This window comes from Vanellus vanellus (genome assembly GCF_965231255.1).
Source record: "Vanellus vanellus genome assembly, chromosome: 8".
In the NCBI taxonomy this organism is placed as follows: Eukaryota; Metazoa; Chordata; class Aves; order Charadriiformes; family Charadriidae; genus Vanellus; species Vanellus vanellus.
In genome coordinates, this window is record NC_138913.1 from 18,005,091 (window position 1) to 18,061,000 (window position 55,910).

The 55,910-nt window shown below is 36.3% G+C and overlaps 2 protein-coding genes across 2 annotated transcripts; both read right to left on the reverse strand.

Annotated features, from left to right (window-relative positions):
- Positions 1-597: 597 nt before the first annotated feature.
- TRPC1 (transient receptor potential cation channel subfamily C member 1) lies at positions 598-24,271 on the reverse strand. Its single transcript, XM_082487450.1, has 13 exons — positions 23,922-24,271; positions 22,008-22,162; positions 20,655-20,756; positions 19,600-19,802; positions 18,098-18,229; positions 16,435-16,630; positions 14,438-14,774; positions 10,478-10,617; positions 8,234-8,377; positions 4,451-4,626; positions 4,091-4,292; positions 3,339-3,533; positions 598-2,529 (listed from the first exon to the last, which is right to left on the reverse strand). Exons 1-13 carry the CDS (start codon positions 24,055-24,057, stop codon positions 2,302-2,304), a joined length of 2,346 nt encoding a protein of 781 aa, XP_082343576.1. The 5' UTR covers positions 24,058-24,271; the 3' UTR covers positions 598-2,301.
- Positions 24,272-26,710: 2,439 nt separating this feature from the next.
- On the reverse strand, positions 26,711-50,221 carry PLS1 (plastin 1; the record flags this gene model as incomplete). The annotated part of the gene is made up of 15 exons (XM_082487254.1): positions 26,711-26,906; positions 27,358-27,482; positions 29,147-29,270; positions 30,231-30,364; positions 31,122-31,236; positions 32,397-32,475; positions 37,566-37,761; positions 39,315-39,410; positions 41,202-41,344; positions 41,440-41,605; positions 42,900-42,981; positions 43,902-44,034; positions 45,681-45,810; positions 46,948-47,111; positions 50,152-50,221. 15 exons carry the CDS (start codon positions 50,219-50,221, stop codon positions 26,771-26,773), a joined length of 1,893 nt encoding a protein of 630 aa, XP_082343380.1. The 3' UTR covers positions 26,711-26,770.
- Between the last annotated feature and the right edge of the window lie 5,689 nt (positions 50,222-55,910).

Genomic DNA, 55,910 nt, shown 5'->3' on the forward strand with positions numbered 1-55,910 from the left:
AGTGTCATACAACTAAGGTACTACGGAGAATAAGCTTCTCTCTCTCTAATATCTATCACTTTACAGGTAGGTATTTCAGGGGCAAATAAAAACTCTGCAACCCCCAGATCCAATCCAAACCCTGTGAAAGTCCCTTGAAATAAGACAGTTTTTCCTAAGGACATGCCTACAGTGTAGAAGAACACAGTGCCGCGTGACAATGACCAAACTAGCTTTGAGCGACTCTGTTTAACATATCGAAAGCAATTAGAAATAGCTACATTAGCATGCTGCTTCATCCAGATAAACACACCTAGCTTCCTAGAAGAACTAATAGGCAGGAACCGAGCGCCAAGCAGCTAACACTGCATCTAGATTCTGATCTAGCTTGTTTGGGACTAGCTCAGGTATCACTTCATGGTACTGCACAAAGCCATTTAGATGAACTTAAAGTTAACAGGGTGGTTCCACAAGGAAAGAAGGTAATAACGCATTAGTACCGGTTACCTTCCTTAAACTTCTCAACATGACAAAGAAATTCTTTTCAATATGGTACCTGATATAATGCATTTCGAATATGACTGATATTCATACAACCACACGTTTCAAGGAGCTTTTATTTGTCTGCTTCCTTTTTTGGATATACACAACAGACACAGCAAATAGTTCTTCTGTTGGTGTTTTATTCAAACATGAGATCTGAGTCCAAATACAAAATTCAGTGATGCTTTTTGCTTTGAACACAAGAGTTAGCTTCTTATTCACATGAAAAGCCAAGAGACTTACCAGAGTACCTCTATACTGTAAGACTTCTGGAAGCAGAGTATTAAACCCTAGTTCAGATATACATAATTCCATAGTACAGAAAATATATTACCTTTACAAGAAAGAGTTTTATAAGAATTCCTTCAAAAGAGTAAACATTCACGTAAGCCTCCACTCTATCAACCTCCCAAAATCAACTGTAGTCAAAGACCACTATGGCTACCTGCGCCTTCTGGACATAAGACCATTTTAGAAGAGCACCATCATAGCTGTAAAACTGTCAATCAATCCTTTAGCTGTCATAAATATACTTATTTTGTAATTAAAAATACAGGAATCTCACATTTCTCAATTACAATTTGTCAGCTTCAATTATATATAAGCATATAAAGCCATATAGGACCCCCTAGCACAGAAAATGCACAAAGCCCTTACTGTCCATTGTAAGCAAAGTAATCACATGTTGTTTTCACAAAACATAGTACTACTGACCCCCAAAAAGTGTTTAGCTTGGCAACAACTGGGGTGACAAAAAAGGAAAAAAGAAAGACAAGTTTAAAAGCAGGAGATGTAGAACCTGTCGAAAGCAGGCCCTTCTAAACAACATCCATCCAATGACGGGATACAACGTATGTTCTCACAGAAATAAGCCTACCATGTTTCACAGGAATTGTTCAGCATTGCAAACAATAGCACCCACGTGCTCCACCTAACTTCTGTTAAATCACAGGTTTTTAATAATTCAAATAATTTATTATCCAGGTTTTAAACCCCCAAGATATTAAACAGTAGAAGTTCACAGGTTAGCTTTAAAATTCTGTTCCCAATCTTAACATGTATAGTAAAACATACTTTTGAGGCACGGCTGAAAAATCCAAGCAGGAATTGATTGTCTTACATATAACCATAAACATTCAAGAAATGGTTGGTCTATTCTGAGTTAAAATTTCAATGTTCCCACAAAAGGGAAGGGTCCTGATGATTTGATTTTCTGTATTCTATAAATGTGAGTATACAGTCAATGTTAACATACAAAACTTGGCACTAGAACTGCCTCTTTCAGAGCCATGCAGTCTTTGCATGCACTGTAACCTACAGTCAAACAGAATTTCCAACAGTGCTGGAAATTTTCTATTATTCTATATCTGACTTCTATTAAAAATAAACATAGGCTGGATTTTTGTTTTAAAAAGCCTATCTTCTCCCACAACTTGAAAAACAAGTATCAAAAAGGAACAAACAGCAAAAATAGAAGAAATAAACACATTGTGCTAGTTATGAAGCTCTGACACCTGACAGCCACAGTCTGGAACATTAAAAAATCCCTATATACAAATTTTATACACACAACAAGATTAAGAGTTTAAGAAAATTACTGTATCTGTTTTTGCATTTATTTCCACCTCTTCTGCATCTAGTTGCAACTCATGCAATCACATTTTCAAATGTATTATTGTGCAATAACCTTCTTTTCTGTTTGGTCTGGCAACAGAATTAGGTCAACACTTTCACCTATAGGTATCTAAAAGTACACACTTTTCATTTAAAAGTTAGGCCTTAGTTTCTTGGATAAAACATAGCATATTTAGAAGTTCGAAAGCCAAGCAGGTCTCTCATTTCATTTCGGAATTTTGACAAGTCTTGCCGCAGTTCATTTAAGTTTTCCACAGTTGCCTGATCCGTGCTCTGCATCTTCTGTCTCATGGAAGTCAAGTAACGGTGGACTAAGCAACACATCACCTTTTGATAATTCTCGTCTCTCTTTTGCTTCAGGTTTCTCCATTCCTTTAAACAAACATTAAACACTTAGTATGGAAAAGTGATTTCTGAGCCCCAAGGCCTGTATACAATTATACAGAGAATAAATAGGAACAAAAAATCAAAGCTATTTTATAGATACATCCTGATGTGCACAAATGTACAATGCACGTAAACAGCCAGCAAAATTTAAATGAAATTATAATTTCCTGTACCAGCAAAATTGAAAATTTTTAATCTACCTGGCTTGGTTATTGTCTTACGAGCAATTAAGAGTTCCATAATCCTGAATGTTCCTCAGTGGACGTTCCACCAAGTCTTTGCATTTAGTTTATTTAATACTATTTTTGTCAGCAAGAAGATGCAAAATTAGAATGCAAAATTACAGGATACAATAGAAATATTTACTTAAAAAAATCCCTCCCTCCAACGAGAGGCTTCAGTGATCCTTTTTGGTTATTTGACACTTCCGTAGTATGTTTAAAAGCAATTACCTGCCCCAAAGAACCTCACTATTTTTGAGATTAGCACATACTTCCTTGAGGTTTCTCTGAATTTTCAATCAATCAAAGCATTTTTTTCCAGACTATTTCTGGAGGAATTGGGGGTGGGAGGGAAGAGAGTTGAAATTCACAAAATTGAAAGTTAGTAGTATCTTACTTAAGTAGAAATAGGTAACACTTATATTTGGATGCAACACATTATTCTATAGTTCCTATTTATCTTAGTGGCACTCACCATGCGACAGGCAGCTTCATGAAGCAATTTGCTGATTCATTTTAGCAAGGAGCACCTTTCCAGCTTCAGAGCCTACAGCTTTCCCAATCATTTCTTACCTTTAGGCTGTTCTGACGTTTCACTTTGCCACTTGACGTATGAGAGCAGATCCATTTACTGAGACTGTTGAAAAGATAACAGATAGTCTTGGGAGAAGGAATAACATTGAAAGGTGGAGGTAGCGTGCATTTGTCATCAAAGTAGCTAAGCCAAAGCTTGGCACGAGCAAACTTCCATTCCTTATCTTCATGATTCTAAAGCAGCAGAAACATTAACAGAGATCAGAAGCAAAAATATTAGCAGGCTACTTCATACGTTTTATGAAACTTTTTTAAAAAACTGACCGTTATTTAACTTTGATTATACAGTATTTTAATACACAGATTATACAGTATTAATAATTTTTTTTGATACACTAAAATAATCAAAATACAAAACATATCTCTTCCATTCACTATATACTCTAGTGTAAATATAAAATTCAGCCCTGAAGGTATAAACCCTCTATCAAATTCCCAAGCACCACACCTTATCAAGAATAGCATCTTGACTTGAACAGCCATTGTATCAAGAAGGTCTTCGATTCCCAGAGGGCCAAAGCCTTGCACATGTTCCACAGGCAGAGTACCCATTTTACTTGGATCAAAGTAAATAAAAAGTTCATATTTGAAGGAAAGATGCCCCTTATAGGTTCAGAGACAGAGATCATCCGCAGAGGTCTGTAGACTAGTCTACACATCATAGAAAGAAATTTGTATAAAATCCAAAGATACAGCTAGCAATTATTGGTAATTAATCAGAAAGCACTTACTGCTATCAGCTGAAAACTTTTATGAAGCATTGCCACAAGGAGTTTAGTTAATACTATCACAACCACCACATTGTAGGTACCAACAATAACAGCACCCACAAAAGACTGTAGTTCTTCACCATAGCTAAAACGTGTGACAAAGATGGCTACGTGTGCCAGGGAGAATATATACCAGAACAGTGCAAAACATGTCCCAATAAACCTACAAAAAAAGTGAAAAAAAATCTGGTTAGGTAAAGCAAACAGTTAAAATTAGTTTACTTAATGTAAATTCAAGTTCAGTGAAAAATTCCAGTTTCGTTTAATTACTAGGAATTAAGGGCTAGCACAATTCAGCTATTTCATAGACATCAAACTCACGAATGGAATGTGTCATTGCTCTGCTGTTCACAGAAAATCCCCGCACAGTCCTTTTCTTCATTTATAGTAAATCCTTTATCATAAAGTTGTGTCAATCCAATTGTGAATGAGAACAAGACAAGAAGAAACATGCCCAGAAACTTTCCAAAATCTTGTAGCATCTGCCCCATTGAAATCTGTGAAATAGATGCATTTCCAATTTTAGTAAAACATGTAGTTATTTGTTTGAATTCTCTCCTTCAGCCTTCAATCAAGAAAAATATATCTATTTGCATTTTAAATGTTTAACTTAAATTTTAAGCTGCTAAACAGACCTCAAAATCAGGAGATACCCTTGTACTATTTTTCATTGAAAAATTCTAGATATTAAAAAGAAAAATTAAGTAGTTTTAACATCACCTGATGAGTTCCTATCTTTCAATTAACTATAAGCAATAGTACATACACCTTATTCTTTATTTGTAATACCAATGGTAATAAGTAACTCGCAAGTCAATAGATAAAAGCAGTAAATGAAATGCATTTGAGCATAAATACCATCACAGAAAGTTAAGAAAACACTTTATAAGGACACTGAATTAATCAAAACATTTGGAATCATAATTCATCACTCATCAAGCACTGGTATACCAATGCCTATCTGCAGAACACAGAATTAATTCACTGTATGTTTTATGTAAGATTTTAAATATACACAATGTGTAAGTGTGCAAGTACATAAAAATTGAAGGGTGTAAAGTATAGAAGATACGACACTGAATTCAGATCATTAGTTTCCATCTCAAAATATCCTATACAGAAGCTTGCAACAATACAAATACATCATCTTAAAAAAAATAAAAAATGCCTGTCCCTTTTTCCAACCCGGAGAAGAGCTTGACTTGCTTTTCTCTTAAGCACAAATTTTTAACACAGACACAGCATAAACTGTTTACAGCATTTAAATTACTCTTCCTACAAACTTCTTCGGAGTACAATATGCTATTATAAAGAATGCAAATATATAAAACACATTTGGGTAAATCTAATCCTCTCCATAAACCAGTGTGTGGAAAGCCTAATCCTATATGAATCACAATCCGTACCAAACCATAGCCCAGAATTGTATCACTGATCAGGTTTTGCAAGTACAAGTTTACTGGGAGATGAAGTGCCAGCTCCTGCTCCCTCCCATGCTGCTGGAAACTCACTGAGTACCCCTGTTGCACAGCAGATTCTCTGATTTTTTTCTCTCAGTTTGGGAGTAATTATACCGTTTGGTCAGAGGATTAGTGTCATCCTCACCATACTGTTTCACCACATCTATCCTTTTTAAAGAAAAAAAAAAAAGCAAAACCAAACAACAACAAAACATTTACCTGGTCACAGGCAAGAGAGACACAAAGCAGATGAAACAGGAATGCACAAAAAGTGCAAACCACTCAAAACTATTTTGTTTGGAATAGAGTGTAATAACACAGCCCAAATACCACTTACTTTTTCCATATAGTCATGCTATTCCTTTCTAAGTATTCAGAATTTCTAAGCATTTGAAATCTAATGATCTAATCTAGAGGAATATTATTCTATTTTCTGTTAATAGTAAAAAACCACCACACACAGCCAACTTAGAAATCTGTATTAAAATAGGTTTTATTACTCAATAAGTAACTGAATGCTTAAAAATAACTCTAATAGCCAAGACAACAGAGTAGCTGCCTTCCATCCCCCCACACTGTTGGGTTTCCAGGCCATATTTGATTAGCACCATTTGAACTTTGTGACCTACTTTCAGAAAATACTGTAAGAGTTGTTGCACAAGATGTACTGGCCAACAGTAATAACATAAGCTGCAGTGTGCCACTGAATGGGGTGACTGTTGACTGTTTTTATTTACTTGGAAAATTTCATAACATAGCTGCCTAATAAAAAACTTGTGAGAGATCTAGTACATAAATAAATATGCACATTAAACAGTGAATCTTTTTAAAATGTGGAGAGACTTCAGTGTTCAATCAATATGTGTAACAAGCCTAATGCTTACTGCAACATTAGGACTTTAGTATTTTTTTTTCAAATTATGCAAGTACATTTCCATTTAAAAATGTATAAAAGAAAAAATACGAAAATAATTAACAGCAACATAGTCATAGCTAGAGAGAAAACAGCAGAAAGTAAAACAAACAAAACCATGAGAGGAGAAACAGGCCTCTTCCAATAATATTGAAGTGGTTACAAGAACTATGAACGTTCTTTTTAAAGCACTTTTTACGATGATTTTTAAAAGACCAATTTAACCAGTGGATTACGTTTCTTTGCAAAGAAGGACTATTCTGTATGAAACAAAAATATTCTAAAAGATAATTACTTGCACAGCGAGATTAAGCTGGAGGTTTTCGGTGAGATCTTAAAGCCTCGATACAAGACCTCTGAGCCAAAATTATTTACTTCATATTTACTTCAGAATGTCCTTTGGTAAGCTCTAGTTACAGAGAGAGAATTAAAAGAAAAATGCTGCTTCCAAATTTTTATTCTGCCTTTATGCTTAGTAGTGATAATGTTTCTTGCAGGAACTTTTCAGATCATCCTCTTGCCATAAAGCTCTTAAAACTAGTCCTGTTCATAAGGAGAGGACAAAGCACAGATTTGACCTATTAGGACATAATTCCTTCAGTATAATTAATCACTAGATGACTACCCTATTTATTCCAAGTGTATTTTTATTCAACTGACAGTTGCAAACCCAGTGACGATGTTGTCAACCAGTACATTAACTAAATCCTATCACTATCAGGGGAAAAATAAATAATTAAAAATCAACAGTACAAGGCGGCAGTGATTTGTCATCATAAATATCCCAGGAAGTCAGGCCAGAGAAACTGTAACTATACCTATGCAAAGCTTTTTTCAGTAAGCCATGCCTTTAGTAACAGGTGCTTAAGTTTGTAAGGGCTTTTCACTTGCAAAGTAACAAAATCAGCCAGTGCTGAGGACTCAAGCTGAACAGAAAAACCACAGAAAGGAAAAAAAATGTTGCCAGTGGCATAAGAGGTGACCTCTACTCACAATTATTTTTTAGAAGGAAGCTTTCTTCCTCCTTTTAATTTAAAAAGGATTAAAGGAGGTAATTGCATCCTAAATGTGATGTCTTAATAGTCCAGGTTCCCTCCCCTGCTCCCAAAGCTACTTGACCTTCTGTATAGTGTCATATTGCACCCTCGGGTCCACGCAGTTTATCTGAAGTTTGTCACGATGAATAGCACCAAGACTAAGAGGAGGGGGTCTGTGCTTAAGAAAAGAAACCAACTAACAAAGCTTAGAAACTGTTGTGGTTGCAACTTCAGGACGTCACAGACATAAAAAGAAAGGCTTTTTGATTAAGCTTCCTTGCTACACACCTCATTCATCTGTCACTTAGAGATAAGATCATTTGCACAGAACTTTACAGGGAGAACCTGATCCTTACAGTTTTCAAACTGCAGACACTTATGCAGTATGTTAAGCTAACAACAGATGAAAACAAAAAGAGAGCATAGGTACAGTTACCATGGAAAAATATTATAAGAATATTATAAGAAAGTGAACTACACTAGGTCTTCCATTCTTTTTCTTACCTTTTTCTATCTAAATCAGCATGTTTTACATGAGAGATTAAAAAAACCAAACTTCAATGGTATTACTTTTTTCTACTTTTTACTTTCTCACTTTCTTACTTCCATTTTTTTCTTTTTCTCGTTTCAATAAGAATCTTCATGGCAAATTAAGATCAAGTTTAATATTTTCTCAAGCAGTAGTGATATTCACCTGGAGCGGTCCCAGAATAGAGCTGGTTGTGTACATGAAGAAGAGACGCAGGTAACTAAGAACATTAGCAAAAGCAAAAAGGCCTTCTGCCACTAGGGTAGGATGGAATGCGTCCCAGTCCTTCCTCTCAGCATAATCGTGAAACTGCAATATAAAAAGGACAAACTGAGATCACTGACATTAAAAATACAGAAATGCACCCATCCACTGCTCCCTGCTTCTGCCTCCAAACCAGGCAATAGCATAAAATAAATTAACACACACACAATTCATAGATGGCTTACCTCTTTCAGGTATCTCCTTCTTTTTAGACAAAGGCATTTTAAAAGCCATTCCAGAGGGAGTGAGACACCAGACGATCTAAATTCAACATCTAACTCTGCCACTCACTTGCTCAGCAAACCATTTATTCCACTGTTCTGCTTTCCCTTCTACTGTTTTGCATTGTTTGCTGAAACAAAGGCTTGTGTACTTTATAAACACGTGCACTGTCTAGTGTAATAGGCCTCAGTCAAATACAACATTAAAATGCTGCAAAGAAAACTAATGCACATGTGCAACTGCAATGTGGTGACTGCCGGTATTACCTGGTTTTAGAAAGATTTAGAAGGACTTAGGACCTGGGTTTCGTTCAATGGATTTTATGAATGATTACAGAGAATGGAAGTCACATGTAAACTGTTGGTGTAAACACATCCTTAAAGAGTATCCACTAGGTATTATTCAACTATTCACAGAATATCCACAGATCCCTAACTCTTGGCTTGGCTGAAAACATTCTGCATTTGTATCACCAGCTTCTGCTGTCTCAAAACGGAGATCCAAAAACTAAGAAACTCAGAGCTGCTTTAAAATAACTTGCCTGAAAGTGTGCTGCACAAAGATGGCAAGAAACAGGGAAAACGATGTTTTTATACATTGCAATTGCATGTGTACAAATCCTTCTGCTACAGAGACTCTTCCTCTATTTCTTACAGCTTCAGTGCCTACAATATGGACCTAAGATGTAAAACAAGCATTTTTATTTGGTTTTCTAAATAAACTATAAAAATAAATTTTGCTGTATAGAAGCCGCAAAAAAGCCATCATGTGCCTGTTACATAAGACAGGAGTCCTGCATCTTTGAAAAGGTTATAACTTGAATTAGTAGTGAAGGGCTCTTATCTCAGCAAAGGAACTACTACTACAAACAAGTGCTGTTTGCAGAGCAAATGGTTGGGAAGACAGCCCAACATGGCATCCTTTCTCTATTTTTTCCAAGAAATGGAGCTTTCCTTTCCAAATGATTACCAGCCTCTGAATCAATGCAAGGATAGGGAAATGAGCCAAACACCAAGTTGGGAAGAAATGAACCAGTTTATTTCCCTCCGAGCTGCCAGACAGCTGTCAACTCAGTTTGCAATACAAAATAATGGCGCTACCGCACAAGCTTGAATTTTGCTAAAATATTCATATTCAATTGGTCTGGCAGCTTGCCATATGCTGTGCGGCTAACTACACAGGCAACAGAATGGGAATGATCATTTTCAAAACTTCTATCTTCAATCAAATCCAGATGGCTTTTCACAGAGAAAAGATAAGGCTCCTCTATGGTCTTGGGGCTTTTTCCTTATTACAAAAAACACCAAAAAAAAAAAAAAAACCATCAAAAAAACACCAAACCAAACAAACCCCACCAAACCTAAAACAATTAAAAATACCCTGTGACCACCTATGACATTTTAGTACATGTAATCAAAAGCTAAATAAAACTTTAGGCAATCTGAACAGAGATTACTATTAGCTTTCTGTATAGTACTGATCTATGGACTAAGGTGAACTCAAATGCAAAATCAGATGAGCTGTATGGGGAGATTTCTCCAAATGAAAATCCAGTCACCTCAAAGACCAGCCAGTTCTTACAAGGAAGAAAGAAGCTCTGTTTGGGGTCCCCGAGTACTTGGACACATCTTGATGCGTTTTCTAACTCCCATTTGCATCATCAACTTCTTTTTCAAGCCCAAGGCGCAACAAGACCAGAGATCTTGACAACTACACGGCATACGCCACATAGAACACTCAACTCAGAAGCCTAAACTGTATCCACATAGTAGACTATAACTAATGTTATACAGTTAACTACAACATACTACTACTAACATACCACACGTAACATATCTTCGTGTATTTTGCAGCAATGTACTAAAATCATATTTGCCCAGTCAGTCTCAGAGCAGCTTTGGATCTATGAAAATGGGTGCTCACCTTGTTATGGGCAACTACTTTGAGAGCAAAAGTCGCCAAGTACAGGGAATTCATGACAAAACTAAGCTGATTACGGGATTCTTCTAGAAAGTCTTCTAAACCATCATACCAGAGTCTTTTAACATCTGACCACACCATTCCTGCAGGAAAAAAAAGGGAAGCGAGGGAAGTCAAGGCATCACACTGAACAGATACTGTTCTACAACCAAAACACTTTTGACTGGCTTTTTAAAACAATATATTAGCAAAGAGAAAGCAGCAGAGTAATCAAGTAAATTTACTAAAAGCATTGCATTGGATTACAAGCATTAATCATAAGGCAACAAGATGTTTAACCTTTTCAACCCTACTTCCCAACTAAGAAACACACTCTCCAATAAAAAAGGGCGTAAGAGGAAATGAACAGGAGAAAAATTGGACAGGGAAAGGTCAAATTTAAATAAAGGTAGAAGGTTAGAATACAAATGCTTTTTCTGAATGAAAACTATTCACCTTTTCCCAAAAGCATTACAGAAAGCATTACTTTGCTATATAAAGTATCAAGTATGTTTTGGAAGTGTGTAGGTATTAAAAAGGTTTTTTTAAAGAATAATCAGCCCAGTAACTGTTACTGAAAAGATCCAAAAAGTAGAAACTTTTCCTACCCTAACTGGTATTAAATAACATTAGCAGAGAAAAGAGACCATGACTTCAGACTGCAAAAAGCAGAAGTTTAACTGAGCGCACCAAACATTTAAATATCCAAGATCTTTATAGCAAAATGAATTTTACCATTGTTAACCATGTCTGGTTATGCAGAAAAATACAGTTGCTAAGAATTTTACTAACTGAATGTCTCTTACAGACTTGCCATTTTTATAAAACTTGAAAAAACTGTTAGATGAAATATAATGGCACCTTTGATTTCTACAAATAATCAGATATTTAATGTTGAGTTGTTTTTTTTTGTTTTGGTTTGGTTTTTTTGAGTACTTCAGATGCATGCTACTATATTTAGAAAAGCAGCATGTGTATAAATGGTAGTTAAAAACTGTTATACTTAGTTTGGCTTTTAGAACTTTGCAACTTCCCTAGAACTTTGACCCAGTACGAGCAAGATCCAGTGAATGGAAAAAAAAAAAAAAAAAAATCAGGTACTTACTCACGACTTTATTAGTTCATTCAGCTTTACAGTAATGTTGGAAGGCATAATAAAAAAAAAGTGTGCTGTGCACTGTTTGTTAAAAGACTTATATAACTCTCTTCTTCCTGGTTAGAAATATTTTTTTTTTTTTTTTTTATAAACCAGAATCTCTGTGCCCCTCCCTATGATCACTATGTATTTTACTCTAAATTTGGTACAGAATCATATCTTCTTCTTGGAGAAGATGCTATAATTGCTGTAACTTACACAAAAATTTGAGTTCTGTTGCTTTATTTTGCTGGGGAAGACACTTGTATGATTTAAGCTCAATAACTTGCAAAATGAATTACATTATTTTTGAAAGTTAATCTAGTGGAACACAAAACTACCTGCTAACTTTACATGTTAGACATTCTGCAATGGCCATTTTGACACTGATTTTTAGAAAGTATCTTAATGGGACTATGGAAGATAATAATGTAGGTAAATCCTTGTTACTGGGTTGTCTTTATTTCAGCTGAATTTGCCACATTCTAAATACATTCTTTTCAACTTACTGAATATTTGTAACGAAACAGTACAATATGTAATTATGAAATAGGCATTTAAGCTATAAACGCAATCACTATTTAAAAAAATCTTAAGATTCAATAATTCAATAATAACCTGATTTTAATGATTTGTTACTTATGGGTCATTCTTCAATCCTATCTGAAATCCACATGTTAAAATACTACAAGAAGAAAATAAAATGTTTCTACAGCCTTTCATTAAAATTTCCAAGACCACCTTTCTGCTTACAGTAGATTTGATGGAAAGACAAGAATTTCTAAAATCAGATATTGAATCTCAAAATAAAGAAAGAATCTGTAACACTGACTTGTACTGTATATCTGCAGCTTTCAAGTTTCTTTTAAGACCTGCATGCATTTGTATGCAGGGTACTGGGTATTTCCAAAATCTGCATGAACTACTGAACAGTTTTAGTATAGCTAAACAATGAAAGGAATCACCATAACAACAACAAAAAAACCCACACTAAAATAACAAATAAATTACCCACAACTACTTTATCACTGCATTTTAAAAGTCCAATCAACCAAATAATACATATCTAATTACCTTACATTAACGTAAAAGTTTCCATTAATTCATCTACCAAATTTTTATGTACAAAAAAACCACATACCAACCAAAGACATGTTAAAAGGTTTCATGAATTTCCAAACAAAACAGAAGCTCATGAATACTCAAGAAAAATTATACCTGTGCTCCCTCTACTGCAGCAACCAGAACTAACATGTGTCCTTTTAGGTACAGCTATGATAATCAGCAACAATGACATACAAAAAAGGAAAGTTATAATACGGGAAAATAATACCTATTTCTGTGTTTTAAAACAAGGATAAGGTAAATGCACACCTTCAATTTATTAGACTAAGATGGAGCATGCATACATACATACGCATAGATAAACATACACAACACATACTTTTTTCTTTAAACAATACACCAAACCTGCAACAAGCCCAAATTATATTATTAATTACTTTTCAAATCAAGCATTACAGAATTGGTCATGAAAGACTGAGTTTTTACTCATTGTTGATGGCAATTTTGTATATATTCAAAGTCCTTCCCCTGAGCTGAGCAGAATGCTATAAAAATTTCACATTTAGAACTATGAAAGAGATTTTTCAGAATACTAAGTTTTGGCAATTATTTGAAGCTGGATTAGTCCAACCAAAATGCACAAAATCCTCCTGTTCTACTGAGTCAGAGCATATTAAAATAGAAATGAAAACAGTGCAGGAATTGATTTTATGACTGTAACTGCATGCTTACTCCAACTATTTACAATCCAGAAAGAATATAATTAACTTGCATATAATGCACAAATAGTTTTAATCTACTTTATGATTATATAAAGATCTTGGCTAGATTTTCAAAGAAACAATAACTTTACTAGTAATATTCAGATTCTAGCATAATTCCATAGATGGGCACACAAGTAATTACAAAGCTCCGATCATTCCCACTACTTTTTTATAGAATTCATAGAATCATGGAATATCCTGAGTTGGAAGAGACCCACACGGATCATTAAAAGCAACTACTGACTCCACAAGGGCAATCTAAAAGTTAAACTATATATCTAAGAGCATTGTCCAAACACTTCTTGTAAAAGACAGGTGGAAGAAATTAAAACTTTCATGGATTGTTGGCTGATGAAAAAACAAAACAAGTTTGACTCACAATGATTAAATCATCCACATACTAAATAATAGCACCTGTTCATGAAAAATTATTGGAAAAAAAAATCTAAAGTGATGTCTGAATTAATTTTATTCCTCAGTTTAGCACCAAGGAAAACTAGTCGATGACAGGCTCTTATCTGTTACAAAACTATTAATCTGAGGAACACACACTTCCTTCACCTTCAGGTTATTTTTCTTTCTTTTTTTTTTTTTTTTAAAGATTAGAATTTTAAAATATCTAGGATGATGCACAGCTTTTACATTTTATTTTTTTTTATCACACAACTGAATTTCACCTGCATTGTTCTGAATGGTACCAGTCCTTCCACATTCCTCCTCTGTTAGATCCTACAACATTCTGTTTCTGACACTTCACTTTAAGTGATAACTAGAGATTGTTCTAACATTTCACATTCCTTCCTCAAAATGTATTTTTTTTTGTTTTCCTGCAACACTATCCTCCGCAGAGTAAACTTTGATCACACAATGAGTAACATGCTAATTTTATAAGAAGGCAATACAAATTATTATTCTATCAACATCAGCAATTGTCACCCAATCTACTTAAATCATACCTACCAATCAGCCATATTATCAGAAGATAGTCTATTCTCTCAAGGGCTGGTCCCATTGTATTCTTCTTATTCTCATTGTAGACAAGGGAGTACAAATTAAGTAGTAACAGAAATGTGAAATACGAAGCTCCGTGAATAATAAACTTCATAAAAGGAGTGTGAATTATTCGACCTACTCGAGATTTAGGGGCTAACAAGTAACACAGGGACAGAACTGGCCAGAAAATGCCAACCATCAAAACGGTCAAAATTTTCTTGCATGTGTGCTTGCGTCGATAGCCTGCCATCTGTCCAAACCACACAGTGTTTAGAAACTGCTGGCAGTTAGACTGAGCAACAAACTGAGAGGAGGAAAAAAAAAAAAAGAAACAGGCAAGAAATCAGTCTCAGGTTTCTTAATACAGATTACTCATTTATATTATTAAAATTCATTTTCAAACTATGTGTAGTCACCAACAAACAGGAAAAGGCAAGAATATTAAGTTGAAATAATTATAAGAGAAAAAAGTGCTATAGACCCATTATAATTAAAAACATCCATTATTTTAAATTCCTCCTAAAGCCAGCAACTAAACATGAATTATACATAGTAGACTTTTAATGGTTTTCAGGTTAAGAATGAATTTTGATTTCTGATTATTTAGAAACCTAGCATATAAATAACATCATACCTCAGCTCACTGTCTGTTCTAAAATACAGTGACCTTATCTGGAGAATGAGATACCGTTATTGTAAAATACTATCCACATTGTAAAACACAACACCTTGTAAGATGAGGACTAAAGCGGCCAAGCAGATTTATACATATCAGTTCTTAAAATCATTATGGCTCTATTCAGCAGGGTTAATTTTACATCAGAATGAGCTATGTTGTATCAGTCCCTCAAAAGAAGATCATTTTGGTCTGAAGGTTATGTAGATTTTGCAAAGGTAGTTTCAAATTTCAGATGGTTATTTGCATGGAGTTACAAAAGAATGTATTTCACCAGAAGATGGTTTGTCATTTAATTTTAAAAATATCAACAAAAAGAACCTTGATGTTATCATCACATTTCAGAAATCATCAGAAAAAACTGTGTCTATACTTAGCCTGCCACAAATAAATCATATTCTGCAAAGATACTTTCCTCATACCACACAAAAAATGTTATTCTCCAACCACTGCGGTAAAAATAAGCTATGCTCAAAACCAGAAAAAAAAATCTGAAATACTTCAGTATGCTTGTTTAACACATACCAGAAATGTGTAATGCTTGTTCTAGGACATTCCATAACTACAAAACACTATGTATTTTAACAGTTTCACGAACAGTTTAGGCCTAGATACATAGAACAAACAGAATTATAATGGCTTCTGCAAATGCTAACTGAAAACGGATTTTGTACGGAAATGAAACTTCCTATCTGTCCCCAGTTTCTGTACCAGAATTCCACAAATGCCCATTTGCCTTCTCATACAGCAAAACTGGACGTATAATTTGTCAAAGGATAAAGACAACAATGAACTACTGCATGAAGTAAGTTTCACACTGATGGCATAAAAAGTTGCTACTATTCTGGAACAGAGGCACTATTCAGTTATACCAGCATAGGTCTAACATAATGCTGAACAGCACGGACAAGATCTGAGCCAAAGCTGAATAGCTAATAAAAACTGAGAAAATGATAAATCATGTATGGCACCTAAGAATCCATGCTTTCCTAGGCGAGGATCTAATGAAGATCTGAACAAATAATTACCACTACCAGAAGTGTTCATAAAAGAGCAGTCTATACTCCAATACAGAAAATACTACATTCTTCTCCACAGTAAATACTAAAGAAACAGTATCTTGCAATATCATTTCCTTGTTTCACATGCAGATGTTGTGTATTACCATCGCTTCTGTAACTCTTGCAAATTTATTTCCACTTCTACGTCTAGAAGCCAAACAACAAATTAAATTAATTACTAGCAAAATATGATATGGAAAGCCTATCAAATAACTGCAAAGACAAACCTCTTTTTGATTATACTTGATCGCAAGTTTTAAGCGACTTAAATTCATCCTCTCTTCCAACAATCCTCGCTTGTCTACATGTTCATCACTAGATGTGTGATTCAGAATAACTTCCAGCTCCCGCGAATTCCGTGCTTGTGCAAGCAAATCTTTAGCAAAGGTTTTACACTGTTGAGCTAGCTCCTCATAATCATTTCTGAAAGACAAAGAAACAGTAGATACTATTAACAGCTCACATATTTTCCATTAAATCATTGACTATCCATTTTTGGTTGGGATTGTATGTTATGCTAAGACAAATTAAAAAAAACAACAAAAAAAAACCCACAAACAACAGTCATATGTCAAGATCACAGTATCACAGTATGCTAGGGATTGGAAGGGACCTCAAAAGATCATCTAGTCCAATCCCCCTGTCGGAGCAGGAACACCTAGATGAGGTTGCACAGGAAGGCATCCAGGCGAGTTTTGAATGTCTCCAGAGAAGGAGACTCCACAAGCTCCCTGGGCAGCCTGTTCCAGTGCTCTGTCACAAGATCCAAGCAGTCTGAAGACAACTCTGAGTAGATGCCACCATGTAACATGACAATTACAATTCAGTTTAATTTGCAACTCCACTAGGTAGAGAAAAATTGAGAAACAGACTTACAGTACACAAACTCTTATCTTGTAACTTCCATATGAAGAGTTAAAGCTTAGAATTATTTCAGGAGATGAGAAAGTGTAGTAGTCGCAAAATATGACACTAGTAGTTCATGATTTGGACCTTCCTCTTGAAAAGGAAGTTGGTTTGAGTTTTATTTTATTCCCATCATCTGAAAACTAAAGTCTATTCACTGAATTAATAAACACAAGAAAAGAAACTTACACTATTTGCTTGTCTCACCTGGCACACAGTCCATTTTAGTGCCAATTTGTATCACAAAATGCAACAGTTGAACTAAGAAAGTCAATCAGCTATAAAACCAGAAAATTCCTATGTTGTTTAGGAAAGCAGAATTTTACCCCATACAAACACTTGTTTTCATGTTCTTATAAAAAAATACATGCTTTTGGGCTGGTAAGTTTCAAAATGTAGAAATCTGCATAGTTTAAAGATAAAATTATACTCAACATTTTTTCATTAAAGAGACAGGGCATTTTCAGCACATAATCTTCTACACACTTATGTGTATATATATATAATACGCATATGCTGTTCAGAGTCTTACGAGGAGCAAAATTAAGAAACAATACCCGAAACAACTCCCAACATGTGTCAGGTCAGTATAAACAAGGTGTTGCATACTTCTACCCTGATGTAGGCAAAAAAAAAAAAAGCGCAGAGTGCTAATGAGATATTGATATGATTAGTAGGTGTGTGATCTCGAAATAAGTCAGCATTTAGCATAATTTCTATTTATTTTTCCAGAATAGAGATGAAATTTGAACAGTTGGTACAACTATATACATTGAACTGTCTACACCTAGCAGGATTTAAAGTAATTAAACTGTGAACATGACTGCTAATGAAGCATAATTTATACAATAAACTTGTTATTATGTCTAATTATCAAACACTCCAATTACAAAAAATTAAGAATAAACCTTTCCTAAGCATACACATTTCTATACATGTAAATTTACAAAAGTATTAAAGTTGGTTTGTGCTTTTGATTCTTACCTGAATTCAACCTCTACAAGGCTTAATTCTTTCAAGTCTGCACTAAGTTCAAAAGCTCGCAGGATCGGATCCTCCTCCGTCAACATGATTAAAGCAGGACTGGCCAAACAACGATAAATGTCAAGACGAAACCTGTGACAAAAGAATAGCAAGCAAAATGAAAATGTTTCATTTGATTAGCAGTTTAAAATCAGGACCTATTCCAAAAGCTTGCATAAAACAGTCAGCTGAAAGAAAACAATTGAGTTTCTTAAAACCAGACACTACAAGCATTAAATGTGATATGTCATGGAAGACATTGTCTTTCATATACTTAGAATCCCTATTATTCTAAGTATCAAAAATTGACCAAACTGATTCCTTCTTCTTTTCCTCACTACTTCAACTGTTATCAGCACATCAGATCACCAACAGTTAAGGTAACACTACTGGTAAGATTTTGACGTTTTAAGTGTTACGCAGTAGTTCTTATGGTTCTTGAAGTGGAAATAAGAGAGGCAAGAAGTAAAGCATTTAAGGCAATCTTCTATTTTAACAAACTAAATTAAAAACAGTGGGGAGCTGTAATGTGCAATACAAAGAAAAAAAAAAACAGGGAAAGCATCTGAAGGAACATTTTCCTCTTGCAAAACCACTCATGAACACTGAAACAAAGTATGTTATCCGTTCTAGTTTAAACTAAGAGCTGTTATCTCAAATGTTTCTATTGTTTGTTTGCTTGGGATACCCTGACACCTTTTCTCATACTGAAGTTAATGACATGGGGTATCAGATGGATGTTACCATCACAGGTACCAGAACGGGGCCTGTAGTAGCTGAATACCAGTAACAATTATCCTGTCACTTGAGTAATTTGAATACACACTGAAGTAATTATGTAATAATTAATTGTATAGTGTAATTGCAGTCCGCTTATGATCTTTGAGCTCCGTGATTTTTCACCCCAAATCTCACATATTAAGTAGTATTCAACCCTCAAATATGTTGTCAGGTTAACCAGGCAAAAATATTGTTAAGATTGGTAAATCCCTCTCCTCATTTGAACCTTTACTACAATGCTTTCTGCTTTCAAAAATACTGAAAAAAAAAAAAAAGAGAAAAAAAATTGTCTTTAGTTTGCATTCATCAATCCATGCTACAAAAACAGTTTCAGAAACAGGATACAGAATTATCCACCTCCTCATTCTGGCTCAAAAAACCCCAAGTATTAACTAACTTCAGAATAATTTTATTTGCATAGTTCCTATGCTCCCAAGCCAAAGCAAGCTAGAATGTTTGACACACAACTAGTAGAAAAAAAAGCCACTGCCTTCCAACAACCTTTTCAAGCACAACCCATCCCCGAGAACTACCATGTCTCACAATTAGTCTACAATATATTAAAGGAATCCATTCAAACCTCACCTTAAAGAAAAAAAGGAAATATACTGAATCTCACCCAACAATACCAGAGAACTAAGACAATTTTTTTTTTATTATTGTCTATGACTGGTAAGTCCTACCTGGAATGTCGTAGACTATCTTTTTTGTTCTTTGCAGTACACAGCGTGCATTCACAGCCTACAGCATGAGGTTTGGGTAATGATATGTCTTGTTTTAACAACATGGTGAGAATTTCATAGTTGTTACGATGAGCAGCTAAAATGACAGGTGCCACATCCATGGTCGTTGAGTACTCCGGGTTCTGAATGCGTTCCATTAGTTTCTGGAACAAAATGTAGGAAGTACTAAATTTATTACATACAGTTATACTACAACGTTTACATGTAATGGCTCTTTGACTGTTCAACTATGAATCTGTTCTTCAAAATATTTTCCTACGTTTCATAATATGAAAATAAGGAAAAATTTGGAACAACATTGAAACACCTCTCAGGCAAATACTGGAAAAAGAAAAATGGACACAGAAATGTTTCTGATTTATTCACACAGAAAACCTGACATTCAGTGCCCACCTGCTCAAATATACATGCATGATATTAAAAAGTGTATTTTGCTCTACTTTGAGAAAAAATATTATAAGTAGGTTTAGTATCTAAGCTCAGAAAAAAACATCCTGACTGTACACACTCTGTTACACAACATCCTATTCCCCCACTCCTTACTTTTGAACTTTTAAAAGTTCCTTGATATTGAGCATTACCAAGGTAAGTTTCAACTGATTAATTTCAAGGTTTACAGATTTGCTCGAAAAAATCTACGAAGATTCAATACACGAACATATCTGTTATAGGTCAAGGTTCCTAATTACCTTGCAAACAGTCTACAACAAAACATTTCTAGCTACTCTATTTTTTTCCTCTTCTGTACTAACTAAGCATCTATTAGCATTTGGCATGTATAAAGTCACTGGATTCCTTACGCAGTAAAGCAAAAAACCATATTCTATCCTTTAAGACAAAAGAGGCTATAAAAATAATCCCTAACATCCAGATCCTATCACCTTAGAGATGTAGAATTTAATTTAAAAGCATTATTTTAAATACTACAGTCACCCAGAATGCAATAGCACAGGCCAGCACTCCCCAACCAAAAATCAAGGAATAACAACACTAACGACAATGGTTGGTCTGGAGGATCTTTTTGGTCGGTGATTAAGTAGAATGTCAACAGCTCCCACCACTTCAGAGTCAATAGCCACCAAAAGTGCATCCGATGACTATGGAAAGAAAACAATATGTGAAAACAGCAGCAACTTAAACAGCATAAAGCGTCAATCTGAAGCCGAACTGCATTTTTATTATTTTTTTCTTTTAATTTATTTTTAAAGTACTGAAATGATATTCTGTATTATTACCACACATATGATCAGAATAGAAATTCAGGTTGTCATTCCAGGAGTTAGCATAGCATTACTGACAATTTGTTTCATTGCACGAACAGCAGAAGAACCAATTGCAGAAATTACTTTGCAGCAAAGATGATGCAGCATACTTGCAAAAATCCAGTTCTAAGGGACAACTTATCAGGTTGTTAAAAATGTTAAAAACAAATGTCTGTGTAACACAATTTAGGCACATGAGATACTTCAGCCCTGCATTCATAGTTCTATGGTAAAGCTAGGAACATAAGCTTTTTTTTCTGGACTGGTAACTACTTCTGAAACTTCTCATAAGTTGAGCTAAGCGGCTTTTCTTTTTCCCTACAGTTGACATTATTCTTTTTAATTCACTTGAGAAAATTCAGATTTTTCTTTAAAAATAAAAGAAAAAGACACAGCTTTTATTATTGCCACTTAAAAGGAAATCCGGGGAGGGGAAAGCTTGTTTTTTTTTTTTCCCCCTCCAATATCAAACAACCTAACAAAAGACTTATTTTCCCTGTCTTACATACTTAAGCCATCATAGCTACAACTCTCCCAGAAACAGCACAAACATATACAGTTAAGGAAGTATTGTTGGTATGAAACTGCCTCTGCCATCAAGCACAGACCAAGTTTAATAAGAAAGTACTGCACAAACACGTGCTTACTCAAACTTAAAATCATCTAATGTAATGTGCATTTTTCTAATTGTGCTACCATTTGAAAAGTTGTTACAATCCACAGCCAATCTCTGCATTCTATGTTTTTAATCTGCTGCACTCTGACTATGCACTGTTTATTTTGCTTGACAATAATGTATACATTATCTCTGCAATGGGAATAACAGTTAAAATAAAATTCAGAGTTGTTAATATCATTGAAAATGTTACTACACATTTGCCATGCCAATAAAATCCCACTAAAAAGTAAATTAGTGACAAGAAAACACTTTCGCAATTGCTAAATGGGAAAAGAACTGAACTGCTTATAAAGACACATCCTATTTCCCTCCAAATTCTGACAGATTAACAGAGAAGATATAGAAAGACTAGAATACACAGTTCAATGATTACATTGAAAATTTTCAATAACTTATATGTTGTATACCTGGCAGCCATAATCCAAAAGAAGCTGTAATATATCCAGGTTTTCATTTTCAATGGTTATGGTAACAGCATTTCGTCCAAGCACATCCACACAATTTATGTTCATTTCGCCTGAGCTGTTTTCCTCTAAGAGTTTCTTAACCATGTAATAGTCACCTGTACAAGTAACGTATGAATGTCACTTAGTATTATTATAAAGTAGTAAAAGCATGTGAACGTTATAAGTACCAGCTACATTCCATAGGTGACAACAGACATTGAATATGTCAGACAATCAAGAAGCTGAGGCAGATGAGCATTCTCTCATCAGGGAAGAAACTAAAGATATTTTGGGAGGTCTCTTTGAGGAAAGCACAAAGATATGTACTTTAATCAACCACTTTAGTTCCAGTCCTAAAAGCAAACAGACACAAAAGCACGGGTACTTTTCAAAACTGGGGCAATAGCTCATACATAACCTGTGAGACACAGGAAACATTAAGTTCAACTACATCAGAGAAGGCTCCTCAACTAAAAAAAGCCACAGGATCAGAGAAGCCCTCTCTACAATGCTACAAACGGCTCTGCATCTTCCTTGAGCAAAAAAACCACGTTAGTCTTCTCTGTATCGCTCTAATTTTAGCATATATATCACCAAAGCAGGACTGATATGATGCTGCAATGTTATAAAATTCAAGTCAACAAGTCTGATGAGCAAATTAAGCTAACTACATTAAGATGTACATAAGCTGCACTCCCCTATTTGACTGAAGTATAGACACACCAGGCTGTCCTGTTTAGTATTATTCTGTTTGAGTCTTTATTTTTGTTTCTAGGGTAACAAATTATTCTGCAACATAGAAGACCACAACAAAGACAGACTTTAGCATAGAATACTTACAGAGGTATACATAGAATACTTCTACGTACAGAGTCTGCAAGAGTACTAAACCAGCTGTTACATCCACTTTTTCCCCCACGTTTTTCGTTGTGGATCCTTTTAGCTCCCTGAACCTGCTTATACTTCGAGAGAAAGCTGTGGCTCTGTGATCCTCAGGACAGACCACAGCGGCAGCAGGCAGGCCGGCTCTCCAACGGCAAGGCGTCCGGCCACAGAGCGCACCAGAACACCCTACCGAAGGCTGCTGGCTAACCTCACCGCAGAAACACTCCCACCCTTGTGAACCAGCCTAAACACACGGCCAGCCGGCAGCTCTGCGCATAAACACACCAGCTTCTGCAGCCACGCTGATGTCCTGAAGTCCACATAACCCTTCAGAACACGATTAAAAGCCTATCTTAGAGTCCAACATTCTGGACACGTTAAAATCAGTCCGATCCAAGACCGTTTCTCTACTTACGGATAACTACATATAAAGTAAGTAGCATATTTTAGAAAGGAAAATCTCTTCCTATCCACCACCATGGGCGCAAATCACAGGACGCTAGTCTCACTCGTTCTGGGGATGTCCAGATCAGCCCCCGATTTCACAACAACTATACGCTTACAAACTCTTTAATAGTGAACGCAGCAGATACCTCAGGAGCTCCTCTGACACAAAACGACGCCCCTCACAAACACTGAAGGGCCTTTCCGCGGCACCCACGGGTACGGGGGTCAGCGGGAGGCTGTGGGGCCGGAGCCGGAGCCGGGGCCCGGCGGCCCCGCCGCGGGGCGCAGGCTGAGGCGGCCGCTGAGGCGAGGCCAGCCGCCGCGGGGCCCCTCTGCAGCCGCCGCGCAGCGGGGCACGGCGAGGACCCGCCGCCCCCCCGGCGCGAGGTGCGGGGACCCGCAGGATTTGCTCCCGCCCGAGCGGCCGGGCCGGGGCGCTGCCACCGGGCGGAGGTGGGTTCGGGCCCTGGGAGCGAGCGGCCGAGGCCTCCGCTCCGCCGGGGCCGGGCCGGGCCAGGCCGGGCCATACAGCGGGGCCGGTACCTTTGTCGCAGGCCAGCAGGAAGAGCTTCTCGTCCAGGGTGGTCTCCTCCTTCACCTGCCGCACGTCCTTCAGCGCTAGCAGCTTGTTCGGCGAGGCCGAGGCGGACGGGTCCGCGCTCTGGTACAAGGCGGCCATGGCGCCGAGGCTCCGCCAGGCCCATCAGAGCGCGGGCGGAGCGGTAGCGCGACGCGACCCCCGGTGCCCGCTGCCACCCCAGAGGAAGCGGGGCGGCGACCCCCGGCGCTTGTCAGCCCCGCGGGCGGGCGGGCAGGCGGGCAGGGCAGGGCGGAGGGCGACCCCTCCCCGCCGCACTGCGCAGGCTCCAACGGCGGCGTCCCCCCGGCGAGGGGCAGCGGGGAGGAGCGCCGTTGGGCACTGTGGCGGCCGACCGGTCGACGGGCACAGCTGCCGCGCCGTCTTCCTCTCCCCCCGCAGCTCTGTAGCTCATCTTCCCTCCCCAGAGCCGTCGGGGGACCAGGGTTGGCCGGGCAAGGGGCCGGCGCCCGCCCGGAGCGGTGAGGAGGATTGGGCGGGCTTCCTCCGAGGGAGCGCCTCGTCTCCCCGCACGGAGAACAGACCCCAGCACGGCCTCGGCCTCTCACTCCTGATCGTCCCCATCTCCGCCTTCTCCCTGGAAGCGGTTTCTTTCTCCCAGCTGCTGCAGCAACGGCCGCCCTGGGCGGCACAGCCCCGCGCTGTACAGCCCCGAGCACCGACTGCACGGAGCCGTCAAAGCGCCTTCAGGTGCTTTCCTCTGCCGTGGACGCGTCCAGGAATCACGTCCGTTTTCCCTTTTGATATTAAAATGTTGTGCCGTTTTGTCTTCGAACTTCAAAAAGCCATTTGTACGCACTACCAGACACAAACTAATTTTTTGTGCGTTACTCTAGTATGATATACAAGAACTTACTTCTTTAGCAGAAGCCGAGTACGTAGCTTTATGTGAGCCAAAAGTCTGAGTCACTGTTTTTTGAATCTTGTTTAGTTAACACTTATATATAACTGGATATAACCAATATATCTCTCTTCAGATGGTGTTAGCTGTCATTTCCCCTTCAACATGTAGCTCTGGTGAGCTTGTCTGTCAAATTTGTATGGTTGCCCCTGAAAACCCATTTCAATTTAATCAAAGAAAGGTTAAATTAATTCTGGACATATAATGATGAGCTACATAAGTGTAGCAGATTTTTTCCTAAAGGAAACAAAATGCTACACCACTAGTTTACACAAGAGGAAATATTGACCCTTACAGAGTAAGTTGCCAAGTGCCTGCCCAGGTAAATACAGTACTTGAGAACTGCATATCTCAAGAAGAACTTGGTTATTCTTGGGCTAGAGAGATTAAGCAAGCCCTGATTTAGCCTATCTTGAATGAGGACTTAGACTAATTCATCTCCAGAACTGGGGCAAAGAACTCAAATTCTGTACAACGCTCAGTCATCATTTGGAACTAGGAACAGAAATCAGGTAACTATCAAACATTAATAATTTATTCTTGTCCAGACAATACAAACCAGTAAACAGAGACAAATGGATCTAAATCCAGCACTTAATTCTCTCAACTTCCAGTATCCCCTTATATAATAGAAACTAAATGGACCTTGTCTCTATTAATATGTTACGCAGGATACTGAAGATGTAAAGCTTAGTCCAACTATTCACTCATTGTTGATTCTGTCTTAGGACACTTAGTGTGTCTAGGACTGTTTTCAGGAGCTGAGAGAAAAAGTAGCAGCTTCGTACTTTAAAACAACCCAAACATCTTTCATTTTTATTTAGTTTTCTTTCTTTCTTACTGTTTGGCTTCTGGTAACAACTTTATTAAGCATCCAGCTCCAGAATGTTTGGTGAAAATTTACAACTGCAAAGGAGTACAAACACTTACTTTAAAATTAATAAGAAAATAATTATGGTCTTTATCTCATCCAGACAATGCACCAGTTTTTCTAGACAAAACCTCTGCACACATGATATACGCTTTAGAAAAATCAAAGGAGTAATCTATAAGGAAATGCAATACATTAATGTGAAACCCTAAACTGGACTAGCCAGCTCTTCATTGTTTTCTTATACAGTATTTTATGAAAAATTAAAAAAAAATAATCAGATGTTTCATCCAACTGCAAAAGCTAATGCATATGCAGACCTAATAATGACATGATCACACTTCTGCTTACTATTTGCTGTTTTTTCTTAAGACACAGACCTCAAAAGTTCCTGCTTAGTAACAGAACAAAACTACTAAATATATTTAAAGATTATTCCCACAAAAAAGTTTCATCAGCTTTATCAATATTAATTAGCTTCCAGACATTATCATAGGCCTTCACTTGCTCTCACTGAAGTCAATGGCAAGACTCTCATTGGCTTCAAACAGGAGTTAAGCACTCGAAGAATAAGGCAAGGCTGATAACTTCTGTGCAGTTAGGAGTAACACGACAGGACTGGAATGCACCTTGAGACTTGTATGACTACATGTAAGTAACACCCATAAAAATCAAACAATGTTTTATAATAGGTCCCAAAATAACATATATAAAGTGATGCAGATTCTTACAATGCTTTGGAAACTAATACAAATGAATCTTGATTAATATGGTGGGGTTATTTTTTTTAAAACAATACAAATCCGTGATGTTAATTTGGTAATTATCATGTTATGAATACAATATTACCCATAAATAATCAATGTGTTATGAAATTGAATGACATTTTAACTAATATAAATACATTATTAAAACATAATTAATGAGTGTATTTTCTCATTTTATTCTAAGCTTCAGAACTCTGTAAACTGTGAGGCATTCATCGTGCTTAACATGGCAGAAAGTTGTACTACATCTCCTTATTATTTTATTTTGTTCAGTCCTCTTCCCATCAAACATGCAAACACTGTCATCACCATTTTTGGCTTCACTTCAACCAGATCATCTGGGAGAGCATATATACGCGCACCGATTTTTCGAGCAACTGAAATGGCATATCTTGGAAAACAAGAGAAAATAAATATTGTTATTTTGCTTGCATCTACTAGCATGCCAAGACTCACAACAAGAATAGCAGGATGTGCCTGTTCAGTCAGTATTTACACTCTATGAGAAAATGGACATTATTGTGAAGAAAGCATGTACTGACAATTGTATTGGCTGATGTTTTGCTACCAGTTATCAAAGCATTTTTGACAAAGCCAATATGAATTATGGCAGGCTATTGATAAACTAATTGCAGTGGAGTGCTGGTAGGTCATGAGCTGTGAATTTGAGTTCATATTTTAAATATGCTAAAAAAATAGCTCCAGAATGTTAGAATTTATAATCCGTTTGAAACAAATCAGTGTAATCTCTCTGTTAACAAATCAGTAAATCACTCATTACACAATGAATTTGTGCACTTCCTGCACTTTATGAAGATAGAAAGCATTCATTTAAAACTTACTTAGCATTGTTCAATTTGTCTTCATAAGAAAGATCATCTCTCTTGACCATTTCTGGACGAACTGCTTTTGGTGCAATGGCATCTATCAAATCTAGGACAGGTAAACTTGTGCTAATTGATTTGTCCTAAAATAAAAGACTCAAAAGATTAATATAAGGAATTTGCTTTGATTATTCTGTCTTCACAATGCAAAAAACCCTACAGCACATCTTACATACCTATTGAAAGATAGCAGTATGTTTTGTTACTTTATTGCATGAAGGTCCCCCCCCCCCCCCTTTATGAGGTCCCTAAGGAAATAAGGGGACTTTGAAAAAAGTTCAAGACCAGACTTTCAAGACAACAAAAAGGTATTTATATTCCCCAATTACTCTTATTTTTCTCCTTTTCTTGTAACAGAACTATTTTCTCAGTAGTTTATGGCTCATTCTTTTTATAATTTTTCAGCTCAGATGGTATTCTGAGCTAGTACAAGCAGTCTGTGTTTTGTATTTAATACACAGACATGTGTTTTCTTCTATTATTAAAACAGCAAGTGCTATTGCTGCAATTATTTATTCCCAACAGTTAGGTCAGATAAGTAGCTGATGACGTCAGACCAGCAGTCAGCAGACAGTGCCAGCAAGGCTGGCTCTGGTCCTGCAGGGGCTCAGCACATAAGCCCCACGACGTGCCTGCCTTCGCCACCAGGCCAGAACTGTGATTTCAAATTCAGTGAAGTCCCACAGAGCCACTACATTAATTATACATTTAAAAATAGTAATATAAATCTGCTTGAAGACACTGAATGAATGGAGTATCTCCCCAAGACCATAAGCCAAAACCCACACTTCTACCATTTTTATTGTTTGAACTAATAGCAATTCAACAGAAGTTAGCTTTCATAGCCCACAATAAATATCAGGGACCTCTGCTTTCTCTGCTACACAATCTCTGTGCTGAAGTAACCCCAAAATACAGACAAAAAATTCTAATTGTGAAAAACAATATATACATGAATGTTGTCAAAAATAGTAGTAAAAAAAGGTATAGCGAATATATCCCTTTACATAAGCAGCTCTTTCTTTAAGGTAATTCAGTTGACCGTAGACCAATAAAAACACGTGTTGTGTTCCTGTCATGAACCACAGACATAACTGTTTCAGAGTATAAGAATGTAATAATTGCATGCAAGTGCAAATATAAAGCTACCATTTCTAATGAATGAGATTCTCACAGCATGACACACCTGACGTACATATGACTTGTTTTGTGCTTAACACTTTAAAAACATGAAAAGAAAGCTTCCTTTATCAATTTGTTCAAATTTGCTGAATAGGAAAAGCTCCTGTTTTGTACAGGTCTGATGCACATCAGCAGTGCCAATGAAGAAAAATAAAGATGTTGCTGGTAAACTTGGGCTCCCTCCCCTGGTTCTGTCATGCACAAGTACATTTTTTTGAGCAGCTGTTATTAAAAATGGTGATTCCCACCCCCTAGTATTTCCAAAGTTGTTCATGTTTCTACAAGCATGAGAGTGCCCACATCTGAAAAAGTGGAAGATATATGACATGCCATGCCCAAACATTGGTAACTTCAGACAGAAGCCCCTTTGAAAGTTTAGCCTTTTTTGTTGTTCTAGGTTATTTTTGTTTGTTTTGAATCTTACAGCAGCAATTAGAAATTGGTTTTGTTTCTTATTAAGAGACCATGGGAGAGACACTGTTAAAGCCAAATTGTTAACAGATCAGGTTAAAAATCCCAGATCTGATTACATGTGGAAAAAAGAAAAGTAAAATAATTTGATTACCTTGAAACTTGTAATTGAAGTTTTCTTATTTGCTTTTGCAAGTGTCTGATTCACCCACTTAATAATAATTTCATCATTTACTTTCTCCCCCTCTCCAAGGTCTGATAGTACGTTCAAAGTATACCTTTAATAAAGAAAATAAGAGTCTGAGTTAAAGTGAGTGGTAGAACTCGACTCTGCTAACAGCACAAAGCTACAAGAACAAGTAAAATATTACTTCAGTAGCAATGCCAAGTACTCATCTTCAGAAGATACCCTTACCTTATACCATTTAGTTACTTTAAATCACTTCTTTGGTTGTTGCAAGAATAAAATAACATCCCAAAGCTCATAATATTCACTGTTATATATTCTTCATATATTTTTTTACTCCGCACATCATAACTAATTTTACTTTATAAGCTTAAATAGCTCCCTACCATCCAAGTCACCTTGGAAACTGAAACATAACAGTCTGAGAAACAAAAAGCATTGGGTGTTTTGGGGTAGGTGTAAGAAAACTAACTTGGGGAAAATGTTTGCAATAAAATACTCTTTATTGAAATCAATTGATAATGTATTTTTTTTCTTGCTTAGTGCACTAGGCAAGATCTGGATTTTATGATAGTTATATTATTATAATAGTGATAGCCTACACATTTCTTCCCATTTTATCTTTCATAGCATATATCACCTCTTCCTATTTATCTTTCTGTTTTGATTTTACAAATATTTAAATTACTCTCTACTTATGGAAAGATACATGGAATCAACATGAAATAAGTTGTGCTCTTTTTACTGTATAATGTATAATTTTAATCATTTTTTAGTATGTAAGTTTTTAATTGTCTCTATAAATGGATATGTACACATAACACTATTGTGGTTTCAATCGCTACACAGTATGCAATACTACCAAAAAAAAAAAAAGTATAAAAGTTTATCTTAGAGAAGAGGGATATTTAGAGATGGCTCTCTAAAAGTACCTGTTGGGTGAACTGAACGTTAGCTTTAATTTGCCTTGATATATATAGAGACACATATACACACATGCACAGATACATATATATATACACTCATCTATCATATACTGTGCCTAACTTACCTTCTCATCAGCTGCCATACCAAAGCCAAAGTCAGAGTTGGATTACCCTCATTTAGATCGTGTCCAGCAATACCAACCAGTGAGAATTTGGCTTTTGTCTTCCCAAGTTCTACTGCATAATTGCAATTTTCAATCTAAAAATAAATGTTGTGTGCAAATAACAACACCTTAGTATAATATAGACTTATAATCTATGTGCATTTTGAATTACTTTGGCTTACTGTTACCTATGGTGAGATCTGGAGCTAGAGAAAGATTTCTAGCCTTTCTACATTGTGATTAAAATAACACAGTTTTTACTATAAATGCAAGTATGCAATATTCCAATGATAATCTTTTTTCACACTTGAGAAAACCAAGTTCACTTCCACTAAGGTCAATGAATTAATATATACTTATGTCAAAAGTGAATTTGGAAAGATATTGAAATGTGTTGTTCTTAAACAGTAATTTTTTTTCTTCTACATTTCTGGCTTCATAACTATCACAAAACTAACTGAAAGCTTGTATTCTGCACGTCTTGCACAAATTCTCCTGGCAGCATATAAAACTGCTCTGTGAGGACACACCTCACAATATAAAAGCATCAGGCAACAATAGCTGTGTCAGGCCTGAAACTTTTACTTATGTACCCTAATTAGACCCTATATTAAATATTGCCAAAAGGTATCCACATTTAGAAACTACTGTGATATATGCTATAACTGCTATTTATTCCTTGGGATAATATCTGGAAGATTTTTTACTTTTTTTTTTTTACTTTTATTTTATTTTATTTTATTTTTTGGCCAGGACTGTCTCAGTAGCCCGCAGACGTAGACAACCCAGATTACTACAAACACCACAACGGGACACAGCAAAACTGGACCATATTACAGAGTATCTACCCACCTTTTTCATGTTACCACCGAGTAGTGGATAAGGAGGTTTATTGACGTGGTTCCAGTCAACCGGCACACGCGTCATATCATACAGTTGGAAGATGATTAAAGCATCAGAGAGGTCACTAAACCAGAGTAAAACAATGTTTTATAGTACAAAAGCTCATATTCACAATGGAAGTGTTAAGTACATGAGACTTCTTGAAGCATAATCAAGTTGCTGAAAAATTCCAGTCACATAAATAAAAATTTGTGTCATTCTGTGGGGAAACTGGCCTATATCCTATTGCTTGATTTCTGTGGTTATTTATGTTAAATTGTATATTTAATTTCATTATTTTCACAAGTCTCAGTGAAGTAAGCATAGCCACTGGTTTTACCAACTTTAATTAAATAATTGCTTTCACAGGGTAGGTATAGATAAAACATCTAGCTATAGAGTTTTCATTTATTGATCTAGTTTTAGTTTCCTCAGAACGTTCCAAAATGTTAAATACTCATGCTTTATCTGTTTATCTGCACCTAGAGATGTGTTTTGCTAAAGAATAATCAAAACCAATATACTTATCTTGTGAAAAAAGGATATAAGGAAAAGTATTATTTTCCCATTATAAATTGCATTCCTGGTAATCCCCTTCAGCTATTTGCTAAATGAAATTCTCCACGTTAAGCTGTCTACAGATGGTACCACTTCACAGAGGTCAGAAAACAGGAACTATGAAATCTAACAGCAAGTATACATGAAAACAGACATTCTCAGTTGCTCCCATATTTTATTGATAGGATTTGAATCAACTGCTGGCACAATTGGAAAGTGATCACAAGCATATAAAAAGCATGCTAAAACCCCTTCATCTTGAGGGAATACCCCACTGCATAGATTCTGACAGTCTACACAGCAGACATCTATCCTCTTTTACAGCTTAGAATTACATTACTGCTTTAATAGGTTTGCAGTCATTTCATCTGTCATGAGAGAAAGTAAGTCATGCATTATAAAACACAATTATCTCAACTTTTTAAAAAACAGAATTCAAAGTACAAGTGAGTGAGGGCAGCCCATCAAAACTTAAGTTTTCCAGTATTTCTAGATCATGAGTAGAATATCTGAGTCAGATACTGCTTAATGCAGTTCTACAGACCAGTTTTGAAGTTCCTATCACATTGTGTGAAAACCTGGAAATCACTGTTCTAGTAGAAATACAACTTCCCTTTCTTCTTCTCTTCTTCTTTCTTCCCCTGTCATCCAAGGGAAAACAAATTGTTGTTTTTAAAAAAGCCTTACCTGTATAAGTGATTAACATATGGGCTTACACCCAGTGAATTCATCCAGTTTCTGAAAGTTCTTTCTTCCTTACTTTCTCCTATGGTGACAAATATAATTTTATATATATACATATATAATTATTGGAGAGAACACTTTAGTAAGAAATGTTTAAGTGACTGTCATATACCCACCCACCCCACAACCCACCACTACTGAGCCCCCAACCCCCGCGAAGAAGAAGAAGAAGAGAGAAAAAAAAAAAAAAAAAAAAAGAGTTAAGGAGTTCATCCTTTCCCCTTTCCCTAACAGTAGTCTCTACTAGCCAATAAATCAAAGCAATCCTATCAAATTCAGAGTCCCTCCGTTCTGGGATCAAATTCAGAGGCACTACAGGGAGTACTATTAGACTACATTTTTCTCTGTAAATACAATTTGATAAAATACAGAAATAGTTTGTTTGTTACATTTTACATAATTAATGTATCACGGAAAAAATAGTGATGATTAATAATAATTTCCTAAACCAAAATCAGTGGAAATAGCATTCAAAAGTATCTTTAAATCTGTTTGAAATGGCATATTTTTATTACAAGTTAGTTCTAACACAATTGTTGCAATTGCATCAAACTCCAGAAACTACAGCTCCACTACTCTCCACACGAAAGTTCCCTGTATTAATTTATGAAGGTCCTCCCTAAAGCAATAGACTTCACCTTTTTAGTTTTTAACACTGGAGACTTAGCAAGGCAATACTGAATTGGTTATTCTTGCAGTTTTAGCTAACAATTCAGCTTGGGAGAAATGCAGAAAATTCAGTAGAAAACAAACAAACAAACAAACAAAAAACAAAACCAAAAATTGCAGTAATATGTTAATTTTCTACATACAACATTACCTAAATTTTAACAATATATCTGTGGCCAATTGCACGCTAATCAGTGGTGCATAAGCTGTTTTCTCTTACATCAAATACGATTTAAGAAAATATTTAGCCTGAATACATGAGCTTGGAATAACCTCATCGCTTTGTTCCCCTGGGCTGATAATCCACAGTTAAGAAAACAGAAAGGACATTGAGGAGGGAGAAAACCTCCCCAAACAATGAAAGAACAGGTTTCTCATGCCTGAAACACACAAAAATCCAAGCAAGATTTTTCTTTGCTTGTTTCGTTTGTGCCTTAGAGGATAACAGTACTGAGTTTGTCTAATGAGGTTTACATAGCATCAGAACTGTCCCACTTAGTACTGCAGTTCTATGTTGACTACAGAACACAATGTTTTTGCAAAATGAAGCTACCGTATAAACATGTATTTATCATTACAATAGAAAGAAAACCTCTTTAATATTATTTTTCCATGAAATAGACTTATGTCATAACATCAATTTTTAGAGAGAGGTTACAATTTTAACCTAGGTCTCTTCCCCTTTTATAAAAAAACCTCCAGACTTCAAAACTTATTTATAAAGAAAATAAATTAAGAAATTTCATCTGTAATTCAAATTTTCCAACAGAATAAATTTTATTTTAAAAGTTTCAGCTAACCTACCAGTTACTTTATTTTCCAACTATTATGAAACAGATTATATTCATCCTACTGATATATTTTCTCCCTAAATTATGAGGTCTTCCATGTGTAATTCAAACTAGTATTTGTTTCAAGTATTTACTTGTAAAAATTACCAAAGTCACTGATGAATACATGCTGAAATAAAGAAAAACACTACTCTGCAAGGTCTTCAGGCAGGCAGCTTTGTTTCACGTATTTCTTCCCATAACAAAACGTAACAGACAGAGAATCGTATTTTCTGACAGTTATTAAAAATATCAATGCTCTTCCAGATATAATCAAAATACAAGCATGATATCTAATTCAAATTTATAAGGAGTAACTTAAGAGGTTGTAGTATACTGAAGCAAGTCCCTTTAACCTTTTTTCTTTTTTGAAGTTTTTAGGCTTACAGAGCCTTTGAGTTGGTTTGTAATACCTACAATATTGACTGCAAAGTGCTTTTAGGAACACTGTCCATTGCCGAGACAGTAACAAGGTTGTTTAGTGAACTCTCACTAAACAAAGCACAGTTACAAAAACAGATATTCAGCAACTGCACTCGGACTGAGAATTTTAAAATGCATGCTTAACGCTGTCAAAAGAATGCAAAGTAGCCAAGCAGGAGCAAGAGCATGCAAGTTGGGCAGCACCCATTTGGATACCAGGAATCCAGGAATTAAACCCAGAATACTATATTTAATATGCCACTCTAAACAAATCCCTTTATCATGCATCACATAAGCGTTCATAAGTTTTCCAGATGGCTGAGAACTGACCAATTTTTTCTCTCTGTTCTTTTATTCAAAATATACCTTGTGATCCTATCAGGTGCATATCTTCTGCTGAGTGGTGCAGCAGATAGCCAAAATCATTGGAAAACTGCAGAAAGGGGGCAGAGCTACACAAAAGAGAAAGGAGCAAATTTGGTAGCGTCCTTTATATTTATTGCCATCTCTTTCTTTGAGATTATTACACTATGGAACTGAGTGGGGAGTAGCCATAGGGATGGGGTCAAGAATCCAAGGGACTCCAAATACCTAGGATTCTCTCTGAAAGACAACAGAGCTCAAGATGCCATTTGCACCCTATGTTCAGCTGGCATGAGTGGGAGTACTTAACCCTCTTGTGGTAGCAGCATTGCAGGTTACCTGTGGACTAAGCACCAGCAGCAGAGACACTGGAGGAAACATGGGTGGACAGAAGTCCCTCCTCTTCCTCCCCCCAAGAACTCAGCTTTCTGTCTGACAGACTCCAAACTCTGCTGCCTTCCCCACAAGCGAGAGGTTCCTCAGCGCAACAGCAACAGCCAGTTAAAGGTCATGCATTGACTAAGGTCAGGACTCCCCCCTCCATCCCTACATAATATCAAATGTTCATTTCGCTACATCAGTATACCTGAGAGATATACTCCGTATACCAGTGCATATCACCAGACTTGCTAAGCATTGTCAGAGTAGATGTCAATTTATGCACCATGTTTGTGGTCTTAAACCAGAGAACAGACACATCCCACTCTTTGGGTGGAAGTCACTGAAAAGATGGAATTTATGCAGGAAAATCAAGACTTTTAGAAAGCTCTACTCACTCACGCATGCCTAGAGCTTTACATCTTGGGTCACAGAAAGCCTCTACTGGTTAAACCCACAGAAAGAACTATATGGCATTTGACTTACTACAAGTCCTGCCCCCATTTTACATGCATCATGTTAGACCTGTGTTGGTTTTTTTCTCTTCTATTTTACTTATGAAGGCATATTAAATCAATAGAACAATACAAGAACAATGCAAGAGTTAACCAGAAAATTACAGAGATGATTAAAACACTAGGAAAACAAAAAAGAAAAAAATGCAGAATAAACACTTTTATGAGTATGGAAAAGTACTAAATACAGTACCTACATTAGGAGGGGTCAAATCTGGATTTCATGAAGCAAAATAGGAAAGGATTATAAATTATGAGTCAGATTTCAACAGACAATCGATGGTGAAACTATAAAGAAATTAGTGTCTTATATTTTTATATCACTACCTTGAGAAAACATCAGTAAAAACAGGATTTTATGGGAAAAAAAAAAAGAAATTAACAGAAAAACACATTAACAACATCGTCTTTTAGCTGAAATAACTATTTTGATGGTTTAGATCTACATGACCCCCCCAGGAGTTATTATTTAGGGGCAAATGCCTTTGAACAGATATCACTGCCATGATTGTCCATCTCTAAAATATATACTATAAACAGCAAGTTAAATTTAGCCAGTATTTATCATTACTAAACCTAGCATTCAGGTGATTGTAACTTTTTACAACCTGTTTTAGCTGAGACTTTGATCTCATCTAAATGTTTTAGGAAAGTTCAGAAAGTAGTTCAGCTGGTTCTTGCCACGCCAATGAAAACTCTTCTAAATTTGACCAAGTTTTCAGTATTTCGAATCACACCTGCAACTTCATGTTCAGAACAGAGAAGCTGAACTGAACACATTCCACCTCCACACAGCTCCTGTATAGATTTCCAAAAGCATCCATTTCTAACAAAACTGCAGCAGAGGAAGAGCAGGTGTTTCCTTCAATCATTTGTCCTGGATAGCAGGGACTGCAGTGACTAGGGATATCACAGCTGAAAAGGGAAGACGACCTCCTGTACTCCAATACCTCTATACTCTAATACCTCTACCACAGCTGGCACCCAGCTGAAACTAGAAGAGCGGGGAGCCTGAAACAGGAGTGGTCTGAGGGATACAAGATCTGTGACATAGGGATGCGGCAGAGCAGACAAATTATGAAAAAAAGAGGAGCAAAGGAAGATGGACTCACCTAGATGGAAAGGAAACCTGATAGGAACAGTAAGAGGAAGGCAGGAGTAGGCAGTGCAGAGGAATGTGTGAACATTGCTGATGATTCTCCCGAGTGCAGCACCCCTGATTCTCACCATTCCTTTGAGATCAGTGAACAACTGTGAAATACACTGGCAGGAGCCGTTTCATTATCCTAGATTAGCTGGTCCACAGAAAGGGTAACAGCCGAAGACTGCTACCAATTATCCCTTTATCTTTAGCATTAGGGATCTGAACTGAACAGTTACAAGTCCAAACTTGCTAATATGCTAGGATCTATATAGGTTGCTGATGCAATAGATTAATAAAGGTTGCTGATACATAAGCCTTTTTTTTTTCTTCAATGTTTCTTGTTTTAAAAGGCAACAAATTAATACACATACATACATATATATATATATAAACACAATATGTGAAAAGTACTTTAAAAGACTATTACAGTTGCATAGGAGAGCAGTACAAACTAGGGAAAGCTAGAATTTATGCATCAGCTAAAATATAAACAGTATGGAAAGAAGCACAGAAAACTAGAAAGGGAGTAAGAGGACAGTTTTTGCTCCTGCAAACAAATGATAGTCAGTTATTGAGGAATAGCTTTTGGTCAGGCTAACACAAGTAAACAGTATTCACAGTAATGGGGACTTCTACTAACAGGCTTGTATTGAAAGCTAGTGAGAAAGCTGTATATGCTGGTGTTAACATGGACACCATCACACCGGGATCCTATATCACAACCTAGAAGGAATACTTAAATAGAAATCACCAATATTCTTATTTCCTGTATGCTTAGCAAGTTGAGTACCTTCTAATAAATTGAGATCATAAGATGAATTGTCAGGCTTGTGTAGGGCTGGATATGTGTTAAAGAGATTTGCAACAAAAGCCAAATTGAGTTTAGGGTTGCCTGCAACCACATCAGCTGGAGTTACAAACTGTCTGCAGCCCAATTTATCTGCCTGTTGGAGCATGTATTCAGCCCTCCTCAAGTCATTTTTATCCTAAAAGAAAAAAAATAAAAATTAATTTGTAATGAATACTAACATGTTTTCATTCTTTACTGAATCTTCAGTTTGGCAAATTTTAAACAACCCGTGCCAGTCTCTCCCTCATGCCTAAGCTAGCTCTTACAGCCCGTAACAATTCCCCTCTCCCCATCTTCCTTCCACTTTCTTTCAGTCCGTCACTTATGTGGCCGCCTGCACAGCATTCCTTATGACTCACAGCAACAGCAGTAGCAGCCGGAGGTGTAGCAGTTGTACATCCATTTCCAGACTGCCGATTCCTGTACTGCGTATTCTGCTACATGTACGATCAGTTCACCATCACTGCTTTAAACAGATATTCTCAACCATAGTAATTACAGGTGATGCTCAGTCCTCAATGAGAGTCTGAATGCTTCAGAATATGACAATCCACTACCCTCTTTTCCTTTTAGTATTTTTGCCTTTGAATCATCTTAAGTTGGTAACCTATGTGTTATTTTGTTTATTTGTCCTTATTATTGATCTACATAGAATAAATCAGTTTTAAATACTATATTGTATAATTTTTGCCTCTAATCTTCACAACACTGAGTTACTGTTTATAGGGAGATGAGTTAGTAGCTGAATTACTATTATAATTGAATAATAATAGTCAGTTATTCAGCATTGGTACACTTAACCAGAAACTTGCATTAGAACAAGAACTTGTTACAGGTTATTGACGCTGTTTTATAACCCACTACAGAACATGATCATATGAACTGTAGGAAATTACAGGGAAAAAAACCCAAACTACTATCCTTTTTCAGTCCCCAAAAAAACCCAACATAAAAGGAAACAAACAAAACAGAGCTCTCCTCATGAAGGAGTTTGAGAGGACTAAAGCTTGTATGCAAACATAGTTTTGCACATCGGTTTTCATTATTATAATGAGTAACAAGATTCTATTTAAGATTCTGATTCATATCTATATATCCGTATCTTAGGCTGGCAGTTCAATTTTGTATCAAATACATTCTCAGAATAATCCTTCCAATGAGCATCAGGCAGCATCTTAGAGAAAAATGTTTTCACATCTACATAGGCTGGTTTTAGACCCTCTATCCCTTTACAACTTAAAGCTTAATGGTTGCCACACTTTCCTGCTGGTTATTGGAAGGGCTCACATGTTATTTCTGAATGCTATTTGGTTTGAGGAGGGATCACAAGGTTTGTGAAGTCTACTCTTTCTCCTTGTCTGAATTCCAGAAGAGCAGAACTTGAAGCAGGATGCAATATTCATGTTGGAGGACCCAACTGAAAATAAAAAACAGTTAGACACTACTCCAAGTAAAATGTAGCTCCAGATTTTAGACTGAAGGATGCATTATCCTGTTTCAGCAGCACCCTGAAACTTTACTCAAGTTTTTACCCGTTTAAGCTTTTGTGACATTGAGGAATCTGACTGAGCTGTTGTATGCATTACAAAACAAAAGGGGATTCTGGGACAGCCTTTTAAGCAGTATGTTGGATACATACATAGAGGTCTCAGATAATTCCAGTCTATTTTTATGTTTCTGGATACTTACATGAAATCCTGAAAAGTCAATTTTAATGGGCAATTCATCAAGGTCATCTCCTTTGGGTGCAATCTGATTTAACAGATGGTAGTATGCTCTTGAATCCTAAAACAAGCAGTGTAATCTTTTTTTAAAAAAATGAGCAAGTATGTAGCCTTTCATAGTCATTTACTGCTCTTACAGTCCAATTCAAAAGTCACAAAGTCAAAAAAATGTCACCCTAATTTCAGTGGATATGGATGAGGTCATAGAGCAATTTTATTATGGTATTTCACATAGAACTTATTTAGCCAGAAAACAGAAAAGGAATGTTTGGTAATTATTCTGGACAATGTTAGTTAAATTTATTCTGCTGGATGAACAAGACAGCTGTTATTTAGATATTTAAGGCAAATTTATACAGCCCACTCAAAAAAAACCCACAACAATATGGATCTTCTTTTCAGTGTTGGTATTTTACTCCCTCACTATCCTTTTCAAATAGACTGTTTTTTAAAAATTTCTCCTTCTTATTCAACAAGGTAATTGGAATTAAAAATGGAGAGCAAAGTGGCTCTTTTAAGATGAGTCTGTAGTGAAAAAAGAAATTATACTTATCTGATGCAATTTTCATCATAGAATCATAGACTGGTTTAGGTTGGAAGTGACCTCAAAGATCATCTAGTTCCAACCCCCCTGCCATAGGCAGGGACACCTCTCACTAGACCAGGTTGCTCAAAGCCCCATCCAACCTGGCCTTGAACACTTCCAGGGATGGGACATCCACAACTTCTCTGGGCAACCCATTCCAGTGCCTTACCACCAAAGTGAAAAATTTCTTCCTAATATCTAATCTAAATCTACCTTTTTCCAGTTTGAAGCAATTACCGCTTGTTGTATCACTACGTGCCGTTGTAAAAAGTATTTTCAGTATACTTCTGTTTATTTCCCCCCACTAACAAACTAGGAAAAGAAAACAAAAACCTGCTAGATTTATAAGTATTTAATACTTCTGTTAAATAGCATGCAATATTTTTACCATGGCAGCAGTTTTCATATAAAACTCTAGTTAAAGGTTTGCTTTAATATAGCCACTTTGGTGGCATTTCAAAATATATAATTAGCAATTAATTACATGGTTTTCTTCAATGAAGAGAGGTCTTATCATTTAAGGGATTTTTTTTCTCCTTTCCTTTCAGTTTTAAAAGGTTTGTTTTTCCTCTCTTCAGCTGGACTTACTACAGTACTCTGCATACTTTATGCAGAATGACTGAAGAAGAGAGAATTATGCAGATCTGCCATCTGCCTTTCAGTCCCCTTGTGTCAGTAAATTGGCACACCAGCAAAGCAGGAGATTGAGGGGGGCTGCTCTCTCCTTCGATCAAGAATCAGTAGCTACTCCAGACAGCCCTCTGAATAACTGTTATTTCCTCAAGAGGTTTCCTACTCTTCTGTAGAATGCTAGGTACAAAGGGCAATCACCATTAGCAAATATGCACCAGGAGGAGAGCTAAAGCCATACACTTCTTCCTTAAAACAACAGAAGAAAATAGAGATGGCTTTCTGCAGACCCAGGAGCAGAGAAAGATGGACAGGAAAAAAAGTAATTAATAAGGTAGTGTGAATTGTCCTAAGTAATGTTCTATGGATGTTAATAGAGTTAAGACTTCCCTGAACATGAGCTTGTCAGAAGTGTTCGCTTTAGACACAATGTGATAATATGTAATATGAGCAACTGAACAGGATATAAGAGATCAAAATAATGCTTTCGGTGTTGAAAAATGCAGGATGAACCTATAGCTAGAAAAAGCAGATGGCTAGTATTTTTCTAAATACTTCTGATATGGCTCATTTATTTCTATGTATAGTGTGTTTAAATACCATTATGTTCAATTATCAGAGCGATAAACTACATACCTTAATGTCTTGGCTGAAGTTACTGATTTTCTGCCACCCTGCATTGGCCAGATGGTAATTCACCCAGCGTAGTAAGAGCTCTTCTGGGGAAAGCTTCATTAACTGATCTAGTTCTTCCCCTTCATTTAGCAAGGCAATAAGAGCTAAAAGCAAGTTTGAAAGAAAGCTGAAATCATTGCTATTGTGATCTCAGTTAATTCGAAATTGTGGACATTGCTATACCTGGCATTACTCTTACCTTCATTTCTGGAGATCTCAATATCAGCAAAAAGACCCACTTTAATGATCTGCCACAAGAGTCCTAATACCAAGTGTGGTTTTCCTTCTTGCAAATCTTGTGATCCGATATTGACAACTGTGCAGCCGATAGCAGATGCTGAGTTCAGAGCCAAGTTTAGGTTTTCCTATTTGGAATATAATTATTTAACAAATTCATGAGATCATAATTCTTAGTAAATTTATTCATATTAAATGATGTAAGTTTCAGAAGTTAGAGGAAATAATGCATTAGTTCAATGGCTCCCAATGGAAAATGGATTTCTGCCAATTTTTTGTGAACGACCATGTACCTCAAAAATCCAATAGAAAACATTATTGATAGAGTTTAATATGGACCCACCAAAAAAATCACGGACACCTTCAGTAGCTTGGATCGCTCAGGAATATGCTAATCAAAATATTTTTAGTAACTCATAAGTATCACATACACAAATTAAACAATATTGCTCACAATTTCAGGGGCTTAATCCTGTGGAAAAACATGCTTATATGGAATTCTGCCCTCTGCAGGAGGCTACTGACATCTCTGTCATCCCGTCTTGGATCTTACACAGGCTGACATATTTATACAAGCAACAGTTAAGTTGTAATTGAACAGACACACTAAGAAAGTCATGGCAATTCAACATCCTGACACTGAAAGTAAAGCTACCGATTGTCACAGATTAAACATTCCAAGAAAAAATACCTGGAAGCTCTCATAAATATTACTCTCCATTTTCTTGTGTCATATTTTAACTACCTACAGGGGCAACACAAGTAGTATCATCTTTGCTGACACATCTTCTTTAAATAAGTAGAGATTACAAAACTCACTTGGAGGATTTAGAACATGGTAGGTTTAAACTTTTCAGATTTTAGCGTCACAGCCTGAAATGAGAAGTCTGCCACTTAACTGGGGGTTTTATTCAGGATTTTTTTTCCTCATTAAGCTGGTAACTTACAGATGCACTTCCCCTCTTCCAACCATGTTTTCTTATATCCAAACTAAGGTATTAAAATCTGTTTCTCTGAAATATTTTCATGACTTCATACAATTAAAAATAGAGCTTCCCACCTTCTGTCCAAGGACTCTCCACTATTGAAAATACATCATCCTACTACACAGTATACAGCCACGCAGATACTTTCTGCATTGCTAAAATACAACCTGACCACCTGCTCAGAAGTCTTAGTAAAGCAAAATCAGAAGAGTGAAAAGGGAAAGAACTAAGGAAAGCATGAAAAATACTTTTCCTGTACTTCATTTAAGAAACAGAAGATTTCAGCAGAGTGTATTAGAAGCTACAATTTCATGCTTTGACATTTAATACATAGCAATTTTTTTTGCTCCACCAGGAGAACTGTCATTAAAACAAAGATATCAAAAAATATTTTAATTTTTCATTTGTGGCAAGTTCCTAGCTGGGCAGTACTTACAGAAACAGTGAAATGAGTGAGTTTCTTCTTATTAATAGCTCTTTCATCAATTGTATCTGGTTGTGAGAAGTTGATCATTTTGCTAAGGAAGAAAAGTCAGAGTTTATACAAACTTTCATTTCTCAGAAAATATATTATTTGATTATAAACTCCTAACACTTTAAACTAGCTGTAAATATTTCTGACAAGATAAAAGACCACCTCACCCTCTAAATCCCCCCTCCCTGTTAAATAATAGCACGTTCATCCAGAAACCTCCAGATAATATATAATTATAAGAAACTTGAGCAATTGGGTTTTATACTTAAGTAACAAAGCATGTCTGTGCTGTCAAAAAAACATTATTGAGAAGATTAAAACTATAAACTAGAGACAGTTAAATAGCTTATAGTGAAAAGTCTTTGTAATATAACCAATACATTTCTGCACTACATTTCTACAGTATCTTGCATCTACAAGGATCACAAAGACTAATTCACATCAGTACTAATAAGCTAATCCCTTGTTATCGTGGTGTATGAGTAAGTACTATTAGTCTGCTTTAACTAATTAGAAAGTTATAGCAGATTAAAGTTAAGGGAGCTACTATATGCTCTCTGTTTTGCCACGGGTTTAATTCAGATTTCTGTTCCTCCCATCCTATGATTTAGTAACTACGTTTAGTAACTTTTAAAAATATTTGAAATATCAATTCAGCTAATGAATATATGAACTTATATGAATGAATTTATAAACAGCCTGCACATATCTGATGTGTGTAATTATGGATCTGAAGTGGAAACCCACTTCTGTAATATATGCAGAATCACACAGAGTCACTTAAAAAGTTTGCTAAACATAACATTTCTATAGGCAAACAGATTTTTTCCATCCTACACATTGGTTGAAATATTTAAGGGCAGAGTCCTGACATTAAAGCCTATCAGAAGTTTTCCAATTCACTGTGATCAGCATTTAACCTTTGAGATTAATTTATTTTCTTTCTCGCAGCTCTGGACTCACCAGAGAAGAATGCCATCTGCAAGGGATTTAAAAAGACTGCCATCTGATGGGTTCATAGGTAGGAGGTGCTTACAGTCTGGGTCATCTTGTAGAGCTTTATTTATCCAATTAACAAAAGCAACTTTTTCTTCCTCTGAAAAGAAAAACTGCATTAAAATAATCTATTACCATTTTCATGAAGACATACTACTAAACATCAGACTTGGGTCAAAGAGGTTCATCTGCAACAAAACCCCTTAGTTTCACAGAGGCCAGTTACGAAAAGAATCAGACCATTGAGAAAGCACACAAAAAATAAACAGTACAGATTGATCTTTCTCCTACTGCACCCTCTAAACATCTGGTGATTTTCTGAAGGACAACATAAAAATCATAGCAACATAATGGGTCATCATGGCTGACTTTGAATTCAGTTTCTCAGCAATTACAATGGAAAGAGTGAAAACTGATCTGAAATAGGCAACTTCTCAGTCTATACACTCTTGGTTTAAAATGCACAATTTCACTCTGTCTTCTACTAGGACTTCAGAGACTGGAAGTATTTTTGAGACTATCATCTGGATTACTGTGCTGTATTTAGCTCTGAGAAACTTAAAAAGTTTAGTAACTCAGTTTTAAATTCTCTTTCATATTTAGTGCAGAATTTATTGCTATGCGATGCTTATTGGGACAACAGTCAATCAAGTATCAGCATCCAAATTCCCAGACAGTACAGGTGATATTCACCTCACTTACCTCAAGAAGCATACAAGACACCCGACTCATTACACTTCTTTCATTGTCAGTAGGAAGAAATGTCAAATTTTAGTACACACTTTGTCTCATCATAAACAAGACTGTTGATGAGGCCAGGTCAGATGAACGGCAGTCTAGTGGGGTCAGTTTCTCTCCACCAAAGATGCAAGGGAGTCTAAACAATTAGCTCTGATGGTTTTCCCCCCCCTACAGGCATCCTTTGAGATGGAATATATCCCCTGCTTTGTAGATATACAAAGTGCAGCTAGTGCTATATATAGACAGAGGGTATCACCACCTTTAGCTAAGTAAAGTGAATCTTTCTCATATATAGAATGTTAACATGCTTCTGGAACCACAGCAAATCCCAGACTCAAGTCAATCAAAAAAGTTGCAATATTGCAATATTGTCCTGGAAGGTAGTTAACATTCTGACCAGGAGCTGCAATGCAATCAGGCACAATTACCAACTTAAATGACATGCAGCAGGGAGAGGGAGAAAGCAACAGAGATCAAATATTAAAAGCAACTTCTCAAGTATGAGATAGACTATGCAAAAATCACATGGGAGTGAACAATTCTGTAATGGCACAGAGACAGCTGAGAAGGGCCTTCCATCCAGAAATTATATGTGGGGTTTTTTCATTTTAATTAACACTGTGGAAATGAAAATGGGGATTCAAATTTCTGAATATAGGAAGAGTAGATTAGCATGTAGCAAAGCCAAAAACTTGACTAGCATTACTAGAAGTATGCCAGAGGGACCATTTCCACCCCACCCTCTATGCTGTCAGTGTTTCCTTTCATCTTTTGCCCAGCAAAGATGCCTAACTTACCTTTGAGTGTAGCATGCAACTAACAACCGAACAGCCTACATTTTAATAAGCTACCACCCGCACTTATCTTGTCCATCTCCACATGCTTTCTCTGCGTTGATTTGCTTTCAACAGCAGCTTTTCCAGTTGTTTTTTTTCCTATGTTTTTAGTGAAAATTTAAAAAGTCCTCCTCCATGCAAAATTTGCTCGTATTTAGTTATTTCTTACCTGAATAAGAGTGCTGTGTCCCCTCACTAGATATTGCCGATGTTCCTCCAATTGCTGTAATACCTTGCTTTTTGTTTATTGATTTTCGGAAGGATTTGCTAACATCTTTACTTTTCAATTCCTGAATTATCTGGAATAAGAGAAACTGTGATTGAGCATACCTTCAAATAACTAAGTGACAACTCATGAAAGTACTCTAGAGTCAGTAACTAACCTGACTACCTTTCCTTGGTATTTACATTGCCTTCTGTTCTGAAAAAAAAAAATTACTGTATGGGTAAAACCAGCTTAAATCTCTTTGTGAAACTTGTATACTGGATATACAATATATTATTTCTCAATGAAGTGAGAATTGAAGAAGAAAGTGCTACCTTTATTAAGCCATACTATCTAAAAAAAGTAGATATGCAACAATCTACACAATTTTTCCACAAATATTCTGGTAAACTGAAGAAAACAACTAAAGACATACAAATTTTCAATGACTATAGCATATTTCTTCCACTTACTTCATCATATACTTTACAGTAGAAGGTTACTATGTGACAGTTACACATGCCCTTAAAGCAGCTGACACCATTTTCCACCTGCCTGCAATGTAAACCACATTGGATATATTGATATGTCCTAAATTTGCCCAAATACTGTGGAGGTCTTATAACTAACAATGAAGTAGAAGTAACTGATATAGTTCAGTACCTGAGTGCAAATACTTACATCTCACCTATGAGCCACTGCAAATTTTGTTTCTCTTAAATAAAGCACACTAGCCAGTGATCCACTTTAAAAAAAAGTATAAGCCTTTCACATTTGTTCACTAAAAGTCAAAAACTGTACCTCACTCCCAGTAAAAAAAAAGGCCTTGAGTATAGAGATTAAGCGTAGTAGCATAAGCATTAGTTTATCACTAAGAGAATTCAGAGGCTGGTATCTACTCTTTTGACAGAGCAAGAGCTGACCCAACAGTTCCTAAAATATGTAGTCCATCTCCTCATCTTTGAGGAAATACAAAGTAGGACTGATTTAAACTACTGTCCTCTCACACGCTGCCCAAATGAGATCTACTAAATTAAATTGGAAAGTGAAATATCAAGACTGGAAAATAATTGCATAGGATATTGTAAATTGTCACAGAAAACTTTCCCATTCTCGAAGTATTAGTGATTTGTATCAAAATAATACTTAGTTGTACCGCTTAATTCAGTTTTCTAGCCTAGTTTTCAACAGATACCAGACAGTAGAGAAAGATCCAAAGGGAATGTCTTACAGAGACAAACTCTTCAAAGTTGATTCTCCCGTCCTTGTTGCTATCTGTCACTGCAATGATTTTTTCTACAATCTCCCGGACTTTGTAACCAGGCAAGGGCAGACTTGCTTCTTTAAACAGGTCTTGAAGCTCATAATCATTGACATACCCACTGTTGTCAATATCTGTAAATGAAAGCACGAGTTGTTTCTATACTTATGTAAAGATCCAAGTATAGTAAGTGCTGAGAATAAATAAAGCATGAGAAATACAACTCTAGGAGACGAGTATTTCTTCTGACATAGATAAGTAAGCATGAACGAATACTTGTGGATTAGATGCACAACTGGCTAGGAGTTGTGCCATCTTGTTATGAATTTTCTCAGGAACTACGTTATAACCCCAGAGTACAGCAATAACAAGATGGCAAATTTGTAAATAGTGAATTTTAAGCTTTACTTAAAGAACCCCAACAAAATTGATATTATACCATTTGCAATCAGCAAACTCAAATCTGATGCAAGTTGTTATTAGAAGAGCACACACAAGAAAAACTACTTACACAAGAACTCTACCTGACTCTGCATTTTGTTTCTTATCCTAGTATCTGATAGATATTTTCTGTTCTTCAAAACTTTTGATGTTGTTAGGCTTACCTGTGAATAATAAATCCAGGATGATCTGTATGTGTTTATTAAAGGTGACTTTCCTTAATCTATTAACTAACTCTGTTGGGAGCAATTTGTACTGCCACCTTCACTTACACTTGGCCCCCAAGACCACATGTCAGGAATGTCCATGTACAGCAAAGTATCAATGATTTTTTCAACACGAGGTATGGTATAGCTCCAAAATTGTGAAAAGAAATGAATGGCTGTATCACATAAAAATAAATTAAGACAAATTCAGTATAGTTTGTGTTAATCATGATTTCTTCTGTGCTGCGGTGTTATTCATCACAAAAACAACCTTTTTACTTCCATGTTAGGCCAATCTGTGTGCTGAAAGCCGTCGTGAGTTCTTGTCTTGGTATAATAAAGCACCATTTTACAAACCTAAAATGTTTCTATCCAATGTAATACATAAATGAATCAAACACATTAAATTCCTAATTTTTTTAATATCTATGCATATTTCCCTATACATGTATACACATATCTATACAAGCAGAATTTGAGAATGTGCATTAAAATAGCCTTACCTGTAGTGCAATTCTATGCAATGGGGAGAAGTACTTTTATAAGCAGAAAAGTTGTAGTCCATACACAGTATAGATGAAGCTTAATCAAATAGAAGAAATCATATCCAGCATAACTAGTGCTGGATATAATGTCCATCATTTTATATATTTAATGCTAATATTTTCCACGTTTGACAACAATTTTCAGTCTCTTTCATGATCACCTCAAAGCTCGTGAGAAATACAAATTAATAGTATTTTCCTAGTTCTACAAATGATGCATCTAAAATAAGTAATTTAAGAGAATATCACAAGTAACACGAGTCAGAAACAGAAGCAAGATGATGTGGCCACTTTTCTGACTTGTCAAGGTGCTCCCACTTTGTTTTTTTTTTTTTTTTCATTTACTAGTTAAAACACCTCTCCTCATATTGTCTCTAGTACCAGAACTCAGCCAATAATACCAGAGTGGATGAATACGCATCACATTACAGAAGGGCAAGCAGAGAAACATGCTTTCATCTCTAGCCATAATTGACTGCTATACAGTAATTTTCCTGTAATCCATACTACACTACGGAGCTTCCGTACAGAGTCATAAGGAGGCCACATTTCACTGCTGACAAAAGGCTAAAAACACCTGTTTAAAAAACGTCTTGTTTTTGATACTACCAACAATTCACAAATCACTACTCAGACATACTTTATGTCTGCACATGTATTAATCCATCCACTGTCTGGCCTGCAGACACGTAACGACCCACGTAATAACAGGGGTGGTCTAAAAAGCAGAGGACATGCTCACAAGTTGCTCAGATTACCAGCTATTTTATTTCTCTAGGTTCATCTTTCACTGAGGGTAAGTTTCCATGATGACAAGCAGAGAGTTAAATACATGCCTTTTCTCTCAGTTTACCAATATAGCTGCAAACAATTTAAGCATAAAGACACTGGAAATGTAAAAAGGAGTAAGAAAAAAGCTGAATTAGGCTTAATTTTTGTGTTTTACATGGATGTACTTTATTCCTTTAGCATTTCCACTCTTTTTTTGGTCTCAACATCATCCTGAGTCAATGGGTTTATGGTTTTACTACTTGTCATGAAGAAAAGTTACTTTTTATTTTAAGCTTTCTGACTCTCTACTGGGCATCACGCAATACCTGTATTGACAGAAACTGAGTAATTCCCTCTTCACTTTTTCCATACTACTCATGGTCTTACAGATCTCTAACATACAGCTACCCAATAGTCTCTTTACCAAGTTGGAGATTCCTAATATTTAAGGCTTCCTGCCTAAAAGCAACCCTGTTCCCCCATTATGAATGATTACAAATGTTTGATTTGCTGAGCTGCTGTTACACATCAACCCCTCAAAACTGCAGCAAACAAGAAATAGAGCAGACGTGAACTTTAACATTCACAACAGTATTGCCATCTGGAAATAAGGGTTAGTTGCTATAATTTCTCAGTCTTTCTGTTTACTGTCTGATTAATCTGCAAACATCCTGTCAAGCATACACAATTGTACAGTTATTTATTAACGTCTGCTAGCTACAAAAGCAAGTCCAAAAAATCTCCAAGTTTGGCTTACTTAAAATGTAAAATCCAACCCAATAAATGAAAAGTGAAATTACTAGTTCACCAAACATGCAAGTAAAGCAAAACCAAAACGTCAGTAATCTAACATGAAAATATATTTAACAGGTGAAGTTTAATCAAACATACTTTTTTGCAGATTTAAGGAGTTTAAAAAACTGAATTTTGAGACCTACCATGCTGCATACACAATGGCACAAATAATACAACTGCATAGCAAGAAAATATATCTGTTTTCATCGATGAAGTTGAAAGAAATGAATAAACCACATAGTTTCAGTGAAAATAAGCAGGTTTACGTAAACATTCTTATTTTCTTAGATATTACTGGCAACATAGAAGGAAAACACAGCCCTATCCACGAAGTGATCCACGAAGATTTCTTCCACAAATCCTACACCGCTTTGCAATGTTAATAACACCCTATTATTTTCTTATTTAAAACATACCTATTTTACTGAATGCTTCTCTTAGTTCTTCAAGCTCTTCACGAGAGATAGTAGTTACGTTGTTTTCCATCTTTGGACAGCGAGAAGTGTCGTCCTCAGTTGCTTATACCTAATAACAGTAAATGGGAAATATATAAGGCTTTAACTCCAAGCACATACTAATACAAGTTGCTTTTCAAGTATCTTTTCAATACAAGGTAGCGGACCTGCATGACATTTCCATGCCTGGCACACTTAAAACACTACAAACAACACTTTAAAGTACATCAAACACCTAGCAATTCTTTTCACTGTAACAGTGACTGAGAATTCACAATAGCAGCACCTGTTTTCATACACTTGATGTTTTCATTCGCACTGAATAAGCACTTATCAACAATCTACCTGCACTGTGCGAATGGTTTTCCGACATTCAAATCATGGCCTTACATTTCACCAAACATTTTTTTTTTTAAATTAATTTTTAGGTGCAATGCAGTGTCATTGCCCATTGGTGGTTAGTCCTAGGATCTAGTCCTGCAAAGCACTGACTGCTCCAACACTTGCAAAGTGGTAAACCCCAGTGGGACACTTTCAAGTACCTGCCTACAGTCAGTGGTTGAACGCTGATGAGCCTTTCCACAGCTGCTGCAGGAGCCACCACCTCCTGACCTTTACTCCAGCCTTCTGACAAGCCTGTTGTCTCATAACACCGTCAAAGAGCCCAATAAAGGCTTTTACTGTGCACAAACATTGAGGTCTCACTGTCAATCTACTTTCTCTACCCAACTCCATAAAAAAGCAACACAAGACAGAAGGCACCTTCGCAAGGGCTGATAAACCCCCGTGCCAGATCCTCACATTTCCTCTTATTGAAGCTTTACTACAACAGGATGATTCAGACCCTTGTTAGTAAGCACGCATTTGTAAAGAAGTCAAACACAATTGTCTTCAGTTTTGATTCCCTCAACAGCATTTTCACAAATGCAAAGTAAGTTTTTACCTTTGATTTTCTAATACAAGAGGCAACAGGACAGTCTTTTTGCTACTGCTTTTACTGCTGGTAAGAGAACCCTGTATGGAAAAGAATAAAGTATACTATACTGTGAAGTACTCACTAAGAATTCGTGATCTGCAGGAAATGGTGTAAAGGTCTCTAAAGCTAAAAAAGTAATGCTGAACGAGGTATCCTACATGTAGCTAAACCTGTATGCATGACACCACCAGCAACACTCATGAGCTAGCAATGAGTGGCCCCTAACTTTTTAAAAATACTATTCTTAAATAAACAAAGCAACTATTTGTTCAAAATACTATAAAATACTGTGACTTTGTTTTAAAGAACATTCTTCACACTTTTTATTTTTCTTTTGAGTTTTTCCTTTTTTAATCTTTGCGGTTTATGTTTTAAAGTTCATGCTTATCGGAAACCATCAGACATTGCCTTCAAAAAGAAAATTACTTGGAAGTTGTAACAAACTTCAACTGGGGGTCAGGGCTTTAAAAAAACCCAAATATAAGATGCGGTGAAACCTTCTAAGATAGCCAGACCATTCAAGATAATACAAGAAAGTTTTTGTCACAATAGTATGTGACTGCTGTCTCAAAGTACAAAAATAAAAATAATTATTTGGGCCCTAGCAGCAGCATAAGCATTTATTTATCTTCACTTACACTGCTGTGTAAGAAAAAGAAAAACCAAGTTAGGTGCCTGATTCTCATCTAGGCAAATGCTTCTCCTTCTTTTAAGGCAGTAGTTTGCAATATAAAGTTTCCACAGTAATTTAGTTTTCTTCCATGATGTTACATAGAGTTCTTAAACAACAGTGAGTTATTTTAATGAGAGTCTGTCTACTTTACTTGGGTTTAGTACTTTCTCTGTCTTCACTGGGACTGTTCCAGTGGGTCACAAAGGATATGGCCTTGAGTGTGGGTGGCGAGTTAAATAAGATTGAGTGACATGAAGGAAAAATACTTAAGTACTAGATTGAAAATCCTACTCATCCATTTTGCTAAGCTTACTAGCAGCATGCACCAGTCTTCATACTCAAAATAAAAAAAAAACAAAAAAAAAAACACACCACACAGTTAAAATATGCATTCAGGAAAAAATTACCTTACGCACAGATGTTTCTGGAAGTGCAAGTACCTTGACTGGATACCTGATGTGGCAATTAAAAATAAAGAAATAATGAACTATGCAAAAACTGAGTGGAAAAAATTAAGCATCCAAATGACTAAGGAAATTTAAAGGACTCTGAAACTGCAAAAAGACAAGAGACAGTCCTCTGAAATGCCAAAACAGCATGTCAAAGCATAAATGAAATACTTAGACACGCAGGTGCAAAAGACAATACCACTTCAGTCATATTGTTAATTTTTTTAACTATTTACCATTACCATGAGTCAGATTTTACCAAAAACAATTTCTGCGAAGTTGCAGTGCAATTAGTTTCACTCCTCCCCTTTTACGATTCATAATTTAGATTTTCTATTATATTCTATTTCTGGAAATCAAAGTTTGCTTTTTCTAAGACGTTGATTATTTCAGTAACAGTAGAAACATCTGTTCTTGAATGAAGCAGATAAATAAAGCTAATACCTCTGCTCTAAAGAGACAGTCTTAAATACCCTATTATATAATTACAAGGTAAATCAATTTTAAATAAAGTCAATTAAGTGGCAGAAGTGCCACAATCATGGTTCCGGCATTCAGGAGAGATCTAGTCTGAGCAGAGACAACACCTGAACTAGTCAGGCATTTCAAACAATTTCAATATAGAAACAGGGACCTTCTATCTAAGCTAATAAATACCTTGCGCATGCAGGTTTGTCACCACCCAAGATGACTCAGTCCACAGGCAATTCTGACAAGATTTAACATTAAGGCTCCAAAGGTACAGTTCTATTGGAACTATGACTACCAGCTGAAAGATATATTTGCTTACAGAGAACATTTTTCTGTACTCTGGTAGTGTTCATATGACACTTAGGTTTTCTGTAGACTATGCTTACATTAAACCATCTCCTGTTGCCCCAGGACAGGTAGGTACAAACACTGTTTTTATGCTGAGAAAGTGCCTTTGGTCCTCTTTTAAGTCCTCGCCAATATGCCTAACTTGAACTGACAATCCTCATCTACCCCTAGTCTGCCTTCTACACCTGGAAGGCTTTTTGTATCTAAACACAATTCACCGGAGTTTCCTGGAAACATTCCACATCCAACACTAATACAGATACAAACTACTGTTGCTACCATCGTGGTATTTCTTTGTGTGCAGAGGACTATCTGCAGCTGAACAACCAGGAAGGACAAAGCTAGCAAGCCAAACAGCAGTTCCTGCTGCTTTTTTGACCTGTTATAAAAACTGTCAGAAAAAACAGAGCAGTTAATTGGCAATCAGGTCCAATATTTTTCTATATCCCTGCAGGCAATTAGCAATTTCTTTTCCAGCTCTTCATTTCAAATTCTATCTGCCTTGTTTCCACGCACAGCTGCTTCCGAAATGACAATGGACGTTACAAATGCTGACTCAAGAGCTTATCTTCTTTTGTTGCTGTTCTTTTTATCTGGCATTAGGGACACACCTCCTCTGTCCCTGGTGCAAATACCACTTGATTGCTGCACCATCCTTAAAACTGTTGTTTCTAATGACAGCCAAGCTAGTACAATTTGCAAATACAGGCTGTGCAGAAGAATTACTGCTGTAATGTCAATAATCAGCTGGTTATTAGTATGTACTATCTACAATTACAAAACATTGAAATTCTGCTTCTCTTATTGGGCTCTGAATCAAACCGCTATAGATTTGACTGCAAAAAAGCCCACCCCCCTAGACCCCATAGTTTAACCTGCAGCATTTCTGTGTTAGTTTATCCAGGATCCTTTAGGCCAACGTGTTGGGAACAGACTAGCTTTCATGCACCATTAGTCTCTTCTAAGCTCTCACCAGATTAAACTAGGAGTTCTATCCTGTCTCTGAGAGAAAAGAATGCATTATAAGACATAGAAAAAGAACTTTAAATAAAGGCTATGCATCAGATGTTCCCTTTAATCAGTAACGAGAGAAGAGAAAATGCCGCTGTATTTTAACTGAGGAAATGCTGATAAAATATTAGTGAAAAGACCTGTATATTATAAAAATTTGAACAACGGAACTACCATTGACATACAGAACGCGAGTTTTATACGAATACACACACAGAGGTCTTGTCTTTTCAAGAAGATAAAACTGCCCAAAATTTTGTTTGCTCTGGTTGTTTTTTTGGTGGTTTTTCTTCCCCAGTTTACACTGAAAGAACTTTTTAATTAAGCCAAGATTATTCTTGACCCCTAAATACAAATATAATTAGGGGCCAACTACATCAATCCTTCAGCAATGTGAAAGGACAAATTATTTTAGGTGTTTCAGTGGTGGTCTGTAATAAAACAACAGCAGCGATTAACTTTTTTTTTTCCAAATTTACTGAAGATTAACTTTTTATCTTACTGTGATAAGTTTTTTAATTTTTATGACAAAATGATTAATCAACAGGGTTCAGTGACTTCATGATTTTTTTACTGTTATAGTTTACACTGGTATAGGATATGGAAAGATAGCTTATCTTTCCCTTATCAGTGAAAAAGCTGCAGGAGACATAAATAGGAGAGAATTACACCTCACGTTATCCAAAGTGAAAGTAGTTTTGACTGCAGAATACAGTCCTCTAAACATAGAAAGAAAGTATCTAATACACCTGTAGAATGACGAGCACTGGGTCTTATAAAGAAGATACAATAGACCCACTCCTAATGCAGCAAAGAGGATGCCTGTAAACCTTTAAAACAGGAGAGCACGAAAAGGTCGAAGTAATTAACTATACAAATACATATACCTGTCTATACAAAAAATAAAAAAGATATTGCAGTGCTGCTGAAGCACATGGCTAATTTTTGAAAGAATAGGCAGGATATAATTATGGTATCAGGTACAATCATTAACAGAGTAGTATGAAGTGGAAAGTTCTTCAAATATCATACAGTCAGTCTGAAGCTTCACTACCTGAAAGACTCAGAGGGTATATTTCTCAACCTGGGCTCATAAACATTGATGGTCATAAATGTATCCAGCCAAAGTATTTGATTACTAGAAGTTAGAGGACAGCAATGAAGAATTATTATGCTTCAAACATAAACTGATAATCCATGGAATTTTCCTCAGTCTTATGTACTGCATTACACAGTAAATAAGGTATAATTCAAGAAGGAAAAACAGGGTTGTTTTTTTTAAACTTCTTCCAAACTGCACGCACTGATCTTTGCTAGAGGAAGACTATCAAACCAGCCAGAGTGATAAATTTTGTGCCCATGAAATACGTATCTTTTGTAAGGAGGACCTGAAGATTTACATTAAAGTTAATTATTCACGCTATAGGAATTTACACAATGTACAGTAACTCTGGTGAATAATAAAATCAACATTTTCCACTATGCCTTTAAGATAAACATGGGTGACTCAAGAATAAACAGTAAAATAAGCTGAGATACCTAACTCTTAGACTGGTAATGGGTCTGATCTGACTTCACTTGCTATGTATAAGTACAGAATAATTTCATGAGGCTTAAGTCAGGATGAAGAGCAATTCTGTTATAAAGCAGATACATGTTTACTTTAGAAAGATACCTTTTCATCCAAACAAAATGCCTCCAGCTTCCTTTGGCTGCTGAGTATAGAGAAGAGCCATGCAAATTCATCAACAGTATCAGTTTCACGTAGCTTCCTTCACATGCATCATTCAAG

Bases quoted from the DNA above. Each gene is read 5' to 3' on its own strand.
- TRPC1 (XM_082487450.1), bottom strand. From the start codon at position 24,057: ATGGCCGCCTTGTACCAGAGCGCGGACCCGTCCGCCTCGGCCTCGCCG. The intron at 20,757-22,007 runs GTATACAACATA...TTCTTTCCATAG, and splicing joins TTTTGGATTATGGCTGCCAG to TCATCGGATGCACTTTTGGT. The intron at 3,534-4,090 runs GTAAGTGCTTTC...CTGCTGCTTTAG, and splicing joins AAAGTTTTCAGCTGATAGCA to AATCATGAAGATAAGGAATG.